Source organism: Glycine max, chromosome 12 (assembly GCF_000004515.6).
Source record: "Glycine max cultivar Williams 82 chromosome 12, Glycine_max_v4.0, whole genome shotgun sequence".
Taxonomy (NCBI): domain Eukaryota; kingdom Viridiplantae; phylum Streptophyta; class Magnoliopsida; order Fabales; family Fabaceae; genus Glycine; species Glycine max.
This window is the reverse complement of record NC_038248.2, coordinates 34,738,264-34,810,352: the sequence shown is the minus strand read 5'-3', so window position 1 is coordinate 34,810,352 and position 72,089 is coordinate 34,738,264. Positions and strand designations below refer to the sequence as shown.

The 72,089-nt window shown below is 34.6% G+C and overlaps 3 protein-coding genes across 20 annotated transcripts; all 3 read left to right on the top strand.

Annotated features, from left to right (window-relative positions):
• The first annotated feature begins 12,279 nt into the window (after positions 1–12,279).
• LOC100781893 (helicase protein MOM1) lies at positions 12,280–38,806 on the top strand. 5 transcript variants are annotated; one of them, XR_003263663.2, is made up of 14 exons: positions 12,280–12,536; positions 12,654–12,746; positions 13,386–13,924; positions 14,250–15,399; positions 18,129–18,180; positions 18,779–19,078; positions 19,538–19,711; positions 22,979–23,894; positions 24,024–24,044; positions 24,147–24,268; positions 25,307–25,411; positions 26,118–27,728; positions 37,707–37,883; positions 38,304–38,438. XR_003263663.2 is itself a non-coding variant. In XM_026124703.2 (14 exons), exons 3-14 carry the CDS (start codon positions 13,414–13,416, stop codon positions 38,603–38,605), a joined length of 5,478 nt encoding a protein of 1,825 aa, XP_025980488.1. In that variant the 5' UTR covers positions 12,281–12,536; positions 12,654–12,746; positions 13,386–13,413; the 3' UTR covers positions 38,606–38,806. The 5 variants fall into 5 exon arrangements, 3 of the variants coding, with proteins under 3 accessions (XP_025980488.1, XP_006592706.1, XP_006592708.1); XR_417238.4 differs by having other exon boundaries at positions 38,298–38,434; XM_026124703.2 differs by having other exon boundaries at positions 12,281–12,536; positions 37,670–37,883; positions 38,304–38,806.
• Positions 38,807–48,488: 9,682 nt separating this feature from the next.
• Positions 48,489–53,377, top strand: LOC100781344 (E3 ubiquitin-protein ligase WAV3). Of its 2 annotated transcripts, XR_005887426.1 has the most exons (3): positions 48,489–48,938; positions 50,671–52,825; positions 53,125–53,377. XR_005887426.1 is itself a non-coding variant. In XM_003540143.5 (2 exons), exons 1-2 carry the CDS (start codon positions 48,717–48,719, stop codon positions 52,570–52,572), a joined length of 2,124 nt encoding a protein of 707 aa, XP_003540191.1. In that variant the 5' UTR covers positions 48,489–48,716; the 3' UTR covers positions 52,573–52,839. The 2 variants fall into 2 exon arrangements, 1 of the variants encoding a protein (XP_003540191.1); XM_003540143.5 differs by lacking the exon at positions 53,125–53,377 and having other exon boundaries at positions 50,671–52,839.
• Positions 53,378–53,888: 511 nt separating this feature from the next.
• On the top strand, positions 53,889–61,119 carry LOC100499641 (protein kinase family protein). Of its 13 annotated transcripts, none has more exons than XM_006591768.4 (11): positions 53,889–54,069; positions 55,438–55,517; positions 55,868–55,978; positions 56,545–56,658; positions 57,119–57,391; positions 57,524–57,765; positions 57,879–58,175; positions 58,368–58,601; positions 58,907–59,137; positions 59,300–60,800; positions 60,915–61,119. In XM_006591768.4, the coding sequence occupies exons 2-10, from the start codon at positions 55,448–55,450 to the stop codon at positions 59,558–59,560; spliced, it is 1,833 nt and encodes a 610-aa protein (XP_006591831.1). In that variant the 5' UTR covers positions 53,889–54,069; positions 55,438–55,447; the 3' UTR covers positions 59,561–60,800; positions 60,915–61,119. The 13 variants fall into 13 exon arrangements, with proteins under 13 accessions (XP_006591831.1, XP_040862985.1, XP_040862991.1 ...); XM_006591769.4 differs by lacking the exon at positions 53,889–54,069 and adding an exon at positions 54,306–54,881; XM_041007054.1 differs by lacking the exon at positions 53,889–54,069 and adding exons at positions 54,598–54,871; positions 54,939–55,077 and having other exon boundaries at positions 58,907–60,800.
• Positions 61,120–72,089: the final 10,970 nt, after the last annotated feature.

Genomic DNA, 72,089 nt, shown 5'->3' with positions numbered 1-72,089 from the left:
ATGAAAAAAAAAGCAGTCTTATATATAAACAGAAATTTGTATAAGGAACAAAGAACAACTTTTGATGGTTACCGACAGTTGGGGTGCACCAAGCATCGACTGGGTGATTTCAGTTGTCCAAATATGCTCTCTTGAGATCAGTCATGGTCTTCCGCAAGTCTGGTGCTCTAGTGAGGGAGAGAAATGAAGGTCGAATATGGATTTGTTGTCACATGCCAAGAAGTGAATGATGACAGATTCATAAATTGCTAAATCTTTTCTGAACTGGTTTAGTCCCCTAGCAAAGTATACTTTTTGTTGATGTTGTCTTAGTCTGATTTGGTATGTTATTCCATCATATCTGAAATGGACAAAGTCAGGGTATTTTGGTGCACATTGTTGGTGGTAAGAAGAAGGCACCACTATGGTGTCCTGCAAAAAAACATAGTAAGAAAAAGAAAATGAAATTGCATGAATGAAAGAACAAAAAAAACCAAAGAGTGGGCATATAAGATTACCATATCATTGTGGAATGGTGTTGTGAACTGCATGATTAATGGTTTTTTGTTAACCAGATATTGAATCTGCAGTGAGATAGAATGAAAAAAATAAGATAAAATATGGTACTTAAAGATAATATTTAAAAATATCTGGACAATGACAACAATATAATAAAATCAATGAATGTATCATGTCATGACTATAAGCAAATACGCCCAAATTTTAGAAATACCAAAGTTTAGTAGTATTCATACTATTGTAAATACCCTCATAATATTTTCAATCAAATGTTGAGAGTGATAGTCATGGTTAAGTTAGCATGTTTTATAAAGTGTATTTTGCAATTAAAGATTGAGATGTACACAGGCTGCTGGGATGAAGTGGCATTCAGTTGGAATGCAGGTTTAAGAATCAGAATAGAAAAATTATGCCAAAGTTTTGGGATTATTTTAGTTTGGGACAGAGCAGCAATCTTAAAATTTGTTGCACTATGTCTGTTTTTTGGTTTGGTTACATGTTAGATTTCTCATATGATAAAATAGAGTAGGAACAATTATTTTCTTTTCTAATAGAAGCCATCCTAGGCAACTAATACTTCGTAGATCAGTTAATGGTTAAATTAAGTTAGTGATTGGTTTGAGAATAGTTTTTTATGCTGGTAGTGTGAAGTAGGAACTTCAGTCCAGCCAATATTTCTGTTATCATGTTATTCATAGAGTGATGAACTATTGTATGAACTTTTGCACACTGCCATTTTTTATTCTCCTAAAACTCTCGTTATTCCTATTCTGCATATTATAGGTATGAAGCAGGAACTTCAGTCGAGACAATATATCTAGTTTTGTCATACTTCTATCACATGATTTGTGCTGCAAGTAAAAAGTTTTGGTCTAGAATTACAATGTGCAATTATTTATTAAGATGACAAATCAATATAGATCCAAATGTGGAAGTCAAGCAACATGATGGTCAAAATCATAAGTTACACCTAACAGGACAAATCCCTCAAAAACAATACCTAGGATGAAGCGGGTCGGGACTCAATTTTGTTCCCTTTGGTCAATATAGCCTTTTTATTCGGTGATAAAAAAACATAAATTGATTAGTCTCAAATTTATAGTTTAGATAAATTAAATTCATTTTTGCCCTAAACGAAAGGGAACTCTAATTAATTTATATATGGCTATATCAGTTCTTCAATATGAGTTATTAATAAATTATAAAAAAATAATGCAATGTGGATTTCATGTTAGGGATTCTAGTAGGTGTATATTCTATCTAATTACTATCCATCAGTGGCATATTGCAAATTAGAACCAATTTTATAGTACTATATTGCATATTAATATCAATAAACAGAAGAAACACAAAAAATAATTCCCTATTTGTTGTCTAGCAGTCAAAGTATAACAAAACTAAATTTTCAGTGTTTATTCATATGTTGTTCATTGTTTAATTCTAAAGTCAAAGTTGATAATATCAATCAGTCAAAATGTATCCGTGCATGCATTGAAAAGATTAACTAACGAAGAAGTTTTGGTTTGATGTATAGAACAGAATAGCAGGAGAGAAAGAAAACTTAAGTATGTATTGACAAAAGAAACACACAACTCTGGGAATCTGGATGATGAGTTTCATCACAGTACCATATTTACACTTAAAATTTTAAGAAAACAAAGTAAAATATAGTTAACGGAATTTGAATATATATTGTAAATAATTTTAGACTTGCCTTGCTTAAAATAGATGATGAGTCTGAACTCATGGTTGTCTCGCTTGAACTGGATGATGAGTCTAAACTCATGCTGGCAGTCGTCTAAGTATTGGTTTTTTCGAAAATGAAGGAGGAGTGGATGGCCGAAGAAGAAACGTTGTTTGGAGAAGAAGTGTCAGATTGATGCAGTGGTTGGTGAAAACATGTAGCTGGTGGCATATGAATGAATTTGGGAATTGTAGAGCATTAAATGCTGGCTCAGAAGATTGGACGTAGAGAGTCATCTGAATCATCATGAATGTATCTTTGGTGGTGCAGGCAGTCGAAGTGTTTTTTTTTTTTTTTGTTGCTGAATGTCACAACCAATATTGATATTTATAAAAATGCAGGGAAAAAATGTATCACAAAAAATCATCATAATTATGTATTTGGCAAAACATATATTCAACATTAATGGTCTCAGCAAAGCAATTATACATATTCTAAATATATAATTTTAGAGGAAATTTTTTTCATGAATAATCAAAAGTTTTTTTACAAAATTAGTTGATTGTTTAACTATATATATATATATATATATATATATATATATATATATATATATATATATATATATCAATGTTTTAAAATATTAGTGTGAGCTGCGGTTGATTATAATATTTTTTTTATCAATGCATGTTAGTGGCAAAACACAACTAATTTGTGTTACTTAAAATGAACGAATTAGTATTAAAAGTAATAAGATTTTTTAACGATGGGCATTAATCAACGTTGCACGTTTAGTAGTGCATGATTAATTTTTGTTGTGCTTAATAATTTATGTGGGGATAAAAAAAATTATTTGTCATTAATTTTATGGATTAAAGGCAATACATATATGAATATAAAGTAGTTGATTTGAGCAAAGTTTAAGAATTTATAAGTGGTCCACTATGTATCTTTAAAATCAAGCAAAATAGATGCAATTCATAAGTTGAATTCAATAGTATAAATTGCAATTGAAAGATTTTAATGTAGAAGATGATATTATGTACCTCATAATAGAACATTTGACAGTGGCTCATATGATCTTGTATCTAACTGCATATAAGAGCGTTTTTGAGTAATTGTTAAATAAAGTATTATTAGGAATAAAAACTAACAATTGTGTTAGGGCAGAAATTATATTAACCTTGTTAGATTATTGAAGACCTCTTTGGAAACTACATTGGTGGTAGAAGTCATATTTTTTTGGTCTTTATTATGGATCAAAATTTTTAAGCCTTTCTTTGTTTTGACCCTTGATAATGCAACATATAATTGACCATGGCTAAAAACTGGTTTTGGCAAATAAAGTCCAACTGTGGACAGTGACTATCCCTGAGATTTGTTAAATGTCATTGCATAAGATAACATGATTGGAAATTGTCTTCTTAAAAGTTTAAAAGGCCATGGTGATTGTGAAGGGGATATGGACATTCTTGGAATGTAAACCATATGGCCTGAATTTTTGCCATAAATGATTTGAGTCGCAATTACATGCTTTGCCAGTCTTGTAATTATTAATCTAGTGTCATTACACAGGCCTTAAGTTTGGTCTAAGTTCCTTAAAAGCATTATAGGAGTTCCTATTTTAAGCTTGATACAATGATTTGGCAAGCCAGATGTCATCAATGAATTAAGGAATTCAGTAGTTATTGTTTGAAAATGACAGCTTTCAATGGTTTCTGATTTGTCTATAGAGTCAGAACTTAGGTATTCCATGTGTTCACCTATGATAATTTTTGTAATTAGTATGGTAGTTGTAAAGTTAAAGATCTTTCCAAAACAACAGAAACACTAAATAGATAATAATATTTAAAAATTGGTAATTAAGCAGGGCTAATTTAGATAGGTGTAATACCAATTACATTAGTGATTCAATGATTACCTGGGGTTAATGATAGTATATAACCATTGACCTATTCGACTGTTTCGTTGGTTGAAGCTAATATTGCCCTACTGTTGAAGAATTGAGGATCATTGTGATGCTGAGATAAATCTGGGAATGTTGAGTTAACTATAGCATGGATTTGATCATCATATTTAGTTATCAATAGGTCCTCAGGGATTTCAATTGTGGAATAGCCATCATTTTCATGTCCAATAATTCCATCTCCAATGTCTAGGATCCACTTAGCAAATGTGGCAGTTTCTTGTTCATCTGGTGATTGTACATTGTTTTGCAAATGCATATTTTTTTTCAGTCTTAAGATCTGATAGCAATCCCATAAATAAGAAGAATTAATTGTTGCGTTGACAATGTCTGAGCGACTTCCCCTTGGAATGACTGACAATATTTGTTAGAAGTCTCCACCAAATACCATGACTTTAACTCCAAATATTTGATTTGAACTAGGTTTAGTTTTAATTATATCTCTTAAACTTTGGACAAGCACTTCAAAACAAAATTTGTGAGCCATTGGTGCTTCATCCCAAATAATTAGGCTTGTTTGATTTAGCAATTCAGCTAATTCACTTCCTTGATGAATGTTGCATGTTGAGTCTTCAAAAATGGGTACAAGTATTTTGAATTTTGAATGTGCAGTCCTGCCACCTGGCAACAATAGAGAAGTTATGCCGCTGGAAGCAACTATAATAACAATTTGATTGTTTGCTCTCAATGAAGTTGCCAATGTTCTCCATATGGATGTTTTTCCTGTACCTCCAAATCCATATAAGAAAAACATGTCACCTTGATTTTTGTTGACGGCTTCAATGATTTGGTTATTAATTGATGTTTGCTCATCTATAAATATGTATTAGTTTATGTTAGACACAAAAGAATAACAATTCAAATTCAAATTGGAAAGGTATAACACCTGTTATGGATGAAAAAAGTTGTAGAAATTTTGACTGGTCTCATCATTGTTGTAATTTAGCTCTGCTAATATCAGGCTATTGTCTAGATAGGACGTGCAATCAGCATCCTCAGGATATGACATTGAAGGATAGTCTTTAAGTGATTTTTGTTTTACGTGCAATAGTTGTTCAATCTCGAGCAATGCCAAATTACTTAGATGATTATCATCGATATGTAATTCTAACACATTAGACGTTATCAGTCAAATTATGATTATGGTTGATGCCATCTGATGTAAAAATTAATCAAAACTAACCTGTATTTATTGTTGATTTGCTATAATGATATGCAATGTCATCGGCTAACCAATGCCAAGTTTGGTTCCAAACTTCTTCAGGTTTATTGATGGCACCTGTTAAAAGCATCAACACAAATAATTTCCTCAAATAATTAGTTGTACCCTAGTCCTTTGCCTCTTTGATTGCTTCAACGAATTCTCTATCATCTTGTAAAAACCCCATGACAAAGCATGTTTCTCTATATATAGGGTATTGAATATTTGTAACAGTTCTAATATCCTTAAATGAAGTTGCTCCTTTGTAGGCAGTAAGCATCATCCTCAAATAAAACAATTCTCCTATCGTTGGTGGGACCCATATAAGCCTTCCAATAGTGTATCCTTTCTTTCTAAGGTGCCATGATCTAGTCTTTTGATTATATACAAACTTTGAAACGAAATTTGAAAAAGTCAAAGTTCTTCCTTCTAAAAAACATTTGTTGGCATTCATCCAAGCTAAAAATTTGGAATATGAAATGCTTGGCTTGGATAGGACATCATCAATATCATCATGGTCCTCATAAAGAACACTGTGTTGGCCTGAAAGATGGAAATATAATCTTTCAACGACAGGCTTCCTAGCATGTATTGGAAAACCAAAAATTCTCCAAGCAGCTTCACAGGGAGAAATCTATCTAGCATAAACATTTATTTATTAAAACAATAATGGGCACATTAACTACATATGTTAAATTAATACTACCTGCAGTCTATATATTCTTTAATCTCATCTTTCTGGTTGGTAGCATTCTGGATTTTATCATTGCCATCATAAACCATAATAGTAGTGACTCTATCATACCCTTTGTTTATGTACTTGAATAAATATTTGATTGAAGTACGTTGATTACACCATTCAATATTGACATGTGCTTGGTATTTTTTCGGTAATTTTGGATTATAAGGTACGATGTGTCTATTATCAATGATAACACCATTCTTTGAAATTGTACAACCATCATTTCTCCTAGGATATACTGGATAACCATTTGCATCTAAAAGAGTGCGAGGTTGGAACATTTTAGGATAAAACCTGTTACACTTTCCTTCTTTCATACATGGAGATTCAAAGCATATAATTCCACATGGGCCATGAACCATATGATTTTGCACCAATGTATACAGTTCTGGGTCATCTTCGTTTGAAGGTATCTCTGCTGATATAATCTGGTCAATTTCATCTGAAGTTGGATATTTATTGTTTGGGTGCAAAAACAACAATAAATGGACATGAGGAAGTCCTCATTTTTGGAATTCTATTGTATGCATATCTGTGATTGTTAAATTATAGTATTAGTAGGAAAACAATAACATATAAATATTTAACAGTTATGTTATACGATGAGCAAAAGTGAGAAATAATAAATTGAATTCTAAGTTTAATAGAAAAAGTTGTTATCAACTTACATGCCACTGCTTTTCCAAGTAGGTGATTCTTTGTTAGGTCTGAAAGCATTTCTTCATATTTCAACTTGAAAACTCGTGACATAATGTCTGGTCTATCTGCTACTTTCAAATTCAATGGCGCAAGTAATCTATGGATTTCAGGCCAATTTAGATTACATGTTAAAGTGATAAAAAGATTTGGGAAATCGTGGTTGCATATCGCCATACCATCAAAATATAGTTGATCCATGTAGCGCGGGCTCCCAACAAAGGTAGAAGGCCAAATTACTCTCTTGCCTTTATTTAAACCTTGGATTGTCCCATCATCTAGTGAATTTTGTAAGCTACAATATTTGTCAACTCTGAGTTTCTTTTGGTTGTTCCTGATGTAGTTAAGTTTTTCCGATTCAACCATCGTATATGCTTCAACAATGAATTGTTGAAATAGTCTTCTAGAATGCAATAAAGTTTGAGCTTCATTTGGTCTGGACTGAAGTCTATAAGCAAACCACTCTCTCATAGTAAGACGATTTCTCTTTCTTTTTTTGTTGTCTAGTGTTGCACGGTGAAGTATGTCAAGCCTATATCCATCTTCACCATAAGGTAAAAGCAGAGGGAATTGTAGGCCTAGATAGTTAGAGTGCAATTCATGTATTCTCTGTAACTGTCCATTTTGAGTCTCAACAATAATATCTCTTCTTGAGTTGGGATTAAAATCACCTACAATAAGTGCAGCAACTTCTGAAACAGTTGGAACATTGTATGTACGACCATCCTTTTCACGAGTAGTTATCAATCTTAATCTGACATTATCCACATCACTATTTGCCAATCTATCTCTAGTCATCCTAAAACTTTTAGCATGCGCATTATGTTCATCCAGCATTTCACCTAAACTTGAAATAATTTGCGGTTGAATTCCATCATGCTGGCTGGAAAAAGTAATATTAGAACTGATATGTAATTGAAAGAAAATCTGTGATGAATGCATGATTTTTATAATTATAGAAATGAAAGAATCAGTACCTGATGACATTAATTCTATTTTGAACTTCATTATCTGTGTCAAAGATATATAATTGTGCAAATTTGGGTTCTTTTCCAGACATTGGTAATAAACTGCTTATCCGGTGACATGGTTGACCCTGAATTCTAATTGTAGAAGGTCCTCTCAAATGATTAATTGATTTGTCTAACTTAATACTAGTAGAAGTAAATGCAAACATCATGTTATATGTGCATATGTTTTGTTGATAATTTCTACCATCAGCTGAATTATGATCAAAGAGAAGTCGGTGGAGATATTTGGGCGAATTTTGTAATAATGGAAGTTCAACTTTGTCATCTCCACAACATAAGCTGAACCTCGGGCTTGTACTATTTTTACGTTTTGATATTCTTTCATTATACCACATTTTTGCATTACAGTGTCTACACTGCATCAGTTGGTCACCAAGTTCAGAATAGCCTGAAATTGTTTAATGACATATAGAAAGATGATGATAACAATTGATAACATGGATAAAAAAATATGTCAACTGATATGGTTGTCAATAACTCGGGATTATAATTCCCACCTTCAGTGTTAATTGCACGGTCATTGGCAGAGGATTGGCAATCTTCATTTCCAGGGGAAAAATTTAAATCAGATCCTGCAAGAATTACAATTACATATGGTTATTAGATTTCAGGGATGAAAAAACCTTGAATAAAGGAGTTTCTTTGCATGGTACCTTGTGTTGATTCAGAACTTAGATCCTCCGTTGAATCAGATTCAATTGCTTATAGATAGAGACAAATCAAAGTTAAATGGAATCAATTAATCCAAAGCAATATATTTTACATGCAAGATGATTCATATATTTTCTTACTATGATAATTCCTATGTTGTGAAGTAGAGTCCATAATTTCCTGTGGAGGGGCTTGAGCCTGAGGTTGTCATTTTTATCTATGATACGTTTTCTGTTCATTTTGGCATTTGTTGAATTAGACTTGTCCGTGAATTGGTACTTTTCCATGGTGTTAATGGCAATTGTTGACTTGGTCGAGTTATAAATTGATGAGAAAATAACGATTGAGATCAACTAAGAAATAGTAAACTAAATCTGGAATGCATGCAAGACATTTTGAAAATAAGAGAAATGGACAACTGAAGGCCTAGAACTATAGTTCAACATTGACAGCTGGGAAAATCTGCATATAGGAATGATGACACTTGAGTGTAGAAGCATCGGTTGGTGAGATTGATGGGAAAACTAATATGAAAGATGTTGTGTATTTTTTGTAATCACATGTATAGCATATATCATTCAACTTGATGTATGTTTTTTTTTCTTCGGAGGATGCAGAACAAAACAGGGCACAAACAGCTTAAGGCAATCCCAAACCAAAACAACTTTTCGTAAATTTGAGCAATTAAGATAGTGTTTATTGCTGAATTAGACTTGTTTCTATATTGAAAATTTTCACGTTCTTAATGGCAATTGTTGTACTTCACCAAGATACAAATTAATTAAAAAAATGAAACAAATCTTGAAAATAATAGAAATGGCTAGCTAAACGGCTAAGTGTATGGTTCAACATTGATAGCTGCGAAAATTGGAGATACAGGAATGGTAATAATTGTATGTAGAGCCATGGCTCGCTGACACTTGGACAAAACCTAATATCAAAGATCTTCTGTGTGCAGAAGTAGGGAGAATGAATTTTGGTGAACTTCTAAAAAAATCCCCTTGCTTTATTTGACATTATGATAAAAAAAAAGTGTATCATATTTATTCTGGTTTTATCGTATCATGTGTCATTGCTCGAATGAGCGATTAATGCTATTTGTGTTAGGAGCAGCTAACAATCGAATCCAATATTTTCCATGATATGGTTTTTGTAATAGTGTGGTAATAATTCGTCATATTTGCTTTTATAGATGATTGAGAATACAATTTAAATTGGATAATATCAACACATGAAATTAAGCTTGGGGGAAAAAAACTTTTGGCTCCACACTGCAAACGCACAACAGATTTCAGTGCTAAGCTAACACATATATAGAGTTTTAAGCAAGAGATTATGGAGAACTGGAAGCAAGAAGCTATCGTATCACGGAAAAGATATTTTCTTTAAAGGAAAAAGGGTGTAGTAATTCATTGTCCTGATTTAATTGTGTTAATTAATATCAATTATGGTCATGATGAAATAAACCACAATCTGTTAATAATGATTTTGTAATCAGTTTCAGAACTGATAAAAAATATAATTCAAATTGGACAATCTTAACACAAAAGATATCTAAACAACCAAAAGTTAATTCCTGCTTCCACATTAGGAACCTATAAGATATGTCCACCCTGACAAAATGTTAAACAGGGACAGTACAGGAAAAGAACGTCAATGTTTCAACAATTGCACATCTTGCAAATAATAGAGTCTATACAACGCAAAAAAAAAAATTGCAAGTAACTGCATTCATTCAATTTGATCATGTCTTGCTAATTTGTTAGATGAAAGTTAGGTAGGTGAAATCTGAGAGCTTATCGGTTCATCATCACAGTCATCAGATGTAATCCATTTTGTGGGTGTCAATGGAAGACCCAGAAGTGGATCATGATCTGATGTGACAGACACAGATTGTTGCATAACACTTACACTAATCAATAAACTAAATTTGGAATTAGAAGCGACAGAGTTTTTAAATAAGATTCTGCCAACACACATAAAATCTGGAAAACACTATCACAGTGTCAACTTACAGATTCAAGTTGAGAAGGATCATTGGAGTCAAGGATAGGAGCATGAACCTTGGAACATGCCTGCATAAGATATAAGTTCAGGGTAACAGATATGACAATAATGGCCGCAACATGCTTTACAAAACATTACCTCAGGCAGCATGCCCACCACAACATTGAACACATAAAAGGAGTAAAAAAATGTTGCTGCTACTATTCTCTCTCGTTTTGCATGGATACAACAAAATGAAGCCTTGTAAGGTTTCCTATCAAAACATAAAGCATAAAATGAAGTTCGACAATCAAGAATTGCCTGTACTTACAAATGAGTTTCACTACCCTGGTAGAGAAGCTGTTAATGACAAATTCAATTGTCTCATTGATAATATTTGGAATATTCCAAAAATACAAATAATAACGAGCGGTTTGTCTATTCAGTGAAAAAGGGCATAATCTGTGCTCTATACAATTTCTGCATAGCAGATAACCAAGGAGTTCCTCTCCTTACAAAAGCCTCTCCTTCTAGAAAAGGTTATACAACTTTTGTCCTGTTATCAGGCCCTCATAGAGGTGTTTATACCAATTTTAAAGACCTTTGCCTTGCAAAGGAGGGTATTCAAAACCCAATTGTCCTTGCAAGATAAAATTCCTCTTTAGACTTGGACCAGTTTAAGTCCTTTGGATATGAGGACCTAGCAATTTCCGCGAAAAGTCTATTGGACTATGGATGTTTGGAATCAATCCTAATTCCTCCATCTGATAGATTCGAGGGATTCAATCCCTCAATCAATGAGGCCATAAACCTGATCCAGGAAAAAATGATGGACTACATTGCCATCAAAATAACAACTTGCCCCAACAACTTTACTGTTGAGAATTACCCATGCCATGTTATGAGGGTAATACACAATATCAATATAGCCTCATGAGGGCACAAATTCAAGGTTACCAATGGTTCTTCTCAGAATCAGATAAACATGAGTTTGATCTAATAAAAGAAACTCATGACACAAAGCTTTTCCTGCCCTTATATAATGGGAAGTTTTTTCATTCCTTTCCCGGATGATCACAACAACAAACTGGTTCAATTCTTTCAGAAAGAGAAGAAAGATAAGGAGATTTACGAAGCCAGCGGATGTCATGGACAACAAACTCCTCCTTTCCCATCAACCGACTTCTCAATGGAAGACTCATCCGACATCTTCTGTTCTGGGGATATCAAAGACGAAGAAGATGTTACTCCTATGTTAAACTGTAAGTATGAGTCTCACTATGTCTGGCTAATCTTTTTGAAGGCATCCTCAAGGGGCCTTAGTTATCTTTATTTAGAAAATGCGAATATGATTTAGAACCCAATTGTTTTAAACAATGTTTTTTTCTGCTTGTTTTTTTTTTCAAAAACCTGGGATTGATAAGCTTGGAAAGGTGTGCCCTTGATAGTTTTTGAAAAACGATGAAAGTCCTCTTTGGTTAAACTGGTGCTTGGAGGAAAATAAGATTAACATAAGACCCAAAGAAGTATGGACTGGTGAAGATCTTCCGTCCTCGGCTTAATATCTAGAAAATCGATAAAGATCTTGTATATTTGTTCTTCAAAAAAAAAATCTGGCTTTATCATATTCTATATTTTTCTTCACCGTATCCACTTGAGGAGTATCCTCTATCCATCTAACTTAATCTTTTTCTTCCACATACCATTTACTCTTAATTGTTATTGATTCCCCTTAACTGCATATTTATTTACTTATTTTATTATAATATAAATTTAACAAGGAGGCCCTGCCACCTTTCCTAGTTTATATTGTTACTCCTAAAACTTTTTATATAGGCTTAAGGAGAAAATTCGCCTGGTACTCTGTATTCGAGCTCCCGAGGAGGATACCTTGTGTCTTAAACCAAAATAAAGAAAAAGCTGAGAATATTGTGGTAAAATAAAATAATAAATATGTTGAATGTAAGTGCTTGTCTCAAAATTTCTCTCATTTTACTTTATCGTAAATCATAAATTTGCCTGAGACACCGCCGGACTCTAAAATCCCTTTAACATTCGCCATCTCCTAATGATTCATGCAGGTTGGTTATAAGGTTACTCTTTTTTTTGTTATACTTGTTTTGCTCTGGTTTTTTAACCCCTTCGAACTCTCCATTACGTTGCTTCGTGATCATTGTTTCTACAATTTCTGCTGTCAGTGAATTAGGGTTCGCTAGAATTATTAAGCCGAACTTGTGGCGGGTATGCAGCGCTATTCGCATTGGTTCGGAATTCTGACTTTCCAGTGAAAGGTGAAACCCTCCAAATTTCTCTGCATTCCGTTTTGTTTGATTTATCTGGCATTTTGAGCAATACTTTCGTTTTCCCTATTTTCAAGTAATGAATTTCATATGCTTGATTTGCGATGGTGTTATGTTACGGGAAATGATCATACGAAATCTATATATTGTGCATGCCTTTTTCATGCTTGCATATGCATATTCCGCTTATCTTGTTCGTTTTTCAATCTGCATTCCCAAGGATTTCTGTTTCTATGTTGGTTGAAATAATTCGTATTGTGGAGATTGATATTTTTCTACATGTAGACAGTTACTCACTTAATTTAGTTGCCTTAGTTTTTGAGATAAGTGGTTTTCCTTTGTACTACTTGAGCAAACGTAGCGATTTTGTTTTTATTTTATTTTTAACTGGTGGATGACAGTTCTATCTATGCATGATTTCCCATTGTGTCTTAATACAATTTGATGCTATTGATTTATTTGTTTTCCATAACTCTGACTTGAATGATGATAAATGGCTGAATTTCAGTTTGATTATATCCTTGCTATTGCCCTTCTCAATTGGTGTTATGCAGGGCACTTCATCTTGATGAAGTTTGCCACATGCCAATTTTCTGTGTCTCCACACTGATCTAAAGTATTATTCTGTAGGTCTCACACACAGGGTTCAGCTAAACAAATGGTAAATGGTACTTGTTCTAGTCACAACGCTAAGGATGAGGAAAATAATAACAGGAGGGTGACGCGAAACAGCGAGAAGGGAAAAATCAAATCACATCGTAATGTATCAGATACAACTGGTGTCAGAAGGTCTCCTAGAGAGACATCATCGAAGAAGAACATTCCTAGCCCTTCTTCAAGTACCCGTAAGTCTGGGCGACTTGAAAATAGACCCCCACCAGCTCCTGTCAACAAAAGGAAATCTGAAAGGGTTGAAAAAAAAAAGCCAAGTCCTTTGAGAAGATCTGGAAGAACTAGGAGTCAGTCTTCTACCGGTTATTCTGATTCTAAAAGCTCAGGGTCAGTGAGTTCAGACCCTAAGCCAAAAAAAGAGAAGAGTGTGAAACAGTTGATATTTGAAGCTAAGGAAGTGAATGGAACTGAGCAGCATGATCTGGGAACACCTCAGGTTAAAGTAAAGAGAATGAATGCTCGTATGTATCGGTCTCTCTTTCAATTACCAAAGGAAGGTAATACTGTGAGATGCCTTGTGTCATTCTTATTTCAACAACTTTGTTTTTCTTTATTGAACCCTGAGTTTTGTTACACATCTAAATGCAACAAAAAGCAGTGCTAATTTGATGGTTAATGTTATGTACACTATGTAATGAGAAAAGTTGTTAAAGGTTCTAGTAATGCCAGGTCTTTCTTCAAGTCTCTTGTTGGCTATTTTGTTTACTTATCAAAGTGAAGATAAGTCAAAAGTTTTTCCGAGTGAGGCATGCTAATTATAATTAGGTTTTGTTTGTATTATCTATCATTTTTAATTGCTTGACTGAAAAGATTGCCTTGCAGAGCCTAATAGGATCGATAACTTAAATCAAGGTGGCAACAATGGTGGAGGCAAGATTGATGAGTGCTCTGGAGAGTGTCATGATTTTGAAGAAATCTCCAAGAATGGTGCGCTACCATCTGAAGATGGAAAATCAAAAGAGATGAGAGTTGACACTGGGTTGAGTGGGTCTGTGAAAGATCTGGTAGAAAATAACATGACTCTAGGTTCATTGGCACCATCTAATGTTGCACTACCATCCGAAGATGGCAAATCAAAAGAGATGAGAGTCGACACTGGGTTGAGTGGGCCTGTGAAAGATCTGGTAGAAGATACCATGACTCTAGATTCATTGGCACCATCTAATGCTGCAACTTATGAGACTGGTCTGGCACCTGAAAGCATTCACCCTGATTACTGCAGAGAGGAAACGTTACAGGTGTTAGTGTCAAGCAATTCCATATTGGATGAAGATTCTATCAGGAACAGTGTTGGGGATGATAGAGGTGAAAACTTGATACCTTCTAAGAGCAAGGAAATCACAGTGGATGTGGATTCCGATGTTTCTGCCATGTTGGCGAAGGGTGACAACTGCAACTTGACCCCTGATGCTAGTAGCCTGTCAAGGCTAGGTGGCTATATTATGGGGACTGACTGTCCATCTAATGCCACACTTTATGAGACTGGTTTGCTACCTGAAAGGGTTCAGCCTGATTGTTGCAGAGAAGAAACATTACCGTCAAGCAATTCCAAGAATGGTGTGCTACCATCTGAAGATGGCAAATCAAAAGAGACGAGAGTTGACTCTGGGTTGAGTGTGCCTGTGAAAGATCTAGTAGAAAATACCGTCACTCTCGGTTCATTGGCACCATCTACTGCTGCAACTTATGTGGCTAGTTTGGCACCTGAAAGCTTTCAGACTGATTACCGCAGAGAGAAAGGGAATTCCATATTGGATGAAGAAGACTTAATAAGTAACAGTGTAGGGCATGATAGTAGTGGTGAAACATTGGTACCTTCTAAGAGAAAGGGAATCATGGTTGACATGGATTCAGATGTTTCTGCCATGTTGGCTAAGGGCGATAACTGCAACTTGGTTCCTGATAGTGGTAGCCCTTCACAACTAGGTGGCAATATTATGGGGATTGATGGGTCATGTTCTAAGCGAATAAGGTATTTGCTACTTGTTGGAAAATGATGGGAAACAATGTCAATATGTCATTTATCCCATTATTCTTGATTTAGGATGGCATATCTCTTTTATTGTTTTGTTTCTAGAGTATTTTCAAATTCATGAATTATAATCACACGACACATCTCTTTTATTGTATTATTCATATAACACATGCTGCTTGATATTTCATGTTAAGCATTGATAAAATTGCAACAAGGATAAAAGAGATAGCTGAGAGTTGAACAGTGAGGCAGATTTGAGAATTTGTTAGAATTCCATTATTCCATTGTGTTCAAAGTACAGTGATATTATAATCTATATGACATAGCTGTATGACTAACTGTTGACTCAGATAGTATACATTTGTACATTAGTTGAAATTGCAAATGTATATGAGATGCACATGAAATGGAACAAGTATATCTCTGTTGTTCTTGCTGTCCATTATCACGATCAATTATGAACTATTTCTGAACCCCAAACCTATCAATCACAAACACGATCTATAAATATGTATGGCTACTAAAAAATTAAGCTTGAGATGTGTTAGACACACTGTCCTTAAGGACATATCCGCTTGTGGTGTGCAAGTCTTCCAGGATTTAACTGGCTCTTCCCAATATTAAATTGGGGCAACAGAACTAGCAAGCTTTTCTGATGAGAATAGCCTAGGATTCACATAGTTAAAAAGTAGTGAGAAAAGATGTGTGTGTGAGAGCTCATTAAACAACATCTGGAGTATAGATATTTATAATGAAAAACCCAAGACCAAGTCAAAGATAAGGTGAGACCTAATCTAACTGACCAAGTCCAACAAAATATTTGTTTTTAAATAACCAATAAATTAATTTAAATAAGATTTTGTACATTTAATTAAATAGATGTTAACCTTTTGAAATATCAACAAAATATACAAAAATTTCTAATATTCCCCCCTTGCCTTGCAAACTCAGGGTGGTTGAGTGAGGGAGAACTTGCCATTGACCCTGATTTTGTCTTGCATGGCCAGAAACTGAAGAGGAGAGAGGAGCTTGATGAGAAAGTACGCATTTTGATGAAGGGCTGGGGTATGTTGAACTATTAGACTTTTTGTTGAGGACCTCCCTAAGAAAGAAAATGTCAAGTTCCATGTGTTTTGTTTTGGTGTAGATATTTGTTGGTTTGGATGGTGAAGATGAAGGAGATTGTGTAGAGGGAGAAGTAGGGTTTGGAGAGGATAAAGTTGGGTTGGTAGAGGAAGAGGAGGAATTAGATATGACAACTATACAACTAACCGCTGAGTCAGCAAATAGTTATAACAGTAATTTCATCCTAACAGAAAACTAGAGAACTAAATCTATTATAGTTGTACATTAGTTGAAATTACAAATGCATATGAAATGTGTATGGAATGCAATGGGTATATCTCTAATAATCTTCTTTTGTCCTTTTAGATTATGTTGTAGTCATGTTGGTTTTGGAAAGTGTTGGGTATTCTTACTAGTTACTACAAAATTTCTCATTCGCCACAAGTCATCTGCAGCTCTAGTGTCCCTATGGCTTCTATTCCCCAAACCCTTGCTAATGTTGGACAAATGACTTCAGTTATCTTAAGAAGGGGTGAATTAATTTCCCACTAACAAACTTTTAATCCCTTTCTAAATGATAGACTCAAAATGCAGAAGTAGAAACAACAATCAATTTAATAATGTTTAAAACATGCAAGACAAAATTGATTGCAATAACATAAATGAGATAAGGGAAGAGAAAAATGCAAATTCAGTTCTATACTGATTCGGCCACACCCTTGTGCCTACGTCCAGTCCTCAAGCAACCCACTTGAGATTTTTCTTTCTCTTTGTAAAATCATTTTACAAAGTCTGAACCACACAGGGACAATGCATCCCTTGTGTTTAGGAATCCTTACAACTTAAGAGACCCTCGGTCCCTTAATCAATCTCTTTGATTAAAAAGAAGAAGAAGAAGAAGAATTCTCTCTTTAAGAGAAGAATATTACAATTGTAGTTCATGGATGAACTCTTAATGGATTTGCAAGTGTTTGCCCAAGAGTTGTTGAGAGAGCATTTGACAATGAAGTTCTCTTGGAATATCTCTCTCATGCTTTTTGAAATCGGGCACACATATATATAGGCCCTTCGTGCCTTTTCAAAATGGTTTGAAGAGATGTGTCTTTTCAAAAAGTTTTTTCTGAATTTTTTTACTGGTAATCGATTACAGGTTTCTGGTTATCGATTACACAGTTATATTTTAAAGGGTTATGACTTTTGAATTTGAATTTCCAGAGTTCCGTTGCTGGTAATCGAGTACAGGTTCAAAATTCAAATTCAAAACCCTTTTTAACAACTATTTTCAAACTTGCCTTCTGGTAATCGATTACACTGCCTGGTAAGTGATTACTAGAGCCTTGGATGACTTTGAAACCCTTTGTTTTGAGGTAAGGCTTGATCTTGAAGAAATCTTGAAGCAAGACTTTGTTTGTTGAAGCAACCTTGTATTAATCTCGAAGCAATGCTTATCCTTTGAAGCGGCCTTATTTGATTCTTCTTTGACATCATCAAAATCATGTATGCATACATTCACAGCTAATACTATATTTGATTGCAGAAATATGTAAAAGTATGTGGATGAAATCCGCACCTTGTATTTGTTGACCACTCCATGATGATTTACCTGCATTTTGACTTATTAGGTGTTTTCAGGCCTAAATAATTTGTTCTTTTCTTTGCAGGTCGGATTATAATCCTATAGACAGTGAGTCTTGTATCCCTTCTGCAACTGAGGTTGGTTGGATTCTTTGTTCCTCATTGTTAGCATTATGCACGTGATGTAATCTGTGACTGAAGTAGTTAGCTTCTATAAGAAGTTATCTGTAACTAAAGCAGTCAGCTTCAATAAGAAGTTAGGATCATAACTGAACCAGTTAGTTGTTAGAAGGGTGTTTTTCAGTTATCTCCTACTGCACTCAGATCCCACTATAAATATCAAATCTCTACTCAGTTCAATTGCAATACCATTTCTCACAATTATAGAGAGCTCTGAATTTCTCCCTCAGATTTTTCAAATTTCTGTCTAATCTTCTTTCATTTTGTCGAGCCTGTTAAACACTAATGATCATTCTTCTCCCTTTAATTTGCTTAATTTTTGTTAGAAAAGGCCTTAAAGTGTATATCAAGCTCAAAAGTATTAACTAACATCTAGCATGCACATGGGCCACAAAGTTTTATTCGGTGAAACAATGCTAATTATAGAGTACAGATCAATAATTAATTAACCATGATCTGGAACCCTAACAAAAGAACCTGTTATGTTTTCTTTCTTTCAATGTTTGTTTATGCTTATCTGTGGGTAAGTCTTTGATCTCTTTGTGTTTGTCATCAGCTTCAAGATGGAGATTATATTGATGCAAGCATGCTGCAGAAGGATTCTCAAATCGATAATGAAAAAGAACCTGGTTTAATAAATAATTCCAATAACAGTGTAACTCAACTGAAGGAGAGGTTGTCAAGCCATATTGGATACAGATGCAAGTTTGTTGAGTATTGGGTTCCTGTACAAATATCTAATCTGCAGCTTGAACAGTATTGTTCTATTTTACTTTCAAATGCTTCAATTCTTCGCTCCTCATCAAAGGTTGATAGTGTTGAGGCTGTTCGTGATGTTCTTATTTCTACCCGAAAGGTTAGGTTGTACTTTCTGAATAAGTTGCATGCATCACATTATATCAAAGACAACATAAAGTTGGTTTAGGTTTAGACTCTAGCTGTTTTATGCTGCAATATTTGGCCGCACCATCTTAATTATTAGATGTTTAGTGGTAAACTGCTAATAATTTCTTACTAGTGAGTGAGTTATTTATAATTTGAGTATGGCATCAAATATAATCAATTGGATACATGCTTGATTAATTAATAATGAGAAATTGATATAATTTTAAATTGAATCTATTTTTAAGTTAAAAATCTTGTATGATGCTGTTTTGGTGTTGCTAATTGAAAATTAAAATGAATTTGATAAACAAACATGTATTTTTTGTAGTTGATTTGGTGTTCTTTTACTTTTTTTAATTAACTCCAAAGCTGTCAAGTGTTTGTAAATTTTCTTAACTTTTTCATTTCTTGTTGTGGTTTTTCTTGACAGTGTTGTAGTCATCCCTATCTTGTTGGTCCGGAACTGCAACCTTCTCTTAACAAGGGTCTCAAACCAATTGAGTATCTTGATTTTGATTTAAAAGCAAGTGGCAAGTTGCAACTTCTTGATTCAATGCTCGAGGAGTTGAGAAAGAATGATTTAAGGGTGGTCATTCTTTTTCAGGTACGCATTTTGCAGAGTGTCTTCCCAATACATCATTACATCATCATCTATTAGTTTCTTTAGCTTCATAGTTATCAATTCCAAATCAAGGGTGAGGAGAGGATGGCCTAAAAAATGATGTAGCAGATGACCTTCATATCAAAGATTAGATACTGAACAATAATTTATATTTATATAATACATGTTTGTATGCTAAAAAAATATTCAAAATTATCAACATGTTCATAATTAACTGGCATGAGAACAATGGAATAAAGTAAAAAATAAAAGATGGAATTAATAGATAAAAACAGAGCACATTAGATACGTGTGAACAGGGACAAAAGGAGTTGAAAAAAAAGTGTGAAGGTTTGCAAGCAAAGAGCAGAGAGATCTGGATGCTGGAGAGCTATGGGTCTGTTGGAAATACTGGGGTTGGCTGTAAACAATGGTTGTGAGCTAGGCCAGATGTGAGAAATGAAACAGAACTACTTGTTTTTTCTTTTAAACAAATTGATGTCACGATTCATGTGTTTTGCATAAAAACATAATATGTTCGTGATGTAAAAAGAAAGCAAATCATGAAAATACCACAAAAATGGGCTCGATAACTCGGAAAATTGGGGTGCGGGGGCAGGGAGATGGGTTTTGCCTTTGATGACTGTTGTCACAATTGAAGTTCTGTAGCTGCCTAGGTTGCTTTGTTCTACTTCACTACTATAGTGCTCTGTTCTCAAGAGACAAGACTTCACAAATCTCAAGAGCCAAAGAATCTGAAAAGACTAATATTAAATTCTATTAATTACAACACTCCCCCAATCCCCCTCAAGTTGATGAATGGATATCAATCATTCCTTGCTTGCATGTTAGATCTTGAAACCGCTCTATAGGAAGTCCTTTGGTGAATACATCACCCAATATGGAGTCCTGAAGGGACAAACATTATATCTATAAGTATTTTGTCTAATTTTTCTTTGATGAAGTGTCGAACTATTTTCATGTGTTTTCCTTTCAAGTTGAACTTGGTTGTGAGCAATGTTGGTCACAGACTTATTATCAGAAAATACTTTGATAGGAGCTTCGAACTTTATTTTGAGGTCATTGAGAATAATCTTCATCCATAACAATTCCATGACTTTAAATTCTGCTTCTACCCATGATCTTGCAACAACATTTTGCTTTTTACTCTTCCATGTCACCAAATTTCCACTTAATATGCAATATATCCTGTGGTGGACCCCCTATCTGTAATCAACCTTGCATAGTCAGCATCTGTATATATTTCCATGGATAGACTCCCCTCCTTCTTGAGTAGAAATCCTCTTCCTGGAGTGGCCTTTAAATACTAGACAATTCTATTTATAGCATGAAAGTGATTTTTTCTTGGATCATGCATGAATTGACTAACCACACTAACTGTGTGGTACCCAATCACATTGACTTATAACATAACTATTTTTAGGTTTTATTTTCCTATTAATTGACATCAAATTGCATAGTTAATTAAATATTTTATAACATATTGATAAAAAGATATGTCAACACTTTATCGTACAAGGCATACAACTCACAGACACATCAAGCATCTTTGGAGAAACATACAACACTTTTATCTGTATGATTACAGTCATCCAAAGTGAAAAGTACCTGAACCATTGCCATCAAATATATACATGCATTAAGATACTGACTACCCCTCTATAGGTAGAAACAAAATAAAAGGGCCCATGTCAAAGCAGAATATACACCAGTACCCCCAAAACCATCCTAAGATCTGCAAAAAGAGAAGTCATCCAAACTCCCAAGAGTCTGAAGTCCCATTAGCTAGAAAGAGTCCTTGTCGTGGTCGATCTCAGTTGCCTTTGAATCCCCCATGCTAGTATTAGCACTGCTGTCTACATGTTCGTTGGGTATCTGGCCCCTGCTGAGGTTGCTCAAAACTGCTGGAAGAAGTGGAGAGACTCAACCATCCAGTTGCCATGCCTGACTCATAGACAAGTGAAAACTATTGGGATCCAGAAGAAGAATAAGGAACATGTGCAGCTAACGGAGATAGCGGCAAATAGAAGTACTGTACAAATGATGCAGGATGAACATCAATTATCGGCTAATCCTCAGGAGATGGCAGAATAGGAGCAACTCTCACATAACCCTCCAGTGGAATGGTAGTCAAAATCAGTGGTAACTTGATACTTGCAGCAGCAAGTAACCAAATATCAGGAAACAGAGAAATAAAACTAATAGTAATATGCCGATGGCAAGTATCCTTGCCTGTGAACTCACCATACTTACAGACTCCAAGCGGACTATACTGGATATGCACCCTCCCCATCATTGATAATCATGGGTGGCTAATGGAACAAGGAGAGGAACAGGACACTGTCAACCAAGACGAATCTGGCAGACGGCAATGAGGTTAGATGATGTCAAGAGGGTGGTGGGTACATCTCACACACACTCAATAATGGCCACCTGAAAAGCTGTGCATGCGGGTGCATGAAGCAGAATCTGGCAGTAGAGCTTGGTGAGGGTGCCTTGTCAGTGGCCTATGTTATGGATGGAGGCTTTGTCTTGGACAGCTGAGAGCTCCCGACAGTGGGCCAGTGCTTGCAGCAGCTGAAACCCAATGAACTGAACTCTGGGTGGCCAAGATTGAAAAAGAAAGAAAAGATTCTGATTATTGCTCTTGAATCTTGATACCAAGTTGAGACTAAAGAATGACGTGAGACATAAATTTAGGGATTACAATATCATATTTATATACAAGGATGAGAGAATCAATCCATAAATTTAGGGATTAGAACTAAGAATTAGAATCAATCATTCTAGGGAAAATAATGGAAAGAGGGCCAAATTTCCTTAATTACATAAATTTCAATATAACCTGATTGTACCAAATATCTCAATACACATTATCATTCTCTAATTAGAGCTAAGATTATATGGATGATTTATTTTCTTTTTATATATTTTGGCATTTTCTTAATTCTCAATTAGTCAATTTTTCATCTGTTTTCTTTAGTTATGAAAATTGTTTGGGATTTATGTGTAAGGGCTATCCGAAAAGCTTGCTAACAAGATTTTATTGATAGATACAATCTCACTAAGGGCTGTAGGTCACATTTTCTTATGTTTAGGTCTGTTTTAGCTGTTGTCTTTAATTTTCTCACTTGTATGTGTGCCTGTTGGTACATGAGATCATAATGTCCATCTTTCTCTTATACGTGATCATTCACTTAAAGGGAAGATAGTTCATTGACTTGTGTTAATTTAATGCTGAATTTACAGTCTATTGGAGGTTCTGGAAGGGTTATAGGAAATTATTTGGAAGACCTATTGCGACCAAAATTTGGTTCAGATTCGTATGAACGGATTGATAAAAGTCTTCCGCCTTCCAAGAAGAATGCCGCCATGAAGAAATTTAACGACAAGAACAACAAACGATTTGTGTTTTTGTTGGAAACATGTGCTTGCCTCCCAAGCATCAAGTTGTCATCAGTTGATTCTATAATTATATTTGATAGTGATTGGAACCCAATGAATGATATAAGATCCCTTCAGAAAATAACACTTGATTCACAGTTTGAATTGATAAAAATTTTCCGTTTATATTCATCTTTCACTGTTGAAGAAAAAGCCTTAATCCTTTCTAAGCAATGTAAGATATTTGACATCAATTCTCCAAGCTGGACTACCTGTCATATGCTGTTGATGTGGGGTGCTTCTTGTCTATTTGACAAATTGAAAGTTTTTCATGATGGTGAAACTTCTGCATCAAATGTGAAATCCTTGTTTGGACGACCACTTTTGAAAGAAGCAATGCATGAGTTCTCATCCCTACTATCTCAGGATGGAGAACATATTGAATCAAGCAACTTTTCAACTTTATTGGAAGTACAGCAAAATGGGGCAACATACCATGCAAATTCTTCTTTGCTTGGTGAGCTAAAACTTAGGGTACTGGGTGAAGAGCCACCCCAAATTTTTTGGACAAAACTTTTGGAGGGAAAACAGTTTCAGTGGAAGTACTTAAATAGTTCATCTCAGCGAAGTCGGAAGAAAGTTCATCATTTTGATGGTTCAGTCAATAGGCCCGATCTTGTAAATGAAGGAGCAGCAAAGAAGCGCAGGAAAGTTAGTAACAATATTGTTGATCAGCTTTCAAAATCTGAAGACGAAAAGTTATCCAATGGAATCAAGGCAGGTTAGTGGATATATTTGTTTTATTTTGTTATGACCTTTCATTGTTCAATGAAGTTGGTAAACAGTGAGAAATATTGCAAACCTTTTTTGTTTTTATGATAACCTTCGAAACCATTGCATACTTTTGCAGGAACATCTGGAGATTTATTGGGTAATGTTTCTCAATTCTTGCTTAGTTCAACTACTTGTGTTGGTAATCCATTTCATGTCAATTATGGTCCTTGCTCAATCTATTTGCTTGATCAAATGACAGATGGATCTCAAGGAAATAATGCTGAATCTGAGCAAAAAAGTGGACAGCATGATGAGCAGAGGAGCTTACTTCTCTTGCTGAAGCCAGAGATCAGAAAGCTTTGTGATGTTCTTCTTCTTCCAGTATGTAACATGTTTTCTCTTTGTTAAGTTTGATTTCTGCTGTGGTCCTTTACCCTAGGTGTGATTGCATTTCAATTACCAGATTGTTTATGTTGATTAAATGTGATTGTATACAAGAATTGACAGTTCAGCAACATTATTTAATGTAAAAGGCCTTCAGAATTTTGTTGATATGTTAGTGTTCCTGTTTAGATTCTGATATTAATATTGTTATGTTGGTGATGGTATGGTGTGAAACTTGTGATTTTAGGCTTATAATGAAGTGGGAATGAAATGCTACTAATCTGGAATTGGAAAGGCTAAGGTTGAAGGGAAAGAGATTAGATAAACTGAATTATCTTTTGCTGGAATTTCTGATTGTCTGTTCTAAAGTAATCTTTGCTGGGTAAAAACCCAACATTGATGTGTCAATTGGGAAATTAGGAGGTTTTTAATTTGGACTGGTAGGACTAAGGAGATTGCTTAGAGAAGTGGAAGGAAGATAATGGATTGGAAATGGTAACTAAGGTAAGATGTCAATAAATTTTGAATTAATCATTGGTGGATACTTGTTTTTACTTTTTCTAGACCCCTATCAGGTCCATTTTTTTTATAAATATCATTATAATTATAAAGTAGTGGAAGGAAATAAAGGAGAAAAAGTTTAATTAAATCTTATCTATGTTATGGATCTCTGTTGATTTCTCTAGGGTATGCTGGTGATTGTTTAGTTTTCTTGGAGACTGCTTTTGTGTCATTGATGGATTAATTTTGTTAGATTATGAATGATTGCATTGAAATATGATATGGATAATGACTTTAACTGTTATTATTGAAACTATGACTCATTATCAAGAATGCAGAAGCCAAACCTAAGGAAGGTGGAATTTTGACATTGAAAATTAATTTTGCCATCAATTCTTCTAATTTAACCTTGCATTCCACCAAGGAATGATTTTTATTATTTGTATATCATAATTGGTTTGGCAAAATTTGTATTTGTATATGTCAATCTGACCTAATCTGAATTGATGTTCTGGTGACATCTGTGTAATGCAGGATAATGTCAAGAGAATGATTGATAATTTTCTTGAATATATTATGAGCAATCACGATGTCAATAGGGAACCGTTTTCAATATTACAGGCTTTTCAATTATCTCTGGTAAGAATATTTTCTAGCATTTTCTTGTATTCCATTCTTGTTCCCTCCTTCTGTTGCCTTATCTTTTGCTGTCTGGCATAGTTTTGTTTTTTTAGGAAAATGGGTATTTTTTTTTTGTTTATTTATTTCTTGATTGTTTTTACAGTCGGTGGCATATTGTGAGTTAACAATCTTGGCTTCTTTTTCCTTTCCTGCGGTAACATTTTGTGTAAATTGTCAAACTTGAGTTTGAGCACTGCATTATGTATTTATTACTTGAAATAATCTGATTTTTAGGCTAGAGTTACAGTACAATGCATGGTCATGAACCATCTCATTTTCTTTTAGTTATTAAGGAAGTTTGCTCTATTTTTCTCTCCTGGTTACCATCTTAATAACCCAAATACAAGATATAATCTTACTACATGGGAGTTCAATTATGCATTTTTTTTTTATATTCTTGTTATGAGTATGTAAAATAGTCTTCTGAATTTGGTTTGCAAGACTCTTGTTTCCCACCTCTTGTAGATGCATGTATTCACCTAATTGCATTCAGGAGAAATGCTAGCAACACTCTTTCTGATACCCTCTCCGTGATTGCTTTAAATTTATTGAAAATTACCAATTTTGGTTGGCCCCGCATCATGTAGAGAGTGCCACTAGCACTCCTCTTGCATTCAGTATGTGTCAACTGATATCCTTTTTTCTTTTATTGTGCAAATTTCAGTGTTGGACTGCAGCTTCTTTGCTAAAACACAAACTTGACCCCATTGCTTCTCTTATACAAGATTTGAACTTTGAGTGTAAGAAAGAAGAGGTGGACTACATTTGTTCTATGTTGCGTTGTTTGAAGAAAATATTTTTATATCGTACAGGAAATCATCATGATACCGGTTCTCCAAAAGCATCTGGACCATCAAACAGAGCATATTCCCGCACAGGAGTTGCACAAGTGGTTGAATTGTTCAAAAAAGATATGTCCAAAAGTATCAAAGAAATTCAGAAGAAGTGTGAAAAGAAGCTGAAGAAGCTACTTCTTTTGCAAGAGGAAGAGAAGCAAAGGTTGAGAGCAGCTATTGAGGAAGAAAAGGCTAAATTCGAGGAAAGGTACAAAATAGAGTCTGCTGTTATTCGATCCTGCTCTCCCAATGATGTTACAAGAATGGAAAAGCTCCGGGTTTTGAATACTGAATATGTAAAAGGAATTGAGGAATTAAAATTTCAGCATGATACATGTCTCAAGGATCTCAAGGACAAGCAATTAGCTGAAATACAGAAGTTTCAAGATAAGGAGGCCGCTTGGGTAAAAGATGTGAAATCTTGGGCAGACAAAGAATATCTAAACATAGTTGCTTCAGAGGAACTTGGAACTGGGGTTGAATCCTTGCAGACTTGTGATCAAGTAAAGCCTGACAATGGTCTAAAGAATCATTTGGCAGGTACTGCTGCGAAGCCTCCTTCATCCATGGAACAAAAATCTGATGGAGGTGTTGTAAATGAACTTTCAGATAGAGAATTAAGACTGAGTAATTGTCCAGATAACAATACCCTTTTGAGTCCACGGAACCAAAATTCTGGAGCCCCATCAAATATCCCAGGTTTAGATAGAGTTTTATCACCAAGGGCTTGTCAAGCTGCTAGTTCAAGTGATGGTCCGAATACAATTTCCTTTCCAAATCCCCTTTTGGAGCAACAAACTACCGATGGAGTCCCTTTGAGTATTCCAGCAGCAGCTGATTGTCGTGATGATATCGAGCATTTAACTAATGCTGTGTTGGGGGATAAAAGAATCACATCAGACCAGCAGAAAGGAGCACCTGAAACCATCACAGAATTGTCCCAGGGGACTCCAGTATCTAGAACAGTTAATGTCTTGGATCCTCCAGAACAAGTGCAGCAATTATCTGTGGGGTCCTCTCCTGACCATGATACATCTGGGGAAATGCATGTGCAACGATTACCTTCCGCAGAGCTCCCTTCTTCTCATCTGGATTCAACTAATTTACCTTTGACAACCGAAATTGAACATCAGCCAACTGTGGTTCCTAATCAAGATGTGCAACCTGATTCAAATTTGGAACTCTATTCACATTCACATGAAGTTGTTGTGCATCCTGCCTCAAATTCAGATCCTAATACAGTTACACCAAGTGAAGTAAGAGTGCAATCTGCAGACACAATAAATTTGTCGATTCCTTTAGAGATCAATTATCAACATATGCAAGCTGAAACCCATTCAGCTTCCAGAATGCTGCATTTAAGCTATGATCCACTCAACAATGAATTGGATAGAATACAAAAAGTAACAGAGCAAACAATGAAAAACTATGAAGATAAGGTAAGTTTCTGGTTTACTTATTTCATTGTGATAGAACAAACCAAATCTCTCGTTTATTACTCGTGGTACAAATGTACATCTAGGGATTAGAGCCTAGCCTCCCTAACCAACCCTCGTGATCACTCCCGAATGAGTAATTCAAGGCAGTCAGTCTCTATTTATAGCTAACGACTAACTAACTGCCTTTAACTGATCTAAACAGTTACAAGGATAACTACTAAAATGTAACTGATCTTAGTCAGCTACCTAACCCTGGTTCTGGCTGCTTTGGCTGCTGCTCTGGCTTCCTCTTATACTTGCCATGGGTCCTTCCTTCATACACTTGCTTAACAGGTAGCCTAACAATACTCCCCCCAAGAGAGCCACCTTGTCCTCAAGGTAAAATGCAGGAAATTGTTGTGTCATAACATCAACCGATTCCCATGTGGCTTTAAAGTCTGGCAAATCTTTCCATTGGATGAGCACTTCAGCTGTGCCTGCAGGGTGGTTTCTGACAGCCTTTACAGCTAGAGGCTCAACCCTTAGTTCCAGCTCAGCAGTCAGCATAGGAGGCAAGGGTTGGGGTTTCACCGCAGGAGCAATGACTTTCTTTAATAGAGACACATGAAAGACTGGATGAACTTTACTCTCGGGTGGTAGGTTGAGCTGGTAAGCTACTTTACCAATGACCTTAGAAATCTGATATGGTCCCTAAAATCGAGGGCTTAATTTCTCACTCAACTTTTTAGCCAAAGATTTCAAACAATACGGTTATAATTTCAGGTAAACCCAATCATCCACAGCTAAGTTAACATCCCTATGGTGCTTATTGGCATAGGCTCGCAACTGGTCCTGAGCCTTAAGCAAATTAGTTTGTAGTTGGTCCAACAAAGAGTACCTATCTTGGGTCAGCCTGTTGACCTCCTCCTCTACTGCTGAAGGAATTTAGTTCAAGCAGATTTGAATAATTCCCTACAAAATTGACTCAGAAAAGTTTTATTCCGATAAAAAATGATAGTGTTTGGAAACCCATGTAATTTCACAACCTCCCGGAGAAATAGATCAGCTATGTCCTTTGCAGTGAAGGGGTGACTAATGGGGATAAAATGAGCATACTTAGTCAATCTGTCTACCACAACCAGAATTGTGTTCTTTCCTTGTGCTCTCAGTAGTCCCTCTATGAAATCCTTAGAGATGTCAGACCAAACCTGTGTAGGGATAGGAAGAGGTTGCAACAAATCAGCCAGGGACAAGGCCTGGTATTTATTCTGTTGGCAAGTTTCACATGCAGCAACAAACTGTAATATGTCTTGTCTCATACCCTCCCAATAAACTAAAGCTGCTATCCTTCAGTGTTGTTAAATGGCGGTCACGGCGGTGCCATGGCGGAGTTGCGTTGCGATTTTCTGAAAAAACGCCACCGAATAGCGGTGGCGTGGCGGGTTAAAGATTGCGGCGCCATGGCGGCCGCCATAGCCATGGCGGATGTGGCGGCGAGGCGGATGCAGCTGCAACCCTCGACCTCGAAGCTCCAACACAGCGCGACGACCCACGACCCGTGCAACCAGTCACGACCTCGGAACCACCCACACCTGCAACCAGCGACGACCCACGGTGGCGACGAGCACGGCAGCGACCACCCACGGCAACGCGAACGACGGCGACGAGCATGGCGTGAACGACAGCAATGCGAACGGAGAAGACAACCTAGCCAGAATCGCGACCGTGACTTATATTGGTGGGTGGGCCAAAGCCTTTTTTTTTATTTTTGCTGCTTGACACCCCTTTTTGCTGTCTGCAGCTTTTTTTTCTGTTTTTCTATTTGACACCCCCTTTTACTTTCGACAGTCCCATTTTTAATTTTTTTTTCTATTTGACACCACAATTTTTTTTTTCTGTTCAGTCCTCTTTTTAATGAGTTTATTTGGTGTTGGTACTTGATTATTGTATGAATTTATCAAACTTTTTTAGTTTATTTGAATGCAATCCTTTGTTTTTTTCAATTTCAATGAGTTTATATATATGTTTTTTTTTTTTTTGTCCGCCATGACATCCGCCATTTTCCGCTATGCCATCCGCCATATTTTTATGGCGGATTTTTGACTTTCCGCCATGAACCGCCATCCGTCATTAACATTGCTATCCTTTTAAATGTTTTGAAAAACCCTGAATGACCCCCTACAACAGAGCTGTGATACTTTGTCATAAGTGTTTGCACTTTGGGAGACGTTTTAGAAATCACTAACTTGCCTTTATACCATAATTTTTTATCCTGTAAGGAGTATCCTGGATGTGCAGATCCATTTACCAATAAATCCTGCATAATTTTCTTCAGTTTCGGGTCAGCCAAAACTTCAGACTCCAACTCTTTCTCATCAAAAAATCTGATCATAGAAATGGCTGAATGTCATTCTTCTAGACAATGCACCCGCTACCTTGTTCTCACATCCTTAGCGCGCCTACAGAAATAACAGACGTGCGCTTAGTGCGACAACAAAAAAACACTAACAATGGCTAAGCAAGATCCTCTCGCTTAGCTGAAACACTACTGTGGCTAAGCGAGAGTGACTCGCTAAGCCTTATTCACACACAGAGAGCTAATTGCGCTTAGTGTGCAGGGTGCACTTAGCACGATAGACTATCTAGGCTTAACGCCAGTGTGCGCTTAGCGGGACTGGCTACTGCTAACACTAGCGGCTTAGCGAGATAGGCTCGCTAAGTCTTATTTTAAGACAGAGAGATATTTGCGCTTAGCGGGCATGACTTGCTTAGCGCATGAACAAAACCTACAAAAACTAAATTACCTTGGGCTTAGTGAGACAGACTCGCTTAGCCCAATTTTATTCCAGAGGCACTTTTGGACTTAGCGAGCATGACTCGCTTAGCCACGAAAGGAATGCAAAAAGCCTCCAAGTTGCAGAACTAACTAAGTGTACTCGCTAAGCGCGGATGGTCGGCTTAGCGAGTTCATGCAAACCTAGAAATATAAAGCATAAATTCAATGACTAGCTAAGCCGTAGTGCAGTGGCTTAGCGAGTTCATACGAAATTGCAGAAATATAAACAAACTTGATGAACTCGCTTAGTCGAACAGGGTGCGCTTAGCGAGTTCATCCTAAAACCCAGAAATTTAACAAAATGGATGAACTTGCTTAGCGGGCAGGACTAGCTTAGCTAGGTCATCGCTAAAACGCAGAAATTGGGACTTGTCAGCCTCAACTCCCTAAGCCACTATTCAGGCTATGAAGCTTGAGGCTTAGCCCTGTAATCGACTACATTATAACCCACATTAAAGTCCTAACATCATATGAACTAAACAAAGAACCAAAATCATCAACAACAGCAATTGCACAAAATAAAAAATGAAGCCTTCTAAGTCATCTACCCTAGGGTTCAAAATAAAACTTAACAAGAGAGGGAAAAAGAAAACTTACTTGAGATTGCAGAGACGAAGTGAAGTGAAGATGCAGGAAGTAGAATGCAACGGTAAGCACAGTGCAAATGGTACCAGAAGAAATGATGAGGTGCAATTATAATGATCTTTAAAATGTAACTGCCCTAAGGTAGTTATGTTTTTCTTTTGCTGTTTCGATCTGCTCGCTAAGCGTGGGTGACTCGCTAAGTGAGCACTCTGTGACATTTGAATTTTCAGAATTTAAATTCAAGTGCTTAGCGAGACAGACTCGCTTCGCCCAATTCTCAAAAATATGAACCCGAGAGGTTTTTGGGCTTAGCGCGCAGATGCGCGTTTATCGAGTTCTACAACTCTGATTGGTCTGCAACTTCCGCTAAGCCGGACATGGCTCGCTCAACGGATTAAATGAATGAGGATGCAGTAGTGGGGTGGCGCTTAGCGAGTTGGTCTTGCTTAGTACAATTTCCATTCTAGAGAGACTTTTGGGCTTAACGAGATGGCTTGCTTGGCCCAATTAACATAATAGCCCAGACAGAGAGACTTTTGCGCTTAGCACACAGATGCGCTTAGCAAGCTGACTCGCTTAGCCCTATTTCAATAAATGCACAACTCGAGAAGGTTTTGGGCTTAACACGACTGTCTCGCTTAGCGAGACCTCAACAACCAATAGATAGGGGTTGGCGCGTTTAGCGAGAGTGCTACTCGCTTAGCGGATAAGTTATGGCTTGCTTAGCGCGGATGTTGCGTTGAGCGAGGTGGATGACTGAAAATTTTTCTAAGTTCTTTCCCATCCTTAGCTTCAGAGAAGCTTGTGTCCAACCCCTTTTTCATTAAAAACATGCTTTAACACTCTACTCTAGCAGTCTCAAGTGAACAAAACCTAACTACTTGCATTAAATAACATAAAATGATTGAGAAAAGTAAGAAAAGCTGGGTTGTCTCCCAGTAAGCGCTTCTTTAACGTCACTAGCTTGACGTTCGTTACCTCTAAGGGTCCTGTAGTACCATAGATCTAGCCACCATAGCTGCTTCATGTTCAACCTTCTCCATCTTAAAACAGGCTTTGAGGTCACTTGGATGCTTCATTGCGTCAAATAAATTGAAGGTAACCTTTTGATTATCAACGCTCATTTCTAGGTTACCCTTTCCCATATCAACCACACATTTGGCCGTCAACATGAATGGACGGCCTAGGATCAATGAAATCTCAACATCTTCAATGTCCATGACCACAAAATCAGCTAGAAATGTGAAGTGACGCACTTTGACCAATACATCTTCCATTACACCATATGGCCTTGTGATTGAACGATCAGCTAACTGCAGTGTCATTCTAGTTGGAAGAATCTTCAAGTTTCCTATCCTTTTGCACATAGATAGGGGCATCAGATTGATGCTAGCCCCTAAATCAATAAGTGCTTTTCCAACTGACACAACACCAATTGAGCATGAGATAGTGACACTCCCTGAATCCTTGTATTTTTGTGGAAAGATCCTCTGAATAACTGCACTACAATTGCCTTCCACCACAATGTTTTTGCTGTGAATATATTTACCCTTCTTGGTCAGCAAGTCCTTGAGAAATTTTGTATAGAGTGACATCTGTTGTAAGGCTTCTCCGAAAGGAATAGTAATTTCCAATTTCTTGAAAATATCAAGGAAATGAGTAAAGTATTGCTCCTTGTCCTTTTTAGACGGCACCAAAGGGATGGTGTTTCCCTTCCTAAGTTGGGGACAACCTCTTTCTTCTCCCTCACAAACTCACTCTTAGTCTTTTTCTCCTCATTCTATTTTCTCTCATCCTCCTCATTGTCTCTCTTTTTGTTATTTTTCTCATTTTCTTCCTCATCAGTCTCATTTATTTTTCTCTCTCCCTCTTTCTCTTTTTCTTCCTCAGCTCCCAATTCCCCTTCATTGCTCCCACTCTCATTCTCCACAAATACTCCCCTTTTACTTCTTGTGATAACAATTTTGCACTCTTCTTTGGGATTCTTCTTTGTATTTGCTCCAAATCCTCCTAAGGAATTTTCTGTTATTTGTTTGGCTAGCTGCCCCACTTGGATTTCCAGGTTCTTAATGGTTGACTCAATACTCTTATGATTAGACATTAAGACTTGGATAAACTGAGCCAAAGTGTCTTCCAGCTTGGTGGTTCTCTCATACAGGTTTGACCCTTGATTAGGAGGTCTATTGGAAGATCTTCCTTGATCCTTGTTGAACTGATTGCCTGGATGTGATCTCCACCCTTGTCCTTGATTAATTGCCTGAGTGAAATCCTTGTCTGTTTTGGTTCCCCATGTAATTTACCTCTTAGCTGCATCATCTTGGGTTATACAACCTGATTCATGAGCCCCTCCACAAATACTGCAGCCTCCAACCTGCATAACTGTTGAGTAAGATGGTTGAGCTGCTTGCAGCTGTGTTGGCAATTTGCTAAGTGTCTCCTTGAGTGATTCAAGCTGTTTAGCTAATAGCTTGTTTTGGGCCAACAATGTGTCTTGTGAAGAAATCTCCAACAGACTTCTTTTTGTGGGAATATGTGTCCTATCAGCAAAACTGCGTGATCACTAGCTACCATGTTCTCAATGATCTCCATTGCTTCCTCTGGAGTCTTCAACTTGATTTTCCCTCTGGTTGAAGCATCTAACAACTGCTTAGACTGCGGCCTCAAACCATCAATGAATACATTCAGCTGAATGGGTTCGGTGAATCCATGAGTTGGTGTTTTCCGCAGCAAGCCACAGAATCGTTCTAGAGCTTCACTCAAAGACTCATTTGGAAATTGATGAAATGAGGAAATTACCGCTTTGCTTTTAGTTGTCTTGCATTCAGGGAAATATTTCTTCAAAAATTTCTCCATCACTTCCTCCCATGTTTTCAAACTATTTCCCTTGAAAGATTGCAACCATTTCTTAGCTTCACCCGCTAGAGAGAATGAAAACAGATTCAGTCTAATAGCATCTTCCGGCACCCCTGCTATCTTCACTATGTTGCAAATCTCTATATAAGTTGTTAGGTGTGCATAAGGGTCTTCATTAGGTAGGCCATGGAAAAGATTTCCTTGAATTAGTTAAATCAAGGAGTGTGGATAGGAAATATTGGTTGCTTGGACTTTCGGCCGCACAATACGAAAAAGTGTGGCACAATGGAGCTGGAATAATCCTAAAGAGTTACCTTTTGCAGTTGATCGTCTGCCATGTTAGCTTCAGATGCATCAACTTCGGACTCAAGTTTGCTGGAAATGATGATGAAGATTTAGACAAAAGAGTTCTCTCGCCACTTGGGTTGACTGTTCTGTCTTGTAAAGCCTTCCTCCTCTTTTCTGCATTGTTTCTCCTACAAGTAGCTTCAATCTCCAAATCTAATGGAGCTAAATCCCCTGCTGAAGTTTTACCTCGCATACAAGAAGCAAGCTAAACAGAGCAGTTAACCAAGTTCAAGAGATAAAATTTGAATTACAAATATTCACAAGAAACAATCAAAGAATAAAGAATAAATGTTTCCAAACTGGCTTTTACAATCTAAGTGGAAGGAAATTCTTCGGCAACGGCGCCAAAAACTTGTTTGCTTATCGGCAAGTGTATCGATTTGCACAAGTAGTTTATAAAACGGTATGACCGATTATCGTATCCACAGGGAATTTGTTTCACCTAGGTTATGTATATTTAGTATGTAAACACTTTTTAACTTTGAAATAAAATAAAGATTGAATGATGGATAAGTTTTATGCAATACATTAAACTACTTAGACAATGGTAAAATACTTAAAGTTGTAAAAATGCAATAAATATCAAGATAAAAACGTCAGGGAGTTTCCTACTGAAATTTCTCTTGCCGTATAAAAAGGTTTTTCTCCATTTAACGTTATTCTAGCGCTCTTGCACCGAGAAAATACTCAGACCATGATTCCTCGCACGAATGAGCCTAACTCTCTTAGCTTTTGTTCTTGATTCCTCAACAAACTCGTTCTAAAAGAGTTGCAATAAGCACACAGTGCAAAAACATACTATATTACTGCATTCTATTCCTAGATTCACAGACCTCTAGCTTGCTCTATCAAGTTCTAAGGTTTTAAAGCTGTTAAAAATTTAGGACTACATTGCTTAAGGATTTGAGATACCAACAACTTAAATTTGAATGAGTGGAGAAAATTATCACACTCAGCACTTAGCTTTTTATTAACACATACATATATATATATATATATAGTACAGAGAAAGATAGAGAGAAGGGGAAAACTGCCTTTGGATAAGGATTAGACATTCAGCTTCCCACACACTCAACATGACAACACATAAAGCTTAATACACACTCAACCTCACTCACACACTCAAAACAGCCTTTTACCTACACAACTGTCTACACAATACAGCTGTATACAATATATATTTAACAAAAGCATTTTCCAATACTAAAAAGTCTAACTAAACATACAAATGGGTGATCAACCCACAAGCATGTAAAATAAATGCAGATAGAAGCAAAAAATACCAAAAAATAACATTTAATAGATAGTTGGAAGATTACATCAAGAGTTTTCAGTAGGTTACTCCCCAACAAAGAAGTTCTAGCCTTCGATTACAAGAAAAGCTTCATACAAACAAGAAAAGAAATACTTTTGGTGAAAGAAAATGGAAAAAGGTGAAGGAGAATGTCTTCTCGAGCCTCTTTGTCCTTCTTCTCTTTGTTTTTCATGTAGCAAAATGGCTGGCTAGACTGTGGTTGTGGTGGTCGTGACATTTGGTTTCCCACCAACTCAGTGTTTTAAAGGCTCTTGGACTCCTCAACACCGAAAGCTTGCTAAGCGAGCACTGTTTCGCTGAGCGAGAGTAAGTGAAAATCCGCTAAGCGAGCTTGGGTGCGCTAATCGCGAGAAGAGACAACGTCTTTGCTGGGTGGACTAGCTGCGTACTGCGCGCGCTGATCTCTAACTTATCCTCTTCTAGAATTTCACATCCGCTAAGCGAGCTGGTTGTGTCGCTAAGCGACTTCATTAGCAACTTTTTGCACCTTCTCTTCTTTGGCCTACAAACTGAGTTGAATTTCAACATTAGATCACAAAAATGGAGTTTCTACTCTATAAATTTACACAAGAATGAAAATATTTACAATTTCTACAGAAAGAACCATAAATTGGAGGCACATTTCTATTTTCTTACAAATGTTCAATACACTAATAACTCATGAATAACAATTAACAAGAGACAGAGGTTGCAACACTTGGACCTCTTGGCGCACCTTTGGAGCAAGACCTAAGATGAAGCAGCTCAAAAGGAAGGGGGGTGGAAGACCCATGATGCAATTGGCAAGAGTTTCAAATTCGGAGAGGTAATCAGCAACAGAGCCTCTGGTGCAGCGGTAAAGTTGTGCCTTGGTGACTTGTTGGTCATGGGTTCGAATCTGGAAACAGCCTCTTTGCATATGCAAGGGTAAGGCTGCGTACAATATCCCTCCCCCATACCTTCGCATAGCGAAGAGCCTCTGGGCAATAGGGTACGAAAAGAATTAGCAACAGAGCCTCTCTATGTCAGCTTGAATAGGGCACCAGTTGGATCCTCATATTGAGTTGGTGCAAAAGGGGTCTCCAACGCCTGCAAAAACGCTGGTCACGACACCATTTGGCCATTGCGCGACATCCACTAGAGCCACGCCATCATCGGTCCGTCCATGTAGAAGGAGGCAACTGTAAGATGTTCTGGCTCTAGGATGGAATGATACTCAAAGAATTGAGTAATCTTGAAGATCCAGCCTAAGGGATCGGCGTCGTCAAAACGGGGAACTTCTAATTTCAACTGAGGAGGGTTGAGCGAAGGAGAAGGAACACATGGCAGACCGGTTGATGATGTTGGAGATGGGGGGGTTAGATTCAATCTTAAGAGTCATGGAGTTCTGAGTGGCTGTTAACGAGAGCTGATTCATAGTTAGCTTGGCGATGGCCTCCTCGAGACGATCTAAATGAGATTTGGAACGCGTGGAATCAGCCATAGTGCTCAATGAAAAATGGTATGCTCTTGGAATTATATTAGTAACTATGGTTCCTGGAATTCGAGGACCAAGAAGATACCTCCCAAAACAAATGATTAAAATTGAGTATTATTTTCTCTATCTCTGTATTACAATAATCATCCTGTATATATAGGACTTGGATGATAGAGATAACAGACCACTAACAAACTCTTAACCAAAAGGTGCTGGAATATTCTGATAACAGAATACTAGTACTAATAAAGAGGTGGCATGTCTCCCTATACCCCAATTATTCATATTCCTAATAACAGACATAAATCAATTATAATCTGCTAAATATTTTGGTGCTGATATTTTCCTCTTGGGTCTGCTTGTCATTTCCACTTGTGGTATCTTGCTCTGTATATCACTTCCTCTGCCTCCTTATTCCGTTTAAAACCATCCTTCTTTAGCAAGTTATACAGAGGCCTTGCAATCCTACCATATTTAATTGCTGTAGCATAAAAAAAATATTTCATTGCTGTAATGGTTTTAAGGTTTCATCTTTTGTGATTACTATAAAATTGTTCTTGCTGGAGCAGAAATTGCTGCTGAAAACTGATTTTGAAAAGGAATTAGAGGAACTCCGCAGGAAGTACGATATTAAATTTCAAGGAATTGAAGTTGAATTTAAACAAAGAAAGATGGCTCTGGAGACAAATCGGAATGTAGTTCATATGAATAAGTTCTTGGCAGATGCTTTTAGGTCTAAATGCTCGACTCTTAAATCATCTTGTACATCAGGAATGCTGCCAGGTATGTTGGTTTTTTTTCGAGATATAAATTTTACTATTTGCTTTTATTGCCCTGACTTGATATGTTATGAAAATCTAATCTCACTTCAGTGATTTGGGTGTTCCCACCTTCTGTTTTCCTTTTTCATGGGCTAAATTATAGATATGTAATTTTTGAAAGAAAAATAGATGTTAGTCTGAAACTAATGAATGCTATATAATGTTTTAGCAGTTTTTTTTCCGGTCTGGATTATTTTAATATTGGGAAAGGTGACAAGTTTATGGAACTTAAATATGCTCTTTAACACTTGTTTGGGTGTTTTTATATATTCTGCTCATTAGCAGACATGCATATAAAGTATATAACTAAATGTGGATGCTTGCAGCACTGGGTATTCATTTTTTGAGTCTTTCCTAACCACTGTTTTAATGTCAGATTCAGATATTGCACAGCAGCAGTTGCTTCAGCCTTCAAGACAACAAAGTGCTAGTTGGCGTTCCCTGGTTAATGGTTCTTCTTCCTGTGGACCTTCTGCTACCAGTCTGCAGAGTCCCTCCACAACGACTGGCTCTCAGCATATGGTAACACCTATACGGCCTGGTTACAGTGCATCAGTATTTCCCTCCAATGTTTCTGCAAGATCACCAATTATCAACACCATCTCTTTATCAGTTGGAAATCCTCAGGCTGGTGGTGGTCAGATACGAGCACCAGCCCCACATCTCCAGCCTTATAGACCATGACATAGCTTTTTTCTTTTCTTGTTTTCTCTCCCTAGTTGGGAGAGATTCTCACATAATTTTTGGCGGGAAAATATTGTGGTACTGATGCTGATGCTAGTGTTTTTTTTCCCTCAACGCTTTGTTCTAATTATAGATTTATTAATATGTATATATGTAATTAATTCTCTGGCATGCAATGAATCATGAATGGTTGGCGGTTAAGACGAAGCTTGGTGAATTGGTGAAGTGACTGTAATTCTAGAAACGATTAGCAGAATTTTAGTATGCAACTATGTGAAAAGGAAGCAATTTTAAATTGGCTGCAAAAACTTTTACTTTTAAAGTGGAAAATCGGAGCATAGTTTATTATATCCTGGTGGCATTTGTAACGTGTATTTTTGCTCGAATCAATTGGAAAATTTTACTAATATGGTGTATCATATTTGACAAATAATCTTGTCTTTTAAATGTTATTAGGTTTCATTTTCAGTTTTATGAGTTTTTGTGTGTATAAAAAGTTAGTTGTTGAGAAAGGTTAACTCTTTAAATACGTCTTGGTATTTTGAGGGATTAGTTTTTGATCCCTAACCATATAATATTCTTGATTTATGAAAAAAAATAGACATTTTATTGAGGTTTGTAATTTGACGTTTGATGAGGTTTTCAAATTTTGGTCTCTATGGCAGTAAATTGGTGAATAGTTTTGAATAGCTTGCTAATTTACTGGGTTATAACATTTAGTTCTTATTAATTTACCTACAATCTATTTATGATTGAATTAATGAATCATTAATTAATTCAATGAATCATTAATTAATTCAATGAATCATTAATTAATTCAATGATCAACTTGAGTTTTAAAACTTTTATAAATTGTCTTGGACACCTGAATGATTTGGCAAATGTATATTACTTGAGTCTAATTATAAATTTTTCACGGACGCATTTCTTGATTTACATAATTTAAAAAATGTATTAGAAATTCAGAATACTAGATATTAATAGTTTAATAGCACGGTTAGTATCTCCTTAATGATAAGAAATCACTAGGCTTCCCATCCCATATTACTTGATAGTGTTGTGCCGCACTTTGCACATGATTAGTAACAATGTTTCTAGATACTGAAGCTCAGTGTAATATGCAGCCATTGCTATTTCTCCAATGGTGGACAAAGCCACAAAGCTAATCTTTTTTTTTTTTTTTTTCATGTTAGAGGACATCACTAACGGTCAAGGAAGAGGGGCATTGCTACGCGTAACCAGCGAAATTGTTGGTACACCTAGCAATTTTACAATTTTCTCATTTTGCCATTTCATAAAAGGATACGGATTAGCTGATCCGTATGAGGCCCATGGATCAGTTGATACGTATGAACTGAACTCTACTTTCTAATCAACTGAGCTAATAGACCAATTATGTTATAAAATAAATAATGTTATACATAACACTAAAATTTTTAATGTATATTTAATGTGCATGTAAATTTAAATAATAAATTTTGTGACAATTAATTTTGATATAACTCATACAAATTATTTAATTCATATATTTTTTCATAAATAAAAAATATTTAGTATTAAAAAATTTAATATATTAATATATTTAAAAAACATATTTTTGAAAAAAAAAATTTAAAAATACTTACGGATTACGTGATCCACATGAGTACATAATCCGTATGACTGGTACGGATTATGTAATCCGTATGAATTATATCAAAATTAATAGTCACAAAATTTATTATTTAAATTTACATGCGCATTAAATATACATTAGAAAGTTTAGTGTTATGTATAACATTATTTATTTTATAATATAATTGACCTATTAACTCAATTGGTTAGAGTATTGTACTAATAACTTGAAAGTCTTGATTCTTGTTTGGGTCATTAATTTTAAATTAATTCGTGACACATTTTTGAAAAAAAATTAAAAAAAAACTTTTGGATTGGGCTTGTATGAATTAGCTGATTCATAAGCTTCATACAGATTAGTATCTTTTTAAGAAAAAGCAAAATGAAAAAAATTGTAAAATTACTAGGTGTGTGCATGTAGCCGTGCTCAAGGAAGACTTAAAATCAAAGAGGAACTTTCAAGTTTCAACCAACCATTATTTAAAAACAAATGTTACTGATTTTCATAATAAATATTTTTATCTTTTAGTTCTTTGACCAATGTCTAAAGGACACTAATTTGTAAGACTCTTATTTAAGTGTGCGAACCTTGTTTTTTCAACATTGTAATGGCAAACGTCCCTTTAACATGTTAGAGCATGAGGTGCTTGTTTGCTACTGTTGTGCTCGTAACATGCTAGAGGATAGGCATGGCAAAAAATTATGTTATATTGCCCTTGACTATTAATAACTAAATATATTATTAATGGTGAAAAAGATTTTAAAGATCAAAATAGAGAAATGTCAAATGTGTATTACAAGCAGGACAGGACTACATGTAATAATCCAAATTGTCTTCCAATGTGTCTTTATTAAACTTGACCCAATAAGGAGAATAACCTAAGTTATAGAAACATCAATAATTTCTTGCCGGATTCACGTGGGACGGGGACGAAAGAGTTCCCTAACTTCAAAATTATAATAATACACCAATTTATGAATATCGATTAATTTAGTTATTAAAACTATAAATATGCCATTTTTTATATTATTAAATGATGGTTATGTTTTTGAGCTTGAAATGATGGTTATGTTTCTAATACTATTAAGTACTAACATATATTTAAATTTCTAATACTACTAGATAACGATTATTTCAATCCTTAAAATTACAACAATGAGAATTAAAATGACTGACTTTTAATGATTTTGAGAATTAGATTGATATTTTTATAATTTAAGAACCAACATTATCAATATTTATCATTTCAAAAATGAATTTAATCCATCACTCTTATGAGTTAATTAGGTTGATTTGATATCGAATTCTTAAACAAGTAATGTTGAAGTCAAATCAACATCTTTAATTGATTTTATTTTCTTCCTTCCTCTATGGTTATTGAAGTAGAAAATGTTGGAAAGTCTTGCTTCTCTTGCCTTAATTATTAAGTTGCAATTTATATATCTATTCAGCAATCTTATAGAATACTACTAACTGATTTTAAGAAAAAATATATAACATGACGTTTGTTCGTTATTTCCATGGTTTGTAAAAAAAAATACTCTATTATTTAGGTAATGTATCACCAGATTTGAGAGGCATAGTAAAAGAAGGTATTCGAAAAGTCCATGTTGCCTATTCCAATTATTAGAATGCATTTATATATTTATTGGACAATTTCAGCTAATTTAATTTTAAAATAAAATCTAACCCAAAGAGTTAAGCATATTTGTAATCCTAACATGTCAATAATCCAGAGAAAAAAATAAAGTTGAATTGAACTGTCAAATGTGATCGTCTTTATTATAGCTTTTTGATGGTTGAATTTTAAATGTTGTGGAAACAATTAAAAATCAAGATTCAAAAGTGTATTTGTTTTGATTCCTTCGCATATTGATCATTGAATTTGTCAATATATTATACTCTTAGCAGATTTGTTCTGGTTTCTTTGGCAAGCTGCTTATATGACTATGTGGACACTTTCAAAAGCTTTACTTGTGTGATTTCTCAAGTTGTGGATGATTGTATTGAATATTAAGCTATTGGGTGTATTTAATTATTTAAAAAAAACATCTTATAATGACTATTGTACCCCACCCGACCTAGAATCCTTAGCTAACTATATAACCGTATAGTACTCGGCCATCTGAGGACTGTTCGGCCTCTACCACAACAGCGGTAACATCATTGGAAGCATAATCCTTAGATTAATTAAGACAATATTATCAGATAATGAAGGATTAACGTTTTATTAATAATAAGATAAGACCCATTAATATGTATATAAAATGATAAGATTTTTGAGATAAAATAATTATTTATTCTTATTTATTATTTTGATTTATTATATTAATTTTTGGATATATCTAAGAACATCTAAGTATTTTTATAGATATTCACCTTTTGAGTATATGATAAAAGATGACCGAGATAATTAAATATGACTCGATCCAACAATCAAAAATTATCTCAATATTCTCAAATAAGTACAATTATATTTTATTATAAAAAAGTATATGTCTTTTAATTATTTCTATGAATTACCATCTTCATTATTCCCTTATTATCATTAACATGAAGTGTTATATATAACAAATACTATTTCATACAAATAGTATTAAAGAGCATGACTGTTTATCATACATATCACACTATACTATGTTGATTCTTAAGTATTAATTAACAACCATATATATAGGAAAATGGGATGTGATGCAATTTGGCTGGTGCATATACTGCACCGTATTGCTCCGCTGTCCATTCTGTCGTCATTGTCATTGCACACATTACTGCCGTTTGATTTGACTATGATTTTGCATTGAGGACACAACACACCATTTAAATTATACTATCATATTCATGCATGTTTGCCTACTTTTTGGGGTAATCCATTAACTTTCATAACCAACACACTCCCACCCCACCATTCAATTTTGGCTACTCTTTTGCCCAGCAATCCATTTAATTTTGACAACCAGCTCATACCTATAATACCAGTTACCATTCATTTCAGCCCACTTTTCTCACACTAGTCAATAACCATATCTTCTCCACTACCTATATCCTATCACAAATTATACTGTATGCAAATTTAGTTTTTAACAATGCTTTTATTTATTAATATCTCGCCTACAAATACTTAAATAAACTTACAGTTATGCTGTGACGCTTTTTACAAGAAAAATTTGCTTGAAGAAATTATTTTCTCATAATAGTTTGTATAATAAATACGTAACAAAGAAAAATAAAAGAAGATAATTAATGTGATAAAAAATAATATTACATGAATAATAATAGTCTCTGGCTCATCCACTCAACCAAAAGATACCGAAGAAGTTGAAAAAATTCACGTCGTAATTTCAGGAACACAGCTAATATAGGCTTCTCAACAACCCCAATATGAAGACGAAAGATCTTAACGAAAAAGAAAGAAAAGAAGATGAACAAACCCACCATCACACTCACACTGACACAATCACATTAAAAACAGACAAGCCATGAGATTGCTCAAACTTCCACTTATGCCTTACCCGAGAAGAGGGCCCATTTTGAAAGAGAGAGGCTTTCATTTCATCCCTATGATAGTATGACTAATTCACAAGTCTTTTCTTAAAATGGGTGTAATATATATGTTACACAAATATTTATTAATTAATGTAAGTAAAAGTTGTGACAAACTAAAATAGAAATATATAAAAGTAAATAAGTAAATTATAACAATTACTAATATAAAGAAAGCACAAAAGAAAATATTCTAAGAACAAATATAATAAAAAAAAATTCACTTTTCATAATTGACTTTATTTTATTATTTTTGTAATCTTAAAATTGTGTCGTGCGAGCATGTCACAAGATTTAATCGTGTCAATTTTAATGTTAGTTTATTAACTCAACTAATTAATAAAGTAAATTATAGTATTACAATATAATAATCTTTAATGATTTGCAATCACTCTAAGGAAGGAATTATGTCACTTAGCAATCAATTCATAAGCTATTCTAAGAAGCCTTTAAATGTATGTTCTACTAAGGTAATGCGTGGTCCATATTTTTTCCAAAAAAAGTTATTTTAAATTTTAAATTTAAAACAATTACTGTAAATATAAAATATAAGTTATTTGATTTTTTTTTGTTATACAGTTCTTTCAAAGCTAAAATTCATTTGATAAGAAAATTAAAATTTATTTCAAAACAATTGTCTCATTCAATAGAAAAAATATTGATAAAAATATAAAATATTACCTAAAATTAATTCAATCAACATAAATTAATTTACGTTAATGAGGACAGAAATAAGGATTGCAGTAGTAAAAGTGTGCAATCAATCCAAACCTGGGAAAATATGGCATTGACGAAAATAGTGAATAAGAAATAGACTTAAGCAAATGCTAATACTAGTGTCGTAAGATTATTCGTTAAAAAATTTAAAATAAAAATATTTTTATTGAAAGACGAAAAATTGCATTATCATAATTTTTTTAAGCTTTATTATGATTTCTAAAATAAATATTTTTTTCTTTTAGTTTATTAACCAATAACAAAACTCATAGACTTCTTCGATTGATTTTCATATTATGAGCGGGTTATTAACACACTCTAATATAACTACCTATTCATACTCTAAAATTTAAGCTATTTTTATTTATTTATTAACATATTAAATATCATCTTTCAAAATAACATATTAAATAAAATTTCGAAAGTACAAATATATTAAAAAGCTTTCCTTTTTCAATAAAACAAATTAACACTTGAAAAATTTAGACTAAAACATTCAAAGGAAATATATAAGTTTATTTATTTTTTGTTTACTTCATATTGAATAAATCTGTTTTATCATAAAGTTGATATATTAATCAATTACTATTTTATATTTCCTCCTTTCAAAAAAATAAGTGTAGTTTTGAATTTTTTTACATAGACAAAGAAAAATCAATAAATAAATAAAAAATAATAATAATTTTATAAAACTAACCTGATTATTATTAATATTACACTGAAAATCATGACACTTATTTTGAAATAATAATTTTATTTAAATGCTTCTCTATATTTTTCAAAATTAAAATAAAAGAATAAGAGAATAAAAAGGTTAAATAAAATACAGAGGTAACAGTTAATTTTGTGATAATTACTTAATAAAATTAAGGATAAAAATATCAAACAAGAAGTGTATGCTAAAATAGAATATTCCTTTTATAATAGTTAATTAAATTTAAGGACAAATGTTCATTTTTTATTTCTGAAAGTGTGAGACAATAAAAAAATTTACTTAAAAGATAACAAATTAAAATTTAATTCCAAAAATTGTAAAGAATATAACAAATTAATTTTATGGTTAACTCTTTCCAATTAACTTTAAGCTTTATGTACACATTCTTGATTACATGACATTTTATATGTTGGCAAATCAATTGTTTGATGAATGAAATAGACTAAACTGTTCATAAATTATTTATGAACTAATTTGTCGATTACGAAAAAATAATTCTTTTTTACCGCATCCATTATTCTTTGTATCTACTATTATCTCATTTTCCTTTATATCTTCTATCCCAAAGATGCACATATCTTGTTTTTTCTTTTTCTTTTAAAGAGTGTTATCCTTAATGACTTATTTATCCTTACTTAATATACGGACAAACACAACGTATATAATTGCTGGGATCTTCGGATATTTCGCTCAAATATTCAATATTTTTTCTTTGATCAGTATGAAAAACTCAAATATTTAATATAATTTCAAAACTTATATTTATTTAAATAAGCATTCATATATTGGGTTTGATTTTCTCATCCAAGGTTCATATTTTGAGTTTTATGAATGAAAAACATATTATTAAAAGAAGAAATTCTATTACAGATATTAATAAGATTTTTTATAAAGATTAATTATCAATAGAATAAATAAATATTTTTTTTCTGAGAAAGCTGATCAATAATATTTTATACCAAGGAAGAATTGTCTCAATTGATTGATCCTATCAACATGAAAAAATTGATTCTGTTTATGTCGGCGGTCTTCTTTGACAGAATTATTTATATATCATGTTTATATAATTTTTTGGAGAATAGTTGGGTTCTTTCTTCAATAATGTGTAGTTCTATAATTATTATCATACCTTCTTATATTATAAATTTAAGTCTCACAATATATTTCATTTTACTTTTTCTTATTGTAGTCTATAATTTTTTCGTCTCAAATTTCAATAATTAATACTAATAATATTATTTTTTATATTCATAAAATATTTTTCTATCTATTATTTATTTAAACTAATTATAATTATTTCTATTTTAGTTTTAAATATCTTTGTCTTGATTTATATATATATTTTAAAATTAATTAAACTATAAAGTCCGCATACAAAACAAAAGTCTTACTAGTATATCTGGCGGTTGGGGGACGCCTTATATATTCCGTACGTAACATTCAATTAACCCACATCTTTTCATGCTGATATTAGTGAGCGTGGGAAGTTCATGTAAATAGAAATAGCAATGGAGTGGGTCATTCACATTTCACGGTTGTTGTTTGTCATGTGCAACAAATATTATAAGAGGAAATTATACTTGCATTATCTGATTTTATTTTTTTTACACCCTTTCCTTCTTAAGTACTATCAATTATAAGATAGGTACATGTAGATAGGTAAATGTTGATTATGACTTTTAATGAAAATTGATATTTAAAATACTCTCATTTTTTTTTCTCACACTCACATTTCTTATATTTTTTTTAAAAAATTATATGTGATATCCCTATTTTTTTGCACTTTACAAAAATCTCCTTAATTGTTTAGCTCATAATATACCTTCACCCCTCATTCCTAAACACCACTTAATAATTTAACATAATGTAGGCACATGATGGTTAGATGATAAAAATTTATATCTAAAATATTCTTATCTTCTTTTTCTTGATTCCATAAAAAACATGACACAATTTTCAACCCGAAAATAATTTAACATTTTTTTTCTCTAATTGGATGCGAATTCAACTTTTTGTTAAACATGAATTTATCTTGTTGGTATGCCTGTGTTAACACACTTTTTCTTCTTCTTCTTAGTTTAATTTTTTTAGTACATGTTGGATCGTTTGATTGCTGCATTTTTTTCTGATGTGTTCTCAGCGATGTCTATTGATTGAATATGATCATTTACTTCAAATTTTAGTGTTTTGCTTTTGCTTTTGTGTTTTTAACTCCTTTCTTTGAAATATTTATTTTTGATGGTTAGGTGTTTGATATGATGTTTCAATCAAGAGCATTATCTTCTTCAAGAGTCAAATATTAAAGAAAAATTTGTTATTATCTTAAAAAAAATTGATTAGATCAATTGTTAATTTGTTATTGAATATTTAATAAAGATGATAAGACAATTTCATATACTCACATATTTTAATTAACATAAAAAAAAGAGAACAGAAAGAGAATAAAAATAACATAAAAAAAGAGAAGTATAAGATACAATTTAAGAAAAACATGTGAGTGAGATTCATTAATTTACTCATACTATAAAGTATTCAACTATAAATAAAGATTGGTGATATAGTAAATACAAAAAAAGTACCAAAACAAGAAGCATCAGGAAACAAAAGGGCAGTTTTGACTTGTAACGTAGTGGAACATTAAAAAATTCATTAATTATATTTAAGATTTTACTTGTAACGTAGTTGAACATTAAAACTCTTATCATGGTGAAATTAATTTTTAATAATTTAATATTTATTTTAAATTTAAATATAATAATTATAAACATGACATTATATTCAAATTAAATTATATTTTTCAATTTCTTATATAAAGTCTCTATTAGAGTTTTAGAAAAAAAAAATTGATTGAAAGAGAAGAAATCTCAAGGTTTAATCGAATGATTCAAGATTAATCATCAATAAAATTAGATCCTTTACACGCTACCGTGAACAATTATTATTATTATTATTATTATTATTATTATTATTATTATTATTATTATTATATTTGTATTAAAAATTAATATTATTTTAAAATTAAAGTTAATATTATTTTAAGTTCTAACAAACTACTATTCTATTTCTTACGTTACTTGTTAGTTTCTTTTTTGTTAGGAATCGACTTTCATTCATCAACATGTAAAAGTAAAAATGCTACTACTAAATATTTAAAATGATTTAAGACATAGTAAAAATTACTATTTGTTAAAGAAAGATTTCTGTTTTTAACCAGATAACACACAACCATAAAAAAATGGCATAATTTGGTTGAGAGAAAAAACTACTTGAGTTATAGTTACTGATTTTGCTATAATTCTGCTGTTTTCTCAACAAACTTTCCCTCTATCCTGTCTGTCCACTAATCTCCTTTCTCTCTCTCTCCATTCTTCATCCGTTACCATACATAAACAAACTCTCACCACCCTTTCTCTATTCTCTTCGTTTTCCAATGCTTAGAGCTATTCAAATTCAAACTTTTCTTTGCTCCGTCACCGTGTCCTCCCATTACTGCTTCAAGATCTGTCTTTCGCCAACCAAATCAAATGGGAAGCAAATGGAGAAAAGTGAAGCTCGCTATTGGGATCAACATGTGCGTTCAAGTCCCTAAAACCGTCGAACATTCCTCTTCCTCTATCAGCTCCGCCACCCCCTTCTCCGACCGCCTTTCGCCGTCCGGCGATGCCTCCGGCCACTGCTCCGTCTCTTCGATAACCTCCTCCGCCTCCGGGCTCCGCCTCTCCAGATCCAAATCCAACTGCTCCAAGGTTCGCATTGCCCGTTTACCTTTACTTCCTACTTTCACAATGGAAAATTAGACTCTTTTTATTGTCGTAGATTCTGATTCTGATTAAAGATTTTCACTACTTGGGTTGAAACTTGAAAGTTGAAACTCATTCATTATATAAAAAATTAATTTTTTTTTTTTTTGCTTTGTGTTGGGGTAATTTAATCGTAATGCCATATTCTGGAAACGATTTATTATTCGTCGTTTTGGTGTTGCTTTCATCCCCATTACCATGTGTAGTAGTACCCTTTAAGGGCAAGTGCATGTTTGAGAATTATTTGGATGGACACAAAATAAATTAAAGGGAGGGACCCTATACAAACAATGATAGGTTTTACTGTTTTTTATTTAAGGAACCCTTATAACATGATGATAAGTATTGCATAAAATTAGAGCATATAGTATAAAGCTATACGGAAAAGGGTTCCGTAGCATTTGAGGCCTTTCAACTCTCAACGCATTGTTTCACTCATTCAACGCCTTGTTTTGCTAAGTGCCAACCATATAAAGAGTCAAACACCCCCTTCTTATAATGACTTTTTATTCTGAAAATCCCAGCTGCTAATAAAGAAAAAGAAAGGGACTTTGCGGGATCAGAGATATTGAAAAGAAAGCAACATGAACGAATCATCTTTGATTTGTCCTTCTTATAATGACTTTTTATTTGACCATTATTATTAATTCTCGAAAAGTTCAATGTTAGAGTTGCATTTTGCCTTTGCCTTTCGGAAAAGCGTATATTGAAAGTTGTTTATTTTTTACTTTCTTGTCCTTGCTGCGTGTGTTTGACCACATAGCGTTGACATTTTTAGATAGTTGTAGATTTGCCTGGGAATCCTCGTGATTAGGTAATTAGGCATTTTAATAGTAAATTGTCGTCTGTGGTAGTAAATATAAATAGTACTGGACCTGCATCCAGAAATAAGGGGAAGTGTTAGACAAAATAATGTAATAGTGACTTTTCTAAATTTTGCATTTATTTATGAATACTTTAGACTTTATTTGCGACATTGCTCAGATTCGCAGATTTTGAAAACAGTTTTCTAAGCAACACAAAATAAAATATTTAATAATAATACAATTTACAAATATTTTTAAAATTGTATTATAGTTTTTAAGAAATTAGAATAATTTATTAAAATAAATACTATTTTTAAGCCTTGGCGGCGCTGGCTTTTTTGTTTTTAAGTTTGACTAATGTAGATGTAGATTTGGTATTGATCGTTGGATCATTACCTTATGGTCACTTTTTCCACTGGTGATTTTTTGTTTGATTAAAATTAAAATAAAAAAGTTCACTTCATAAATGTTAGGAAAATTTACAAGATATGAACGAGTTCTCGTGAAATGACTTGTGAATGGATTTTATTTTATTTTTATAAAAAATATTGTATTTTGTCAATCACCTATATGCCCTCCCCCTTCCAACCATAATTAACTATTAGGCATTCATAATAGCTTTATTATGAAAATTTAGTATCAAATAGCAATGATGACAATGTTATTACTACATGAGGTGAGATTTAAGTGGTGAGTGTAAAACGATTGCTAGAGTTTCACAGTCCTAATTAGTGTTCTAGGTGACATCAACGTGTCTCTTTTTCTCTTCCTCCATCTTGGTTCAAGGGAAGTTCGTAGAGTCTTGTTTGATAAAGTTTGTAGAGTCTGTATTAGCGCTTATTTTCTCACACTATGTTCTACATTATCCACAGGGGACATGTGCAATTTGCCTGAACTCAATGAAAGCAGGGCAGGGGCATGCCATTTTTACTGCAGAGTGTTCTCACTCTTTCCATTTTCAATGCATTACATCTAATGTAAAACACGGGAACCGGATTTGCCCCGTCTGCAGAGCAAAATGGAAAGAGGTTCCTTTTCAGAGTCGTTCTTCTAAGGTCTCCCATGGCATCAACCGAGTAAATTCACCGCGAAATGATTCCTGGACAACTCTACTAGGGAGGGTTCCTACCCAACAAGCTAGTACAGCTCCACAACTTGCATCTCCTAATAATGTTGCTGAACCAGCTATCTATGATGATGATGATGAAGTCTTGGATCAACAAACTTCAGTTACCGAAGATATGGATGAAGCTGTTCACAATCTAGTAAACACAATGGAGATCAGAACATATCCTGAAGTTTCAGCAATTGCAAAGTCAGCCTCTCATGATAACTTCGCTGTATTGATTCATCTCAAAGCTCCCCCTCATTCAGGGAGACTCAGTAACAACACTGAATCATCAGCTCAAAATTCTCGTGCTCCAATCGATCTTGTCACGGTTCTTGATGTGAGTGGCAGCATGTCAGGCACAAAGATTGCACTACTGAAACGAGCTATGGGTTTTGTCATACAGAATCTGAGTTCATCAGACCGGCTTTCTGTCATTACCTTCTCTTGCACAGCCCGCCGCATCTTTCCTCTTCGGAGGATGACTGATGCTGGAAAACAGGAGGCACTGCAGGCTGTTAATTCTTTGGTTCCAAATGGTGTTACAAACATTGTTGAAGGCTTGAGGAAAGGTGCCAAAGTGTTTGTTGACCGCAAGTGGAAGAACCCAGTTGGCAGTATCATATTACTATCTGATGGACAGGATTCATCCATAAACAGTAGCAGAATCAATGTTGTAAATGATTACCGGTCACTTGTCCCGTGCTCCATTCATCGGAACAATGGAATGGGTCTGCATATACCAGTGCATGCATTTGGCTTTGGTGTTGATCATGATGCTACTGCCATGCACTCAATCTCTGAGATATCTGGGGGTACTTTTTCCTTCATTGAAGATGAGGATGTGATTCAGGATGCATTTGCACAGTGTATTGGGGGACTATTGAGTGTGGTGGTTCAGCAATTACACGTAGAAGTTCAGTGTGTTCACCGTTGTCTGCAACTTGGTTCGGTAAAAGCAGGAAGTTACCAAACTAGCTTGATTGACAGTGGAAAAATGGCATCTATCAAGGTAGGAGATCTGTATGCTGAAGAAGAAAAAGACTTTTTGGTGACAGTCAATGTTCCGGTGGATAAGTCTAGTGATGAGATGTCGTTGATGATTGTTAGAGGTATTTATAGGGACCCCATCACAAAAGAAATGGTGGGGTTGGGAGTAAATAGTGAAGTAAAGATTCAAAGACCTAATGTAGCTAGAGATGTAGTTATGTCAATAGAAGTAGACAAGCAGAGAAACAGGCTTCGAGCTACTGAGGCAATGGCCGAGGCTAGAGTTAAGGCTGAACGTGGTGATTTGTCTGCTGCAGTTTCTGTTCTAGAAAGATGTCAGCAGGCATTGTCTGAAACTATCTCTGCCAAAGCTGGTGATGAACTATGCATCTCTCTTGCTGCTGAAATGAAGGAGATGCAGGACAGGATGGTGAACCAACGTGTTTATGAGCAGTCTGGAAGGGCTTATGTTCTCTCAGGATTGTGTGCTCATTCATGGCAAAGGGCAACTGCACGAGGAGATTCTACAGACAGCACTAGTTTTGTGAATGCATACAGAACCCCTTCCATGGTAGACATGGTTTCACGTTCCCAAACCATGCTTTTGAGGCCTCCACAATCTGCAAATGCCGTCAAACCTGCTAGATCCTATTCTGACCGGCAGCGAAGAAAATAGTAATGCAAACTGTTTGAAAATTTCTCCTCAGAAAAGTCTAATGCATACACTTTTCTGTGGAGACCTTTAAGTTTCTTTTCTTTTACTTATCTTTCCCTTATGGTTTTAGAAAGATGGGGGGGTATAATGGAAAGTGGTAAGGAATGAGTTCTAAGTGTCTTTCGTTGAATTGTACGTCTTCTGGAGAAGAGAGTATAAAGTAACGTAGTAGTGGAGATATTTGAGAGAATTTCTTCATTGAATTACATCCATGGTATATTCTACATACTTCTGATTCTTTTTATTGGTGTTACTCCTCTTTTTGCTTTTCCTTTTTAGTTATAAAGTTTCAGTTTGTTCGAATGGCTTAACAGCCTTCACAAGTAAAACAATCCGTTTAGGATTCTAATTCGATAAAATTATAGCAAGGCAATCATTTTGATTTAATCTTAAAATTGAACTTTAATTTAACAAATTTAAATCCTTTTCACTATAATTTTCACTCTCAGTTCTATGATAGTTTTCTTATGTTGATTTTTTGGGGGCTAATGAAATAAGAATTTTCTTTTTTAGGCTAATGAAGTGAGATTTCGGGGTACGCAGGCCCAACAACAGCCCACGGGTAATGCAACAAAAGCCTCGGAAAAGACAAGAAACTACACAAAAGCTTGCTTACTTGTATTTTCTAAATCTGAATTGTACTCAATTAATCCGTAGACTTACCGGTAAATTCACATGGGGGAGGCTCCATTGATTTTATTTTTTTTAAAAATTATTTTGTTGTGCCGACGCTCTTACTCAGTTAGTCACAAGTGAGGCCACAGCGACAAGCATATTCATTTGGCCCATCAGTTTAATTTTAATTAAAAAAATTTACTGTGATACTTTCCTTTATTTTCTTTTTCTTAACGTGCTCTTTAGCATCTTCAACTCAACACCGTAGATTAGTTAAACTAAGGTTAAGTTTAGATAATTAAACTTAAGGCTGAGTCATGAAATAAAAGAAAATAATTTTATCATTTAAAAGTTTCAATCACAAAATATATTAAAAAATAATTCTAGCAATCCAAACATAATATGTAGTACTACATAATTTTATAAAAGTCCTCCAAGCCAAGAGCACTAAATGGCAATTGACAAAGCCCTTAAATAATGAATTTTGTACAGACTTTCATATACTATACTTTATGTATCATTACTCTTTTAGTAATGAATGAACAGAACTAGAAGGTTGTTAAGGGTCCTTGTAAGTAAGCAAAGGGGTTGCTTTCAAACAGATGGTAGACTAAAAAGGATCATTTTCTAAGGCTCACTTTGTTTCCTCTTTTGTGTGGATCATGTTTTTAAAGGATAAACCCATTATAGTGGGTCTCTATTCAGTGCTTTTGTTTGTTCAACCATGCTCTTTCTTAATTCCCCACAATATCATTTCTAACCTGGTTATACAACATTGATATGCATATGATAAGGAATTAATATTTTCCTTTCCAGTCGTTAAAGTGGAAAGTGAAGGAAAAGGTAGGTGATGTATGCATGACTAAAACACTAAACATGCAGTTTGGTGAAGGATGAATTCCCTCTCATTACTCTAAAATTTTACCTGCTTTTCTTCACTTTAGCTCATCATTACATTATCTTTTATCAAGTAAAATTTAATTCTGGGTCCACTATTAGAATGGACTAAAGTTTTTATTTAGTAGAAGTCTTTGGAGAGTGTAATGATAATCATAATAATATCCCTACAGTAAAACAAGTCCTTGCTTTGACTTTCCTATTTCAACCTCTCTTGTAACTCACACTGCTTTTGCTAAAACAACTTCAAACTTTTAGCTTTTGTCAGTACTTTCAAATCAAAGGAAACTCCTTATACTCAAAAAGAGTTTGCAATGGGGTTAACTAGGATGTGTTATTTTGGTAGTTGTCAAGTTCATTCCGTTTGTAAGAGTTAGATACCATTTTAGAAGCTAATTCTCAAGCCATCCGTAAAGGAAGTTCTTGCAGTTCACAGTCTATATTTATTGTATGATGTAACAATCCATCTGTTGATTTTGCATGTTATCAGTCCTCCTTCAATTGAACCTGTTATGTTTAGGCATATATCAGTTGCGTTTTGATATGTTCAATTATGGATTCGTTATGCTGTTCCTCAACCTACTGTAACTGTCCTATGCTACTTAGTTAATCTAGTCCCTACTTGGGTCACCTCATCTTTGATTTTTAAGTACTTGGGGTGGATAGGATAACCTTAACTCAGGTGTTTGTCGGCTTAACTTTCCTTACTCATTTTACCTTAGTTACATACACGGCCCACAAAACTGAGGTTAGATAAAGTGAGTTCCTATCTCCTTATTCAGTATGAAAAGATTGTCATTCATTTTTTGCTGCAGCATATGGATAAATGGAACTCAAACCTGGGGCTGTTGTTGCCTGTTTCTGAATTGCTTGTCTGTTTATCTATTTGATCCAAAGATGACAATTGGATCGGACGCAGGAGAATTGGAAGATGAAATTTTTCCCCTTTAACAGGTTCACCAATTGATGCCACTTCACACACACACACAATGGAAAACTAGATTCCAGTACAAATAGTCAAGATCATGATAATTTCTATTAGTTGTTTCAGAGTCATGTTGAATGGCTGGTATATACTTTTGAAGTTATTTAGATATACTTTTTGTATAGTTTGACTGCTCAGCCATCTGTCAAATGTTATGGATCAGTGATTTGTAGGTATTTTGTCTTCAGATATGACAGGATGTAGCTAGGTAGTGCTTATCATCTGCTTATGAATTTATCTTGGAAAATCACCAAAGAGATGTGCCTTGTTTCTTAACATGAGGAAATTCTTCCTCAAGATTTGCATAAAATGTTCCTTTCCTTGTATAGGTTGGAATAAATGAAGCCTCAACTCAACGTTGCTGTTGCTCTTGTTATTAGCTTGCTCTGTATTCAGCACTCATTTTGTGGTTAGTATCACCATTTATATTACATTTGGTATTTGACCTTGCATCTGTCACCACTAGTATACCTTGTGTACTGACTGATATTTAGGGGTTTGCCTACTTAAATAAAAAAACTACATAGAAGCTTGACTTTACCCCTTCAACATCAAATAAGTGATATTAGTTTCGTTTTTTCTCTTGATTCAGCACTCATTTTTAGTTAGTTCATAAGTGAGCATTCTATATATATCATGTTATTTTAGTAATTTTAAGTTTGTAGGGGTTCTACGCTTTATATGTTGCTTCTCAAGTCATAAACTGAATCCAAATAAACCATTTTTGTTTCCTCTTTTGCTTGTTGTTTTTACCAACAGATGAACCTTCTGATACTGGACTAAACAAGTGGAAATGTAGATGCTCTTCATTACAAGGGAACAAGATATACTCTCTTGCTAATTGTTCCAAGTCATGTGATTGCCATCCAGGTATACTACTATTTTATTTATTGGTTTCACAAAGGCTAGCCTTTTATGGATAACCCCTTCTCCCCTTTTATAGTCTTCTATCTTCTTTAGTTGATTATTTAGTTGAGCCTTGCCATTGAGCATGTAGTGAAGTAGTTTTGCAGATGCCTGGTAATTAAGATTCGTTTAAAGTCATAAGGGTTTCCTTTACTAATAAATTTCAACTTGTATTTATTGAAGGCAAAATTCATGGTAGATTGCCAAAAACTAATTGGATATGCTTAAGGTACAGGCCAAGCCTCATTCTCCCAATGTAATGTTGTAAAAAACTAAAGTTGAAAACATTGGCACTTTAACATGAAAATAACTTATTGTACCAACTTTTTACTTTTTTAAGATGGCAGTGTAGAGTTATAGTCACTTAATTGATGATATGCTTATGGTAGGAATGGTGTACGTATTCACCACTTAGGTGATTGATATGGTTATGACAAGAATGCAGTATGGGTTCCCTATTTTAAGAGAAAGAGGGGAGACTGTGGTCACATCCTGAATATACTTTGGTAACTGCTTTACCTTCCATGTAGATGCTGAAGAGAATGCATCCATATGGACATGCGAATGTGATCCAAACGGGTTTCCTAAAGTGACAGCAGATGTCCATAACCTTAGTTGTTTTAATGCCTGCAATTGCACCTGGGGTATTTTTCCTTCTTTCTCTTTTGCTTCCATCTTGATTGTTCACTGATTCATAATTTCTAAAAGGAGTACGATCGACTAATGTTAAACCAGTCATTATTATGCATAGAACAAAAATTCATATTTCCGTATGTAAAAAAGATTTGGTTTAAATTGTGGTAGCATTGTAATTACGGGAATTGTGTACTGTTGTTGGAAAATGCAGTTGATGCAACGGCAGTTGTGGTATGGAAACTTCCAAAACCACCAGATTTTTCAACTTCTTTAAAGCCTTTTTCAACTCTCAATTATGAAGGTTTAGAACAGGATTTTCCATAACATATAACTTCCTACTATTAAGGATTTTCTCTTTAACGCAGTTTTATTGATGGTGGCATAACTTTGTGCCTTCTTGTAGAAACTAAATGGCTTTTCCTCAGATCAAGGTACTTAGTTTAATTTATAATTTTGAGTGTTCTGCAGGAACTGTCAGGAAGCCACTAGGTTCAAAGAAACAAATTTCGAGCAAGATTGTAGTAATTTTTCTATCAATATGTGTTATATGCACAACTATTGCATTTCTTACCTCAGTTGTATGTCATGTCTACCGAAGGGACAAAGGTCCTATTCAATCACCAATGATCTCATCAGATAAAGAAACAAGTTACAGTAGTACCACCAACTTGATTAGTCATAGGACTTCTTCAGTGCCAGAAACAAAAGTTGCTATAACTTCTCCTATTAGTCATATTACAGGTAAGTTAGTTTTTGTGTTCACTATCCTTGGAGTCTAATTTCTTAGTTAAAAGTGTATTTGTTTCAGACTGTCTACACTCTACACTTTTTTTTGTTCTTAATTACCCTTTTCTCATTTTTTATTTTATTTAGGATGCTTTCAGAAGGCCGCTTTGTTGTTTGGGAGCCAAAGAGAAACCTTTCATGGAAATATTATTCAATTTTCGTTTGCTGAACTGGAAAATGCCACTGAAAACTTCTCAACTTCCAACCTAATTGGACTAGGTGGAAGTAGTTACGTTTACCGTGGTCGGCTGAAAGATGGTAGTAATGTGGCAGTCAAGAGAATAAAAGATCAAAGAGGGCCTGAGGCAGACTCTGAATTTTTTACAGAGGTTATACCCAATCTAGCTTCAGTTTTCTTTGCCTGGTCATGCTATATTATAATGTTCCATAGTGTCAAGATAAACAAAAGGATGAGCCTAAAACAATTTATTTGTTTGTTCAGATTGAACTATTGTCTAGACTTCATCATTGCCATCTGGTGCCATTGGTGGGATACTGCTCAGAATTAAAAGGAAAAAATGTTCAAAGGCTGCTAGTATTTGAATACATGACTAATGGAAATTTGAGGGACAGGTTAGATGGAATTCTTGGACAAAAAATGGATTGGTCAACTCGCGTTACAATTGCATTAGGAGCTGCAAGGGGCTTGGAGTATCTTCATGAAGCTGCTGCTCCAAGAATTCTGCACAGAGATGTCAAATCAACAAACATTCTTCTGGATAAAAATTGGCAAGCAAAAGTATGAGTCTTAGTTGTTCTAACTTCTAGCAAACAAGTAATTACTTAAGAAAAGATAACTCAACTAAAGAGGGTATACTGAAAGCAAATTCTAATTTTAGTAGTTTTTAATGTCTTTTTACTGGTAAGTTTATTCTGTAAATCCGCTGAACTATGTGTGCTTTTGCATTCCATTCAAATAATGAATGTGCAGATAACTGATCTTGGTATGGCTAAAAACTTGAGAGCTGATGACCACCCTAGTTGTTCTGATTCTCCAGCAAGAATGCAAGGAACATTTGGTTATTTTGCACCTGAGTATGCAATTGTTGGGAGAGCCTCTCTTGAGTCAGATGTCTTCAGTTTTGGAGTGGTTCTTCTTGAGCTTATAAGTGGTCGGCAACCCATCCATAAATCTGCAGGCAAAGAAGAAAGTCTTGTTATATGGGTATTGTAACTTAATGATTTTTAATTACATAACCTAAACTTGCATGTGTCCTTATTTGGAGGATTTTCCATGTCCTCAATTTGGTGCTCAGACTATGACCAAATTTTTCATGAAAGTGTTTCTTTTACATTCTTATAATGTTTTTCATTTTCTATTTACAATCTTGAATTTGGATGATTCAGTTTATTGATAATTACCTGCTTCAGTTTGAGCTTTCTGCATAGCTTGCTTAATGAATTCTACTGAGAAAGAGATTATGGAACCTTCAAATATTGACATAGCATGTCAAACTTCTTCTGTTTTAGGCAACTTCACGCTTACAGGATAGTAGGCGAGCATTAACGGAGTTGGCTGATCCACAATTGAACGGGAACTTCCCTGAAGAAGAGCTGCAGATAATGGCATACTTAGCAAAGGAGTGCTTGCTGTTGGATCCTGACACTCGACCAACTATGAGTGAAGTTGTTCAAATTCTTTCAAGTATTTCCCCGGGAAAATCTAGAAGGAGAAGAACCATTCCAGTGAGCCCTTTTCAGGTTCTTAACTGCAGTGTTCTAGTTTGGACATTGAACATGTTTCTTATCTTTCAAAATTTTTGGTTGATACTTAGACTTATTTTAGCTGCCATTATAGATCATCCTCACTTTGTAATAGAAACAAATCATATCCTGACTTTTTTTTATGCTGAGCATGTAAAGGAACCAGAGGACTTGGAGAAGCAAAGACAAGCCCCACCAAGTATATTTCCATCTCGTAATTTATTGCCACTAGATATTGACCATAATCTTCATGTGGGGAACGAAAATAAAGATGTACATACAGTTTCATCTGAGCATCTGAAGAGTTTGATGCTCTTTACTTCAAAAGGTGAGAGCTGGCATGCATCAGATGAAGAAATGGTAGATTTAACCGAGCCTCGTTTTGAATCATTTTATATGATAAACGACAATTTCCCTTGATGATAAATAGAGAGCAGAAGAAGTTTGAGGAATTTATATTGTGGACTGGTGGTACAGCTCTGTAGCTTATACTTCCCTATGTACTGTAAGTGGGATATCTTAGAGGATGCAATCTTGTAATAGAGTATGCTCATCTAAATTTTTTTCACTTTCCTTTGAAAAATCTTGTACATACGTGGTTTTAGATATCACTGAAATAAATTTGCTTAACTGTTGTACAGAAAAAGCATAGGTGGTTCTGCTTCTACTTTATTTGGAGAAGAATTTGAATGTGATATTTGTAAAGTCAGAAGTCAAATTGCAATCAGCAATAACATAGTACCACTGACCTTTGAACCTGTTAAATTGAATTTATTATAGATGTTGTTGCCCACAGGTATCTCCTGGCTAAAAGCTATTCATATTTCAACCGGTCCAAGCCATTTTGGATTTCAAAAAATGCTAAAATATTTTTGTGATCCCTAATAAATACTTGAATTAAATACTTGAATTTTGTGTTTGTTTTCTAATAAATTTTTTCTTTATCTTTGTTCGATGATAAAATCAATTTTTTTGTTTTTTGGTATTTGACACTTGTTTTACTCCATGATAAATTAATCAATTTTATGTTTCATTAAAGACTAATAACAAATGAAATTTTTTATTAAAAAATAAACACAAAATTTAAATATTTATTAGGAGTCAAAAATATATTTTAGCATTTCAAAAATAATTTATGTATGGTCCCGCCATATATTAAGGTTTGTTTATTGGCATGTCCATATGTTTTTTGATAAATGCAGTTCTCATGTTATTTTATGGGTTGGTGTGAGTGTTAAATAACTAATCAATGGGAATTGATATCATGCGTTAATTGCTTTTCATATCAGACATCACCCATGAAATTATGTGCATTTCTACTACATTCTCTGTCCCGTGTCGAATAAATTGGAATGGTTGCTGGTGAGTAACTTTTGAGGAGTAATTAGGAATGGCTTAACAGAGTTAATATGTTAGTTGGGGGTGGCATTTGTGATTCTGAATCAACCCTTTGAATGGTAGATGAAAGTGTGACTTGTGGAATATGTATGGTTTGGATTAGTACATAAGAAACTTATGTGACTTTCTTTTTCACTAGAACCATAGAGGTAACCCTTTTGTATATTGTATAATAGTAGGTGATGGATCCACCTTCTCCTCCAAGCACACCGTTGCTAAGTCCAGCTCCCCCTAGCCCTAGGGGAGGATTCATGGATACATGGTAAGGGACTTGAATTTTTCTTTGCTTAAACAAAGCAATGGCTAGAAATATAATTAAAATGAAACGTGGAACTGACAATGTCTTTGTTTGTTCTTTTGGTTTTATATCTTCCAGCTTATGGTTTGTGTGCTGCTGCGGTCTATTTAGTTGCTGCTCTCCTCCCCTCTTCGAATCAGGACCTCCTCCACTCTAGACTCTACTGTTTTTGCTGCTTTGTTCTTTCAAACCATTTCTAATTTACCTCAAAAAAATTGTGGCTTTTGTTTCCTTATGGTTGTATTTTGAGATCAAGTTATCAAATCAATATTCAAATTATGAATTCTCCGGCTAATTTTTTAACAAGTCATAATTGGTATGGAATCGTAAGATTTAAAAATAAAACATTTTTCAATGTAAAATTTTTAAATTAGAAATAGATAAAATAACTTCACCAAAAGTCTTATAGAGCAAAATTATTGGTTATATATATATATACTATTAGTTTGTGAAATCTTTATTTTAGAATAATCGAAACGAAATAATTAAATAGTCAAATAAAGTGCATGACTGCATGCGTTGAATGAGTAAGTGAAATAAGGCAGTAAAATAGTCAAATAAGTTTGAAGTGTTTTTTCAGTTCTTTTTCATCTAACAATTTAGTCTTATATGACTTTCAATTTATTTATTTTCACAAGGATTGGTATAACAAAGAAAATATAATAAATCGTTGAATAGTGTGATTTGCATCCACGATGGTCCAAAAAACAGATTCATTCATGTACCTTAACATACAAGGTGGTTTAAGATTCATCTTATTATAATATGAACCCATAGGTAGATGAATGATATTTAATCTTAAGATTTAAATAGTAAATCATAAGATTCTAATAATTATGTATTACTATATATGATAAATATTAATATTTTTTTCTTAAATATTTTTCATACTTTTAATATATTTCTTTTTTAGTTTACCACCCAAAAAATATTTTTACTTTATTCTATTATCTAACGTTTGAAACTTTTGTTTTAGATATATGTTTTTAGTATTGATTTGTTAAGTGATGTCGTGACAAATTAATAAAGTATTACATCATTAATTAAGTGATGATGTGATAGATTAATAGAATGTTAGGCCATCAAATTTAAACTAATGACATATAAAAAAGTAAAAATTTGCAAATATTAGGTAATAAAATAAAAAAAAATACTTTTTAGGTGGTAAATTAAAAAAATATATTACATTTATGAAAAATATATTTAAGTTAAATTTTTTTTATGCGGATCTACGATATGTTATATGTATGTACTAATAATTTAATTTTCGTTAAGAAAAAAAACTTTAATACTCTTGCACATTTTTTTATATAATAATTTTATCATCCACAAAGAACTTTTTTGTGCAGGTGAGGAAAGAAAATGTAGGTTTGTGTCATGCAAAATTTGTGTTTTGAGTTTGTCAAATGATTATTTATTTGTTTTTTAGTCTTAAATATAATTTTTTTATTCCTTTGTGTTTTTTCATTTTTATCTCTGTAATTTTTTTGTTTTAGTCATTACAAAATGTGTTTGTTTTATTGTTTGAACTAATAGAAAAGTGACATTTGAAGACGGTTCTAATGTACATTCAAAGACGATTGTCGAACCGTCTTTGAAGCCAACGACGTTAAAAGTAATTGATGAATGATGACAGTTATAAAAAAAAATTGTCTTAAAAAATATGTCTCTTCTAAGACGATTGTTAGCTAACAACCGTCTTAAAAAGTGTCTATTCTAAGACAGTTCTTAGATAACAATCGTCTTAGAATGACTTATCCTAGGCATATTCTAAGACAGTTCTTTGATAAGAATCGTCTTAGAATGTGTCTCTTCGAAGATAATTTTTAGTTAAGAATCGTCTTAGAATTAATTTTTTAATTTTGTTTATTTTCTAAAATTTTCTGCTTTACATGGTGAGGGGACATTTTTCTGTTGTGCTTTACATGAATTTCATAACCAAATCGATTATGAACTACAAATAACCTATCTCTAACTAGATCGATTATGAACTACAAATAACCTATCAACCATGGAAGCAGCAACCAAAATTTGAAAAGCATAGGCTTAGCTCCACACAAACAAGTAAGAAACACTTTCGAGCTGCCTTTATTTTATTTTTTCGTCAAGTTCTCATAGTAGAAAAGAATTCTTTGTAATGGGAGGCAACACTAACAAGAATTAACCCTCAATCCATAAATTCAAAGATAACACAAGCATTTATTACAAATGCAAATTGAACTACGCAAGGAGTATGCAGAATATGCAAAATCAGATCTTGTTGCCGCAACAAACACCTTTTCATAGTCTTTCTCAGCAAAGAAACAAGCTATAATTGCCTGAGAAAGAAAAGGTAATTAGTAATACTCATTTGATTTTTACTCACAATGAAGCTAGAAAGGCCTTATAATTTTTTTATTAACAAATATTAGTTGTTAATTGTTAGTTTTTTTCCTTTGTAGTGGGATCCAACCCATGACCTTTTCCCCTTTCCTTCTTTCTTAACCACTCAACCCACTTTATATCTCTTATTAAGGTATCATGGAAACTTAAGACAAAATTAAATTTTTCTTAAGGCCTTTATAATAACAATATTACAATTTGAACTTAAGACATCATGGAAACTTAATGTTTTGTACTTGTACAACAACAACCAATCCATCAACAAGAAGGGAATATGTGAGCCACACTTACAAGTAGATTTGGAATGAAACCATAGGAATTGGACCAAACCTTGCTGCTAATGAGGCTACCAAGGTCTGGCAGAATGTCACAACTATTACCCTTGCCAACAACAGACATCCTATTTAAAATGAAAATAAATTTGAACATGAGTAAATTCTAGCTTCATAAGTGATGAACATATATTTTATTTCTTTTTTGGTAAAGACAACAAATATTATGTACCAGAGACAATTCTACTAAAATCAGATAGGACCAATATGTGTCGACTCTACCTGACCATTTTTATCTCTCTTTTTTAATAGAGAAGACAGAGATTTCAGAATTAGTACAACAATCAAAACCAATATGTTGTGTTTAATGCCATCCACCATACCATTTTTAAGAAACCTGAAAATCTGCAAATCTTTAATGCTTAGAGGTACAAGATCCACTTTTCTAGTTAATATCACCATGAGGGCCAATGCCATCAAGTACCTAATTAGAAAGGGTCACCATTTAGTAGGTTCACTTTTTGCTAAATGAAATGTTAGAACATTACTAGGATATAAGAAAAAATTAAAGTAAGACTTACTGAGAGAGAACATGTGAAATGGTTGCACCTTTGATGCCCAATATTAAAGCTGTAGAAGATAAGCACTGGATCCAAAATGACATTCAATGCATACCTCGAAATTGAACAAAACCACATACATGGATGAACCAAGTTAAGGAAGATGTTGACAAATTAAAAAAAAAAAACTATCTTCCATTAACCTTTTAATTGGATTTCCTTCTATTTTTCATTATGAATACACTTTAAAGCAATAAAAAAATTTATGCAAAAATCCTATAAATTTGACTAGCATGCTTTTAATTTATGCATTTTCATTCTTTCACACATTCTCTGTTTAGGCTTCATTTCAAAAGACAATATGGATCATTTGAACCTACGAATAACTTATAAATGACTTGTAGTGTCCTTGAATCCTTGAAAGATTCCTTTCATGGCCAAGGATAGAAGCACTACAAGAGCACCTAATGATCTCAATCTCTAGTATTTAATAGCAGGGTTTAGCATAGGAGAATCCTACACAAAGGAAAATCCTCGAAAGATTCCTTGCATGACCAAGGACAGAAGCACTACATTAGCACCTAATGATCTTAATCTCAAGTATTTAATAGCAGGGTTTGCCCTAGTAGAATCCTACACAAAGGAAAAATAGCTTCACTTTAGTATAAAAGATAAGAAAAATGCACTTTAGAAATAAAAGTTGAATAAGTGGTGGATGTTTTAGAAATAAAAGTTTTCTTTCCTGTTATTAATCTCTCTTTCTTTCTACTCGATCTACTCCCCTCTCTCCCTCTCCCTCTCACTCTCCAATGTCTACAACTCATTTTGTACTTTATGCTAAGTAATTTCTTTTAACATAAAAAACATAAAAGTCGTGATTTATTTAATTGTCATTTTTTAATTCGAAAGTATGGATTTATTTTACTCACAAAAATTTGAAAGAATGAATTAAAAAAGAGTGGGGGGGTTATCCTATGTAATATCATTCCATAAGCCAAAACTGATATTGTGTATGTTATTTTTTCTAACGAATAATAAATAAGTTCAAATATAAAATTGATTATATTTTTATATCTGAATGTTAATCTCTCAGGTGACAATATCACCACAGAGCCCTTAGGTTGTGTCACCTTGGCTCTATGTGTGGCAATACCACTTCCAACATTGGTCATTGTCCTCCTAAACTTGTGAACAATTGGCCTTCTTTTGTTGTTGTACAAAGCTATAAATCAAGGGTAATTAAGATCAAAGGATTGTCTTACACAATTGTAAGTTTTACCTCATGTAATGGTTAGGATTTGCTTTTGTGTGTACTTCAAAGCACATAGCAGAATAAGATAGTCCTGTGGAGTGGCATGATAACAACAACCTGATACAAGTGCTTTGTTGGGTTCCATTTGACCAGGTCCAATGGAAAGAGGGGAAGCATATTGAGAAGGGTAACCATAGTCCCTAATTGCATTTTATGTATTATCAAGAGGACTAGCTGTGGTGACTAGTGCAGACCTTATAGCAGTAGGACTCCATTGAGGTTGTACAACTTTCAAAAGAACAACAACACCAAAAGCATGAGGACAAGCCATGGATGTTCCAGACAGCAACTTGTAGCACTGCATAACATCAGATTGGTGCCAATTGTAGCTGCCGGTATTGTAGGAACATAAGCATTAAGCACATTAGAGCCAGATGCCATTATGTCAGGCTTGACCTAAGGTGCCTAAGTATGGCGTAGGGACGACTTTGGTTTGGTATCCAAGAACTTTATCCCTAAGACGACCTTGAAATCGTCTAGGGGCGCCACAGCCTACCTATTTGTGGCTCCATCTAGAAAACTAGAGATTATATGGGTGCTTCAGGCAAACTAAGTCAACTGAAACTCCAACCGGCGTAAGAAGAAATCGCAATAAAGCGTTTATTCATTTTTTTTCTATACTCACTATGTAAACTCCACTACTTGCATTTAGTCTCGTATATATTCAACCCACTTGGAAGGCTATACCTTCTAATAGAGGGAAAGCGCGAAAGGATAAGAAAGGGATCGATCTTTCTCAATATAAAAAGTGAAATAGAGTGGTTCCTTGCCTATGAACTGCATTTTGTGTCTAACGATATAGATGCAGATCCTATAGGTTTCGGTTACCCTCTCTGGTCACCTTTCATTTGATATGCCCTAGAACCAGGAATGAGAGATATCTCTCTTTGGTCAATGAGGGATTCTTACCCTATTTGCCAATCCCAGGTCGAAGAAAAAAGGGTATACAGAATCCCTAGCTTTGGCTCTCCCGAGAGACTAGCCCAGTCCATCGATTCAGGTGCTGGTAAACGTAGGATATTTGACATTGGCAACTACGTCAACCAATGGTTGCTAAAGCCTCTTCATGATTGGTTAATGAAAGCTTTATAAACTTTGCCCATGGATGGGACTGATAATCAAGTCTCACCCTTGGACCTTTTTGTTGGAGCGGAACATGTCTCATCTTATGATTTAAAATCTGCCACAGATGGGTGGCCGATTAATCTACAAGGAGACATTTTGGCCTTCCTATTTGGATCAGAAGTGGAAGGTTTCGTAACCTCCATGCTTTCTTTATCCTGATTTGAAGTGCCATTCTGCAGGGCCCCTTACCATAAAGGTGGTTGGGGTGATCCTGTAGAATATCCGTTCGCTCGTGGTAGACCCGTTGTCTCTTTTGAGACAGGGCAGCCATTGGGTTATCTGTCATCTTGGCCTCTCTTCACACTGAGTCACCATTTAGTGCTTCAGTCTTGTGCAGAGAAGGTGTATCCGGGCAGATATTTTGACAGGTACGCTATCCTAGGCGATGACATATGTATCACTGATAGGAAGATTGCGTCCATATATCATCAGGTCGTGACAAATCTTGGTGTAGATCTATCTATACCTAAGTCTCTTGTCTCCAATTCTGGTGGTGCTGAATTTTCAAAGTGTTTTAGGTGTCATAATTTGAGTGTGGATTTCTTAAGATGGAAAGCCTGCCGAAGACTTCTAGGCAAGGAAAGAGAGGAAGGTGAGTAACTAGGGCTTACGTGGAAACTAAAATTGTAGATCGTTTGGCTGGATCAATTATTCGTTTTATGAACACTTTAGTTTAGTGTCACCATACTTCAAGCATCGAAAAGTAGGTTTTTCGGAATTCAAATAAGCCAATTAATCGACCTTGAATGTGACATAGATAGGGTTGAGATTCATTCATAGGCTGCCCAAAGATTAGCCTTCAAGAGCCCTCCTTTTTAGGGCATTTGAGGAGTAAGGCCCTCACGCAGGCGGGAACTTGTCTTTAACGGGATTTTTTATTTTCCTGCAAACAAAAGAAAGATAGAAAGACCAGTGACAGCTACGGCTAATGCTATTGTTACCTCCTCCTTTTTAGATAGCAATGATATAATATGCCTTCTGTTTTCAAGGTTGTTATCACTTACTTGCTAGAGTAAGGAAGACATCGCACTTTTTAAACCTTACCTTACCAAAGTAAAGTATCAAGCTGTCTTTGCTTTGCCAGCGGATTCCAATTCTGTTGTGCCCAAACCATTCTTGGCTTTACAACTGCAGCGCCTACGGTTGTTGATGAGCTTTCTTCCATTTATATGGTAATGCGGTGATTACAAAATTCTGTTGCACTAATGTGGATCATAAGCAAGAAAGAGAATTACTGAGACTCCCAGGTGCGTATCTGGTCAACAACCTACATGAATAGCTGGATGTTCTATTTCGAAATCCATAAATGAAATGACTGGTGGTACCTGTAAAGTTACTAAGCGTATCGTCTTTGGATTATTCTTTTTGTCCAAAAGTCTTCTTCGTCTTCTGCTGGAACTATTTTCTCTAAAGGTAGTGAAGTGAGCCGAGGACATGAAATGAAAGGGATTAAGAAGGGAAGGCGGAAGCTAAGGCATTAGGATAGGAATGACATGGATAAGAACTAGACAACTTCACTCCTGGCTTTTCAACTAACTGGTCAGGAGAGTTTACTTCTGACTTCCTTAGGACTGCAATAGGGCTTGCTTAGTCACCTCCTTAACTCGTAGAATGCTTGAAAACTATCTTAACTGATATGATTGTGACTTGCTTTCCAAAACCAAAACAAGATAACTCAAAGACTTGATCACGGGATTTGACTTCCTGCAAACATGGACTTTGACAGTAACTATTGGGTGCCATCCCGGGGCTTCTCAGGGGGATTACAGGCTCTTGGGGAAACAAACTCTTGTGATCTTCGTATCCTCCTCCCCCATTTGTGGCTTTCCCGGTTACAAGGATTACACCTTGTCAAGGCTTTCTTCTCAACATAATGTTTCATCATCCTCGAGTCGATCTAGCAGGACAAGTAGTTCGAGTCTGCTTTTCTGTTCAAGAGGGAAGAAAGCCAAAGCTCTCTTTCCAGAATCACAAAAGAATACATCCCATAAAGGTGTTTACTATGATTCTTAGTCGAATGAATGAGTCCTCTACATTGGTCCTATCGGAAATTCTCTGCTCACGAACAACCTCATGGGATTCGCCTTTCTTACGTCTACTAAAAGGAATCAATGTCGGCTACTTCTGGGTACCTGTCGAAGATTGACGAATGTGAATTAATATAGTATGTTTGAAAGGGACTAAGCCATCTCATTGAAGACGATTACTTCGATTGTCTCGAGAAAAGATAAAGAGTATAAGGAATAGGACAAGTTGCCCTAAGGTAAGTTACTTCTTGCTTGACCATTAATTCTTTGCATATGGGCAAATTACTGTTTAATAGTATCTAAAACTACTACCCGTGTGTGAGTTGTCAGCCTATCGATATCCAATATCAACAGGGGATGCTATTTGGTCCATGTCTTATTAGCGAAAGGGGTAGCTTTTCGTAATCCGACAATAAAGAAGGGAAAGACTCGCCCTAACCCGAGTGCCTGAGCGATAGAAATAGAACTTATTTGTCTTTAATTTAATACAAAAAGACAGATGATAGGAACTAGCAATCCTTCCACTGGAAGCGAAGCATACTGTTAGGTGGGACTCCCTTTCGAGTAAGCTACGGTCTCTCCTTTTACGTATTCGTTTCGACATGGATTTGATACCGGATTACCTTACCGGCTTAAAGAAAAAAAGCACTACTCTACTGGTTCACACCAACGTCTAAAGATTTGTTTTTTTGGCTCTAAGATGCAAGACTATGTACAAGACAATGTACTTGTTTTGGTAAGCTTTGGAAGTCAGATCAGAACTCCCAAACATGTATCCACCTAAAATCACATGAGAGAGTTGTTCTTAAGCCACATATTTGTTTGCCATGTGCAATGAGGCAAAGCCGTTTAAATCACCAGGATAACTTGAACAAAATGAGGGATAAATTTCTTGGGTCAGAGGGAAAAAGCAGTCCAAGTTCCTATGTGTTGTTGTCTAATATTTATGCTAGTTTGGGCATGTGGGACAATCTAAAGACAATTAGGACAGAAATCAAAGAAAGGCAATTAAAGAAAATTCCATGTTGTAGTTGGATTGAACAGGGAGGAATCGTTCACCAGTTCTCTGTACAAGATAGGACACATCCTTAGGCTACTGACATTTATTCTTTGTTAAGTACCTTATAAATTCCTATTGAGAAGCTAATCTATTATGGGATATTGTATGAGTTGGGAACTCGTGCAATGTGCATGAAAAGTGGAAAACATAGTTGTATTAACATGTAGTGGTGATGCAACAATTTTCCAAGACCAAGGTCTATTCGGATATGGCTTATGCATCCAAAATAGTAATGGTGCTTCTGATTTGGCAAAAACAAATTGTAGAATGGGATCCCCTTATGCCAATGAAGCTGAAACACATGCATTGGCTGAAGCTCTTTATTCATATAGGAGTTGAATTATCAACATGCTATAATAGACCTAGACAACTAGTACATGCTTGATAATGTTAATAGCAACAATGCCAATCTGTCTGAATTTGGACTTGTGTTGCAGAATTGTACACAAGTTCTTTTTTAAGCCCCTGCTAAGTTCTCATAATTGGTCAAGGCATTTACTGATGAACCTATGCAATACTTGTAGATAATTGGTTACAAGTATTAGTTACTAAGCTAGTACTACCTAATCCTCACATGTAACCAGCAATTATGCTTCTAACAATGAAAGTCATTATTAGACATGACAATCATAATGGAAAATGGTAGGGAAGCCCAAAAGACAGGAAACTTCCACAACCACATCAACATGTCACTGTCTAACTTAAGCATGCTTGCATAAAAGGTAGATGTTGCCTATTTGAAATGTAAAACTGAAAATGTTAAAAGAATAGTGAAAAAAAATCATTGTTCATGACTAAGATACTAAGATAGCAAGGTAGCTCCACTATCAAAAAGGTTATGTAGTAGTACTATATATTATGTGAATGCCACTTTAGTATTCTACAACCTGATCCAATTGGAAAGGTCTAAGTTGTAGGCATCCCTTTTGGTTTAATTTAATTTCACCTTAAAGACTCATTCATTCTTCTGCTGGTGAAAAGACATGATAAAAAACACAAAATGGTCCCAAAAGTTATGGGCCCAACAAAGGCATGGGTCTTGAAGACTCAAGTGTAAGTAAGAGTTATTTCCATAATAAATCCAACCCAAAGTTTTTGTTGGGCAGCAGTTTTAGGCATTGATAGTGGCAAGTCACTTTCTCTAAGAGATACAAGTTCATCACATGCCAACAACAATGAGAAGGGGACATGGATATGATGTGCTAGGAGAAATGCCAATCTTTGGTTACTCTACTTCGATTGTCACATTGTTTTTCTATTGTTTCTACATCAGCTTAGGTTGTGGGGGACTAGAGTTCACACATAATGCATGTTCATGATATTCATCCTTCCACTATATATGGCTATTAGATTGAAAATTATAGAAATCATATATAGTTGCATCTTTCACTAAATCTAAAACCATAGGTTCTCCAATTAATTAATGAAACACGTAACAATATTTACTTGGTATATATACAACAATAAGTTGATCTAGCAAAAAAAAATTGAAAGGGTATACTTAGGTTAACTTAATAGATTAAACTACCAAACATGATTTCTAACTTTATAAGTGTACAAGTTGCAGCAGCCAAACAATACACTCATCCCCTTTCAAAATGTGCCTTATTTTATTTTTTTTTATCTTTGCTCTTTGAATGACCAATTATGAGCCTCACAAGAAAAAAGAAAGGGATAAAATGCAATTTTTCCTTTTGCCCTACATTTAGGATAAAGGGGATGAGCAAAAGTTCTATAAATAAACAGAAAGCAAATTAATCAAAAAAATAACTCTTTGTACTTACATATTACAACAGACCTTTGATCTGTATGTGATGTACCGAGGTTATAATCACTTACATAATTTGAACTGAGTCAAGGCTATTACAAGACATCTAATGATGAATGTCCAATTTTGTGAGAGATATGGGGTTCAATTTTCAAAACAACCATGACGATAAAATATGGACATAGCTTAATGACCTAAAATCACTCTCCCAATGTTTGCAACAACACCAACATTGTAACAACATAAATGTAAGAATTTATGGCTAAGTGTAAGATAATGTAGATAAGGATCCTTTTCATTGCTTAGGCATGATGATTATTAGGTAAAAAATTATGCAATAATTAACTCAAACCCAAGTTTGACACATCTAGCCGACACAACTTCATATTGATGCTGACAAACTACATTTCTTGTGGGATAAAGATGCTACTAAACTAGGAATATGATGATTAATTGTTGTATTTTATAGTGTTTTTTGTTTGTTTTTTCTTTGAAGATTCGTGTATCTTGTGTAATAGCTAAACAAAATTTTTCATTAAAAGTAGACAAAGTGGATAAGAAAAACCTATGGAATCTAACCCAAACTTTTTGTTGGGCCAATGTTAACCATTGATAGTGGCAAGGGATTTCGGCAAACATCTACAACTTCATGACATGCAAACAAGAGAAAGAAGGGGACATGGACAACATGTGCTAGGACAAATGGCAATGGCTGATAACTCTGGTTTCTCTGTTTCTTTCTACTTC

Coding starts and splice junctions, on each gene's coding strand:
- LOC100781893 (XM_006592643.4), top strand. CDS start 13,414: ATGGTAAATGGTACTTGTTCTAGTCACAACGCTAAGGATGAGGAAAAT. Junction 13,925..14,249: donor CTTTCAATTACCAAAGGAAG/GTAATACTGTGA, acceptor ATTGCCTTGCAG/AGCCTAATAGGATCGATAAC. Junction 15,400..18,128: donor TCATGTTCTAAGCGAATAAG/GTATTTGCTACT, acceptor TTTTCTTTGCAG/GTCGGATTATAATCCTATAG.
- LOC100781344 (XM_003540143.5), top strand. CDS start 48,717: ATGGGAAGCAAATGGAGAAAAGTGAAGCTCGCTATTGGGATCAACATG. Junction 48,939..50,670: donor CCAAATCCAACTGCTCCAAG/GTTCGCATTGCC, acceptor CATTATCCACAG/GGGACATGTGCAATTTGCCT.
- LOC100499641 (XM_041007051.1), top strand. CDS start 55,448: ATGAAGCCTCAACTCAACGTTGCTGTTGCTCTTGTTATTAGCTTGCTC. Junction 55,979..56,544: donor GTCATGTGATTGCCATCCAG/GTATACTACTAT, acceptor CCTTCCATGTAG/ATGCTGAAGAGAATGCATCC. Junction 57,392..57,523: donor TCCTATTAGTCATATTACAG/GTAAGTTAGTTT, acceptor TATTTTATTTAG/GATGCTTTCAGAAGGCCGCT.